This window comes from Notamacropus eugenii, chromosome 5 (assembly GCF_028372415.1).
Source record: "Notamacropus eugenii isolate mMacEug1 chromosome 5, mMacEug1.pri_v2, whole genome shotgun sequence".
Classification (NCBI taxonomy): domain Eukaryota; kingdom Metazoa; phylum Chordata; class Mammalia; order Diprotodontia; family Macropodidae; genus Notamacropus; species Notamacropus eugenii.
This window is the reverse complement of record NC_092876.1, coordinates 26,847,291-26,908,238: the sequence shown is the minus strand read 5'-3', so window position 1 is coordinate 26,908,238 and position 60,948 is coordinate 26,847,291. Positions and strand designations below refer to the sequence as shown.

The following is a 60,948-nucleotide window of genomic DNA, read 5'->3' as shown; positions in this document are numbered from 1 at the left end:
GTCATGGACTGAAGGCTCCTTCCTTTCTGTCCCTGACCCCTTTGGGATACCTGCCTGATTGTGTAGCGCATCACCCAATTCCCACTGTCATTCATGACTGGGGAGCCCAGAAGGCACCTGATGACTATTCTCTCTCAGGGGGCACAACTGAAGGGCATCTAGCACTGTTTCTTATGAGTCACTACCTGGGTGCTCCTCATTAATAACCAGACAGAAATGAAATTATTGTTAGCAAAAGTATTTACTGAGGAGTAGTAATAATAAAGTGTACAAAACATCTCCTCTAAAACCAAAAGTTGGGGGTGCATTCTCCCATGAATACAGCTTCCTTGATAGGAATGTGTACAAACTTCAAATAAAATGGTAGTCAGATACTTGGGTTGAGGATCCCTGTAGCTAAGGCATGCCACCCAGCTCCTTCCCCTAGATTTTCTTTTTCCTTTTGTGAAGTACTCTATGAATAGAGCTCACTATTGAGCTCCAAGTGTCACCATCACTGGAGCCTGTTCCTGTCATTTCTTTGTGCCATGAGCAGTCATGGTCCCTGCACCTGCCATTGGCTTTCTGTGACTGGCTTTCTTTATACATTGTAGGAGTTTCCACTTCCATTGGCCACTTCTGCCTTGGGGGACCCAGATGATCTGGCTTATCTATGAGATCATGTTATCAAGAAACAAATATTCCTGGGTCCATGGAACCTCAGAAAAATAAGGCTTTTTGACTCCTGAGAATTTCAGCATCTGAGGACCATGCAGATAAGCTGGATCATCCACACCTGAGTTCAGTATGAATAAATGTGAAAGTTTCCAAAAGTACTTTGACAAGGATAAAGGGGATAAAGACAGGAAAATATTGAGGCATTAAAAATATTGAAGTAATTGGGGACCAACAGAGTATGTCACCCAAATTCATTTCAGAGGGTACCTTGGCGTCTAATCAGCTCTGGCACACATAACACTGGCTTCCTTCATCCCTCTCAGTCCTCTCTGTGAGGTCTGGGTGCCTGTGAGTCCATGGAAGCCTTCTCTCTCTCTCCAAATAGAGCCTTTTTCATTCTCTTGGTTAGTTTTTCCAGTTGGCCCAGGTGTCTCAAATTTCTTTCCTGAGAGATTCTTCTGAACCTTCCTTAATGAAGGGAAATAGAAATGCTGTCACAACATCCCTAGGGCCTTTTCTCTCTTCCTTCAGCTTGAGGGTTCTTCCAGGGACCGATCTTCTCATAAACATCCACTTGGGTTCTGTCCAATGCCTGCATATAGAGAGAACAGATGTCACTGGCATCCCAGAATGGAGATTGGGAGTAGGAGGACTCTTCCCTCTTCAAACCCTGCCTCCAATTGTCTCTATCCTAGCCCTGTTCTATTCCCTGTCCCATCAGCAACTAGAAGTCCATCCTCAACCAGCATTTTGACCTCTCCCTTGGTCCCTGAGAAAGGCCTGGGCCCTCCTTGTACACATACATACCTGATAGGGACTCTCAGATTGGACTTGAGAAAAAGCAGGGGAGGAGTCCAGGCCCTGTGGAGGGGGAAACAACGGCTGGTAAAAGTCTCCAAAAGCCCGAATTGGAAAGGAATTTAGGACAGAGAACGCTTGATATAGAAGGAACCTTATGATATGTGACAAATCAGAAGGGATTTAGGGATATCATGGTCATGGATCCCCTGAATTAGAATGGACCTCAGACCCTAAGAGCAATGTCCTCTACAGTTCATGTGACAAGTGGTCATTCATTCTTCCTTGGAGACTCCCAGTGTGGAGGAGGACACCACACCCAGGTAGCCATTCCACCTGCATCTATGCAGTTATTTAGCACCCACTATGTGGCAAATACAGTGCCATAAATACTGGAAAGTATTATTCTTTTCCTGCCTGGAAGTCCTTCTATGAAAAACCTCCCTGTCCTGAATGGTCATGGCCTCAGGAGCAGGCCACCAACCAAGCTTTGGGCTCAAGTCATGAGTCACTTCCTTCCCAGACTACTCCTCACCTCTAGCCATGACTGATCCACAAGACAAGCTCCACCAAGAGTTAAGCATTTCAGTCCTGGAATTCCCCACCTGGCACCCCCAAGTTAACCATCCCTTGGTTTACTTTCCCTATTTACTATCCCTATAATTTCACAAAGCAAAAAGTCCCTATCTGGACAGCATTTGTCCATATGTGTAATCTCTGGCAATTTCAACATAATCTCACTGTGTACAATGAGCACTTTTACATATGATATGAATAAAAATCATTCATTGAAGGAATGACTTTCTTATACATTGATCCCTTTATTCATGAGATGAGCAGAGAAAAACAAAACAGTCCAGCAGTCAAGGAGATAATATTATGTTGGAAGGAAGCCACCAGTAAAGAAACAATAAATCCAAACATAGAGAGAAGAATGAAAAGAGGTAGGGCATGAGCAATAGGAAGGAGCAAGGCAGGCTCCTGTTGAAGTTGGCACTTCTGCTGAAATAGGCAGGAGGGTCAGGATTTCATTTGAAAGAGGTGAGGAGAGACAACCTTCCAGTCATGGAAGATGGCCTGCCCAGAGAGGACAAGTAGAAAGTGGTGTTCTTGGAGCAACAGAGTGACTGATTAATAATTGTTTCTCTTTTACCCAGGATCCCTGGGGTATTCACCTCCCACTTTGATTTTTTTTATTATTAAAGGGGCCATCCCTTGAGCAACTTCCTTGAATGGGTCTATCTAACTCAAAGTCAGAATGCTATAGGACCTTAGCCTGAAAGGCCTAGGTTCTCACTTAACATCCTGCTGCATCTCCAGTCATTCTGATGAATATCAGGGCATTTCATCCAGATGTCTCAAAAAAAGGAGAGGTTGATGACCTTGCACAGCCCTCTCTCACTCAAATCAAAGTCAACTACAAGTCATGGTATCATCTTAATATCATGGTCCTCTTTGAGAATGAAGGACAAACACACAATAACACAAGAGTGGGTGATTAGATGGAACCTTTGAGAGGAGGAAAGACCATAAAAGTGTAATAAACATGGAGACAACGACCTTAGATCCTTCCAGTGAGTAAGGGCTAGTGGGTAAATATTTGATTAAAACTCAGAAGGAACAAATTTCAGGTCTGGCTTCTGTCACAAACTGGCCTTAAGAACATGGGCAAGTCTCTCATGGTTTCATTGGCTAGCAGATCTCTAACATTATAGACTCCCTAACAACACTGAGAATGGGCATTCCCTCCATCAAGAAAATCAGCAACTGCAGAAAAGCAAGCAAACAAACCAGGAGTGGTTATAGTTTCTTTTTCTGGCAATAGGGAACCACTGAGCATTCTCAACATTTGGAAGTGACTTGGTCAAACCTGTGCCTAGGTACATGTTTACCAGCAGTGCAGAGGACAGGGGAGACTCTGGAGCTTGGAAAACCAATGTGGAAGCAGTTGTGATACTCTAGGACTGAGTTGATGGTGTCTTGAACTAGAATATTGTCATGTTTGAGAGGACAGGTGAGAGTGGTGCAGAAAGCACACTTGGCATCTCATATTCTTCCAAGATTTCCTGACATCAAGCCTGAAGTGACCTCTCCAAATTCCATTCCTTACTCCCTATTGTGGCCTGCTGGACCAAGGAGGTTCAGTCTGAACCCTCTCCTACATGTCATGCATCCAAAGAGTTATGCCACAACATCCCCTCCCAAAGTCTTTCCTTCAGACTGTTGCCTAACTAGATCTTTTCACAGTGCTAGGGAATTCCCACCCTTCTTTTTTACTCTCCAGATACTCCACTCTACTTGTGGATGCTCTGCTTATCCTGCAGTCTCTCGAGCACATTAAAACCCTTAGACTCATGATGGAAACATTTCCATATCAGCAGAAATGGGCCCCTTCCCACTCCCTGACAAACACTCCAAAATGCTGGAAGTAAATAGAGACCGTCCGTCCCTACCTGTGCAGACACAGCTGAGCCTTTTTCACAAGCAGTGTTTTCCTACAGGGTGGTGTCCTCACCTGGAGGGAGAGAAACCCAGACAGAAGATATCAGTGATGTATTATGAGCCTGAATTCCATGAAGGACTGACTCTTCTTCCTTACCACCCCAACTCACTCTCCAAGGGGCAGCTAGGTGGTCCAGTGGATAGAGGACCAGTGCAGGAGTCAGGAGAACATGAGTTCAAATCTCACCTCAGACACTTGACACTCAATAGCTATGTGACCTTGGGCAAGTCACACAATCCTAATTGCTTCATTATGGGTCATCTCCAGTCATCCCGATGAACACCTGGTCACTAGATGCAGATGGCTCTGGAGGAGAAGTGAGACTGGTGACCTGCACAGACCTCCCTCACTCAAAACAAAGTTAAGTGCAAGTCATGTCATCATTTCTCTGATGTCGTGGTCTTCTTTGGCAACACAGGATGAAGACACTCACACTCCAAACAGATGAAGAGGACACAGGAGAATTGCTTCCTCTCCATCTCCCCCACAGAGGGTCAGTCAATAAACATTCATTTCAGGTCTATCATATGGCAGGTGCTGTGCTAAGCATTGGGCAAACAAAGAAAAGCAGAAGACCATCCCTGCCCTCAACAAGATTATAGTTTAAGGGATGAAATAACCTGCAAACTGTGTACAATCAAGACATAGACAGGATAAATTGAGGAGATAATCAAGTGTGGGGAAGCTCTTGAGTTAAGGGGAATGAGGAGAGGCTTCTTGTGGGAGCTGGGATCTTAGCTGGCACTCTAAGGAAGCCAAGAAGACAGGAGATAAGAGAAAGAGGGAGAAGCTTCCAGGCATGGGGGGCAGAATGAGAAAATTCTCACAGAAGGAATTCCAGGGTCTCCTTCATCTAGGTTTCTGAGCTTCTGGGTTTCTAAGAATTCATGAGGGGATGTGTACATTCAGATTTGTTAAGACTTTCAGGTCTTTGCTTCCAAGAGCTGGACTTCTAGAGTCTGACTCTAGATGGGCCCTATCTTATCTCTGGATCTCTCTTGATGGACAGAACAGACAAGATATGAGAGAATAGAAGCTCAGTGTGGAGAAGGAAGGTGTCACTTTGGTCACAAATCCTGTCTCTGGTGATTCATCAAGGCAAGGAGGTGACCCAGAGGTGCCAAAGCCTGTGCCCCTGGAATGGCAGCTCTGGACAGTTTCTTTAATCTAGAAGGGCTTGTATCACCAAGTATGCAGAGGCTCATGCCTAGTAGACTAGCCATGTGGGGATGAGTTCTTATACCAAGGCAGCTCATACTGAAAATAATACAACCCACAATGATTCTAATGTCGAGCTTAAAATCCAGCTTGCCTTTGGGCCATTGTTTATAATCAGAGACACTGAGGTGGGAGTGTCCATGGAGGCCAGCTACTCCAGCTCTCTCTCCATACCTGAGGAAATTGTTGCATAAGGACTTTTCCCCTAGGGCCACACTGGTGTTAAGCTCAGAGTCAGAATGTGAGGAGAAGAGTAGAAAAGTTAGTGGACAGTGTTGAGAGTCACCATGAATAGGCCCTGCAGAAAGAACAACTTGAGTCTTCTCCAAATATGAAGGGCTTTCAGTGCCTAAGTAGGGGATATGTTAATATATCTGTTTAAGATTAATTGAATGGAGGACTCTTGAACTCTGGTCATCCTGTCAAAGAAAAGGAAAAAGAGCTGGCTCTCATTACCAGGACAGCTCATAGGTTCTCCTTGAAGTAAGGAAAGGGAACTGTGGTTGGAGCCATAATTCCCAAGGCCACCATTAGCCACCAGTTTTCTTTGGTTGGTGTTTTCACTTACCATATTTGGGTGCTGAACAGTTCTTCTCTGAATGGTGATGCTTGCTTGCCCTTAAGAAAGAACAGACAAGTGAGAGTGCACCCTACTGGGGAAGAGACTTGTTTCCCAGAGGCAATCAAGTATGAAAGATGAGATAAAATGTAATCCCAGAGAAGAAAGCTACCCAAGAGAATTAGTACTAAAAAGTAGCAGTTTGGGAAGAGAGGCAGATCAGGTCCAGAAGTGAATTCAGACTGCAGAAGACTGAACTAATGTCTCACCCCTACCCAGGGAGACAGTAGGAAGGAGGACAAACATAGCAAGTATTATTTTACCTTCCAGTTTCTTTGAAGAAGAAAAAATAGATGAGGCCTCCAGTGAGACCCACCCCAACCAAGACTCCAATCACAATGCCAGAGATGTCCCCTATAGAGAATGAGGAGCCATTACCTCTGCCTGGGGACACTTTCTCTGTGGACAGAGAAGAGGAAAAGAACTTTGATTGGTTTGAGTGGTCTCCAATATGAAGTGCCTACACTTGTGCACAGTGTCTGGCACTCTGGAAAAACTTATCAAATGCCTGTTGATCAATGAAACTGACTTGACCTTTGTTCCTCAGAACCTAGGGATCTCTGTGACAAAATCCCATTGCAGGCTGTCTGGAAACATCTGAACTTTGGGCAAGAACAGGAACCTGTATGTAATCAGTCTCTGAATCTATAATTTCCTGCTCACAATGTGGCCACTTCACTTCTCTATTTCTTTTGATGGTGCCACCCTCATCCCAGTAACCCAGATTTGCTTTGCTTTGCTCTCCTCTCCTCTGCTCTCCTGTCCTGTCCTCTGTTCTCCTGTCCTGGCCTCTCTGCTCCTGTCCTCTCCTCTTCTGACCTTAACCCTTAACCCTTAAACCTACTTCACTCTGAAGCCCATAGATTGGATCCCTGCCCAAACTCCACTTAATGGGTGTTTTCTGAGCCCCACTGGCTTAAGAGTGATTCTCAACAGTAACTGTTGCTCTTTCCCTCCCAGCTTGATTTAGTTATTTTTTCTTTTTCTCATTAGGCGGGGCTACTCCCTGATTACTTCTTAAAAAGGCCTACTCACTGTATGGGCTTCTGGGTCCCTTTCATCACCAAGTCTGTGATACTCTCCAGGATCCTTGCACCCCAGTTAACAAAGGAGAAAATGGAGGTTCAAAGAGATGACATGATTGTTCAGACAGAAAGTGATTTCTATCCTAGGACCTGAGCTCTCTCCCTCTTTGCTTGATGGTCCTTGTGGGCCTTTTCCAGACCAGAAACCAGAAGGCTCAGAGCTGGTAGAGGTCAGAGGAACCAGAATCTCCATCTGGGAAGGACATCACCATCGTCTAATGTACCCCTTATTTTCTTATTTTTTTAATTTTTTTTTTATTCATTTATTTTTTCCACTTTTTCACTTCACTTTTTAACTTTTTAAATTTACTTTCACTTCCACATGATTTTGAGTTCCACACTTCCTCCCCAATTCTCCCTTCCCCTAACCCCAAGATGACAGGCATTCTGATTACCCCTCTCCCCAATCTACCCTCCCTTTTATCCCCCCTTTCTCTTATCCACTTCCCTTCTGTTTTCTTCTAGGGCAAGATAGATTTCTAAACCCAATTGCCTATATAACTTATTTCCCAGTTTCATGTAAATACAATTTTTAACATTTATTGAGTTCCAAATTCTCTGCCTTCTGCCTTCTCCACGTAGCCTCATTGAGAAGGCAAGCGATTTGATATAGGATATATGATATATATACATGTGTATTTATGCAAAACACTTCTATAATTGTCATGTTGTAAAAGACTAACTATATTCAACTCCATCTTATCCCACCACCCACTTATTCTATTCTCTCCTTTGACCTTGTCCCTCCTCAAAAGTGTTAGCTTCTGATTACTCCCTTCCCCCATTTGCCCTCCCTTCTATCATTCTTTCTCTTATCCCTTTCCACCCTTTCTTTCTGTAGGGTAAGATATCTATCCATGCCAAATTGAATGTAAATGTTATTCCCTCCTTAAGCCAAATCTAATGAGAATAAGGTTCACTCACTCACTTTTACCTCCCCCCTCTTTCCCTCCACTTTAAAAGCTTTTTTTTGGCACTTTTATGTGAGATAGTTTACCCTAGTATACTTTTTCCTTTCTCCTTCTCTATTATATTCTTGTCTCCCCCCTTAATTTTATTGTCTAGATATCATCCCTCCGTATTCAACTCAGCCTTTGCCACCTGTCTATATGTATGTGCATATGTACATAATACGTACATTTTATATATATACAAGTATATATATATGTGTGCATATATGTGTGCATATATGTGTGTGTGTATATGTATATGTGTGTATATGTGTTTGTATATGTATATGTGCATGTGTGTGTGTGTACACATATACATACACATATACCAAACCCCAGTTGAGGGGCTCTTTTCGGGACATTCCTGGCTTCAGAATAATTATCAATAGTAACTGTTGCTCTTTCCCTCCCAGCTCCATTTGCTTATTTTTTTTCTTTGTTTTGCTCATTAAAGGGGCCATTTGCTGTTTTCTTCTTGAAGAGGCCTATTCACTGAATGGGCATTACCTTAGTAAGTGAGTACTTGAATAGATCAACGTCTCCCAGTGCATCCTGGGCCTTCTCCAGTCATCCTGCTGTATATCTAGTCACTGGATCCAGATGGCCCAGGAGGGGAAGTGAGGCTGATGATCCTGCACAACCCTCCCTCACTCAAAACAAAGTCAAGTGCAAGCTATGTCATCATTTCTCTGACATCATGGTCTTCTTTGAAAATGAAGGAAGAATACAGACAGACAGACAGACACACATGTGTGTATACATATGTTATATATACATGCATATATTGTGTATCATATATGTATACACACAAATACATATATACATGTGTGCATATATATATAAACATACACACATATATGTATTTATTTTTTTCCCTCCAACTACCCTCATACTGAGAAAGGTTTCATGAGTTACAAATATCATCTTTCCATGTAGGAATGTAAATGTTTCAACTTTAATAAGTCCCTTATGATTTCTCTTTCCTCTTTACTTTTTCATGATTCTCTTGATTCTTGTATTTGAAAATAAAATTTTCTATTAAGCTCTGATCTTTTCATCAAGAAGGCTCAGAAGTCTTCTTTTTCATTGAATGTCCATTTTTTCCCCCGAAAAAACTTTTTCCTCAATAATTATACTAAGTTTTTCTAGCTAGGTGATTCTTGGTTTTAACCCTAGCTCCTTTGATCTCTGGAATACTATATTCCAAATCATTCAATCTTTTAATGAAGAAGCTTCTAAAGATTATATTTTCCTGACTGTTTCTACAACACTTGAATTATTTCTTTCTGGCTGCTCACAGTATTTTCTGCTTGACCTGGAAGCTCTGGAATTTGGAAAAAGTATTCCTAGAAGTTTTCTATTTGGGATCTCTTTCAGGAGGTGATCCATAGATTCACTCAATTTCTATTTTACCCTCTGGTTCTAGAAATGTCCAGGCAGTTTTCCTTGGTAATTTCTTGAAAGATGATGTCTAGGCTCCTTTTTTGATCATGTTTTTCAGATAATGTAATAATTTTTGAAGTTATCTCTTCTGGTTCTGTTTTCTAATGAGTTGTTTTCCAATGAAGTATTTCACATTGTCCTCTATGTTTTAAATTGTTTTTGGTTTTGTTTTATGATTTCTTGTTTTTCATGAAGTCATTACCTTCCACTTGCTATATTTTAATTTTGAAGGAACTATTTTCCTCAGTGAGCTTTTGAACCATCTTTCCCAATTGACCAGTTCTGTTTTTAATGCATTCTCTCCTCATTGGCTTTTTGGACCTCTTTTGCCATTTGGGTTAGTCAATTTTTTAAGGTGTCATTTTCTTCAGTATTTGAGGGGTATCTCCTTTAGCATGCTGTTGATTCATTTTTCATGATTTTCCTCCATCTCTCTCATTTCCCTTCCCAGTTTTTCCTCTACTTCTCTTACCTGATTTTAAAAAATCCTTCTTGAGCTCTTCCATGACCTGAGATCAATTCATATTTTTCTTGGAGGTTTTGGATGTAGGAGCTTTGACTTTGGTGTCTTCTTCTGGTCATATGTTTTGATCTTCTATGCTGGACCCAGATGGCTCAGGAGAAGAAAGTGAAAATGGTGACCTTGCACAGCCCTCCTTCACTCAAATGAAAGTCAACTGCAAGGCCTGTCATCATCTTGATATCATGGTCCTCTTTGAGAATAAAATACAAACACAAGCCGTGAGTGCGTAGCAGCTCCTCTCCTCTCCTCTCCTCTGGTATTCTGCCCAGGGGAAGGTAAACTCCATGGTCAAAAGCAGCTTTTTTTTCCTTTGGGTTTACTGGGAATACTTCTTACTCAAAGATCAAACCTTAAAACCAATTCACTCTTGAGCTCATGGTTGGGTGGTTGGGTGGGTGATTGTAGTCCTTCATTTACAAGTAGGACCAAAATGACATCACCATGATAAAGTGAAGTTTCAGTGTGTCCAGCTGTGGCTGATCAGATGAATGGAAGCTCGGAATGCTCTACCACAGGTTGGGCACAGATAGTCTGTACAAATTTTGGGGGTGGATATTCCAAATTTGCTCATCCTATATTTACTTTGTGCTGCCTCAATCTGACTTTGCTCAAAGAGCACAGCACGTTTTTTTATGTGGGCATGCCATGCTGAGCAGTCCTGAGTCAGTGTCTCCCATGTTTCACAGTCAAATCCAAAGTTCTAGAGAGAGACCTTGAGAGTGTCCTTGTATCACATCTTCTGACCACCATGAGGTCTCCTGGCACATGTGAATTCCCCATAAAATAATCTTTTTGGCAAGAGAACAACACAGCCAGCTCATCAGAGTTGTGTTCTCTGAAGCACACTTTGAATGCTTGACAGTTTGGCTTGAGCAAGGACTCCAGTGTCTGGTACCTTATCCTGCCAGGTGATCCTCAGAATCTTCCTAAGACAGTTCAAATGAAAACGATTCAGTTTCCTGGCATGGCACTGGTAGACTGTCCATGTTTCACAGGCATACAACAATGAGGTGAAGACAACAGCTCTGTAGAACTTCAGTTTGGTAGTCAGTCTAATACCTCTTCTCTCCCAAACTTTTCTTTGGAGCTTCCCAAACACTGAGCGAGCACTGGCAATGTGCACATCAACCTCATTATCAATGAGTACATCGCTGGAAAACATACTACCAAGGCAAGTGAACTTATCCACAGCATTCAGAATTTCTCCATTTGTTGTAACCAGTGGTTCCATGTATGAATGTTGTGGTGGTGGCTGCTGGTGCACCTGTGTTTTCTTGGTATTAATTATTAGACCAAAATTAGCACAGGCAGCAGAGAATTGATCCATATTTTGTTGCATCTCAGTTTCGGAGGCTGTATTGAATGCACAAACATCTGCAAACAGAAAATCATGCACCATCACTCCCTCTACTTTGTCTTTTGATTTCTGTGTAAATTGGATTTAAGTGAGGCAGAGTTGCATGAAATCGTCAGCCTCACTCTCTCCTCCAGAGCCAAAATAGTTCAGCGGCAGGACAGAGTCAAGATGACTGCAAATGGCTCAGGCTGAAGTGGATGACCTTGGTGTCTTCAGGGTCTAACCAAGCTCTAAGTGCTCGACATCACCTGCTTCTGCTGCCTTCATGGCCATTGGAAGAAATTGTTCTCATCTGCCCATTCCACCAGAGGAAGCCTTCACATGCTTGAGGTAGACACCCCCCTAATTAACCAATGGATTTAAGACCCTTGGTTACCCTCACCCTGGTTTGGCCCATCTGATAAAACGGTAAACTGGGGTATGGTATCTGCACATGCTACAGCTTCTTGGAGCCACAAGTGAGACTTAGGTAGAACAGGTGAACAACAAAGGTGAAAAGAGCCCCCAGAGGGCTCAGCAGCCATCACACCAAGGTGCTGGTCCTCCCTGAACACACCCTCCACCCTGGACTCATAGACTGGACAACAAGAACCCACCCACCTTGCACCGAGTAGATGTAATTACTAAATAGTACTTGTTTCTCTTTTACCCAGATACCCTGAGGGTCTTCCCCTCCAAGTCTGATTTTTTTTTTTATTAAAATGGTCATCCCTTGAATAATGTAAAGAAGACTATTTATTGAATGAGTGTATCTCACTCATAGTAAGATTGTGATAAGACCTAAGCCTGAAATGGCCAGGGTCTCATATTGCAGCCTGGGCCATATCCAGTTATCCTGATGAGTATCATGCTACTGGACCCAGATGGCTCAGGGGAAGAAGATGAGGTTGGTGACCTTGTACAGTCCTCCCTCACTCAAACCGAAGTCAATTGCAAGCCATGTTCTCATCATAATGTCATGGTCCTCTTCGAGAATGAAGGACAAACACACAAATCACCAAAGTAAGATTACTTAATCTGGAGTTCCCATGCTGCCCTCTTTCTTTCCAGGCTCAACAGAGAGTCCAGTGGACTGAGCTTCTTTCCCAGGTTACATCTGCTACAGTGCCCTGAACTGAGGAGGAGAACCATATCTCCCAGCCTGGGATGCCCTCCTCATGCCCTCTGCCTCATAGACCCAGGCTTTCCTTCCAGAAGGCCCTGAAACAGCACCTTCCCAGGAATCTTTCCTGATGCTATCATCTACTAGTGCCCATCCTACATAATAACCTTGTATTTGTCTAGAGGGACTGCCAGGGAGCCAAACAGACCTGGGTGCTAGATTTGTTTCAACACCGTAGTTTAATGCTGGGTGAGCTGCTTCACCCCTTAGTGCCAAAAAGAAGTTTCAAAGACCAGGATTTGCAGACAAGGTGCCAGCCTGCTTTGGTGGAGGTGTTGTCTCATCTACGAACTGCCTCTAGCCAGAAATCATCAGTCCAGGATGGACCCTTCTTCTTTTGTTTATTCCAATACATGTATACATGTGTCCCCAATAGAAAGCGTTCTCCTTGAGGTTAGAGGCTCTTTTTTTCCCGTCCTTTATGCCCAGTCCTCAGCCTAGGGCCTTTGCATGTAGTAGGAGTTGAATAAATATTTCTAGTTCAACAGATTTATGATTCCCAGGTGCTTCTTCCCACAATATCCACTGTTCAGGAGCCGAGTGACAAGAAGACCACTGCAGATGACCAGCAGGGCCCTGCCATCGCACTGGCTCCTGCCTCTTACCTGTAACCATTGAATACATCCTGCCACAGACAGATGCCTAGCACAATTTCCAGAAGGCAGACCCTGGAAGAAAGCCCTTGAATTTGTGTCCAAACTATATTTTTTTACATTTGAGACTCTGCTTGTAGATGTTTTCAAGTAACTTTCTCCCTTGGGTTTGTATTTTGGGAATTTCTATCTCAATGATAATTTTTTTCAAGGTAGTGTTTTTGGTTTATTCAATATTCTAGCCCAGAAGTGGGGAACCTGCAGCCTCAAGGCCACATGTTACCCTCTAGGTCCTCAAGTGTGGCTCTTTGAATCCAAACTTCACAGGATAAATATCCTTAATAAAAGGATTTGTTCTGTAAAATTGGGACTGAATCAAAAGGCCACTCCCAAGGACCTAGAAGACCTTATATGTTCTCAAGGCCACAGGTTCCCCACCCCTATTCTATTCTTACTTCTAGAACTGGTACTTTGTTATTAGGGCCAGGCCCTGCACCCATCTGGAAGGAATATCTGGTCTTATTTGGTCTTGATTTGTATTCCCTGGTATCTTGCTGCTGCTTTCTCTGGATATTCAGTGTTCTGTTCCCTAAGGATATGAGAAGTGGCTCAGGATGGTGATCTCCTAACAACTTTCAGTGTGCCCAAAGCAATGCTATCTAGAGAGAATTCTGATCACTCTCACCTCTTGTCTGAATTTGACTAGCTCCTGCTTTAGATTTGCAACACCACTGCAGACTTGTCCCTAGTTCCAGCAGACTGTTGCTGACCACAGCTCCTGTCAGCCAGCTAAAAGACTCTGATGGTATAGAATTACAGGCTTCCCCTTGTTCTGAGCTCTCTGCCATGCTCACTCAGCGGCAAGCCTCAGCCCCAGATAGAGGATGGAAATTCAGGTCCTTGTCCAGTATACAGCCACAGGCCCACAGCTGCTCCCAGCTCTCAGCACAGGTCCCCTCTTCAGCACTGAATCTATAACCTAGCTCTAGACTTAGACTGCAGAGCTGGCCATTGACTCCTCTGGCCGTTCATTGCCCAGTGCCAGGCCAGCTCTGCTGAATCCCTGCCCACCTTTTCCCCAAAGTACATAGCCTAGGGCCCTCATTTAGTCCCTAGTCTTCTCATCACCTTCCTGGTTGGTCCATGTGCCTGGACTGTGGCCTTTATATCTCTGCTGCACTGGGGAGGAAAATCACTCTCTGCATTTTCCTCTTGGTCTTTGGCTCCTTTGAGCCCTTCGTTGGAATGGTTGTGAAGTAGAGCTGGCTGGAGGGCTTCTTTCTCCTCTTCCTTCTGCTACCTTGCATGGTCTGTCTCTCAATTAAAAAAAAACATTCTACAAATGCATTTGTATAATGACTCCTGCCCACTCATGGCTCTATTTCCTGCATTCTCATCACCTTAGCTTGGAGCTGGAGTCAGTTTTACCTGAAATTGAGGGAGTGAAAATTAACTTTGGATTCACCAGATTTTTAGACATCCAGGATGTTTGGGCCAAGTCACAAATGAACTATTGATGTGACAATGGTCAATATTAAACACGCTCTGAGCCTTGAGTGTCAGGTTCAACCTCACTCGTCTACCCAGCATTGATGAATGGCATGTATCAACCAGATAGGTATGTAATCATTTCTTCTTCTCTGTTATTATGCTTTGGGGGCCTCTGTTTTATCTACTGAGTAACCTTTGGTGTTCTGAGTCTGGCATTCAAGGTTTTTCACAAAATGGCAGCAGACCTTTATAATACTTCTCCTGGTCATATATTATCTGCTCAGGTTGCATTGTTTTACATTCTGCTCTCAGACACATACTATAGCTTCCCTCCTCTGAACATCGGCTCAGGCTATTTCTCCATGGAATAGAATCTTCTCCCTGTTAAAGTACCATCTTCCTTTAAAACAAAATTCAAGTTTCCTTGAAACCTGACCTGGTTTCTGCCCACTCCCGAACCAGAATGGTCTTTCCCCCCAGGTCTCCCACAACACTATTTTGTAGCCATAGTCTAAGTGTGCATATCATGTAATATTGCACTTCAATTAACTGTGTTTGGGGTCTGATTCTTCTACTAGATTGTAAGGTTCCTGACAATAGGAAAGGGAGTCTTAGCTAAACCTTATATTTCCCTCTGTGCCTGTCACAGGGCTCTGCAGAAGGTCTGTGCCTAAATGTGTGTCAAATGACGAATGAAATTGTATTGTACATGACATTTTCTAAGGTGATTTTAGCAGAGAGGGAGACTGGTCTCCATTTTTACCAAAGATAAAATAGCTGTAATTGGACTGACATTCACTACAAGTCTGACCACATTTACCAGATCTATCTTTACATGTCGTCTCCTAGTTCATCATGAAAAACCATCCTCCTTAATGGCCTGAGCACCTGCTCCTGGCCTCTCACCTTTGGCCAACCCAAAAAGTGAATTCTCTTAGGGAAGGAAGAGACCACTTACCAATCGAGACTGTGACAACCTTAGAGACTGATAAGTTGGTCACGTTGTTCCATGCCAAACATGTATAGCTTCCTGAATCTTCCCAAGATGTACTGTTGATGGTGTACATGTTATCAGAGAAGTTAGAGTTCACAGTACCATTGACTCGCCATTCATATTGTGCAGGGGGGTAAGACTCAACCTGACACACTAAGGTCAGTGGATTGTTGATTGTGACCTGAATCTTGTCTCCTTCAGAGCTTGGAGAAAATGTGATACTGTCTGGTCCGTCTGTGAAAAAAAGAGAGAAATGAGATGTGAGTCATTGTTGGGGAAAGGATTGGAGAAGGAGGAGACCAGAGTCACTCACAGTTCACAGTCAGAGTAAGGGGGTCACTTCTGTTGTTGCTGATTGGATTCCAGACTTCACACTGATAGGACCCTGCATCCTCCCTCCTCACGTTCGTGATGGTGAGCATCTGGTTATTCTCAGACAGGTACTTCCTCTCATTGAGTGACAGGGACTCATTATTGAAGAACCACAGAATGTTTATCCCCTGGTGTTCTGTGACACATGTGATGACCAAAGTGGTATTCTCCAGGACGTTGGTACTGTTGGCAGTGATGATAGGTTTAGATACTATTTCTGTAGTGAGGAAAAGAAGACAGAGTTGTTTGAGGAACTGCCCTGTATTTTCATTGGGTCATGTTGTCCAAAGCCCATGCCCAAACCCTTTTGCCGCAGACATACAGCAATGGTCCCTGGCCCCATGGGCAGGGAGATGCCCCCTGGTTCTATAGCTGTGCCAATAAGGAAGGTGAGCAGGAAGCCCAGGGGATGAAGTGCTGTGTCCTGGGCCAACACGTCCTCCAGACAGGACCTGGGACATGCAAACCTAGTGACTAAGGTGGGGATGGGAGTCAAGCATTTATGAAATGCCTACTATGTGCCTGACACATGGTGGGAGCTATCTACATGCAGTTATTTTCCTCATTATTATAATTATCGTTCTTGTCAAGCATAGTGTCAAATACCATGTTATCTAATTTATCCTCTTGGGAAGTAGGGCCTACTATTCTTTCCATTTTACAGTTCAGGAAACTGAGGCAGACAGTGGTTAAGTGACTTGTCCCAGGTCACACAGCTAGGAAGTGTCTAAGTCTTTCTGAATCCAGGCCCAGTGCCCTCCCTATTCACTGGGGATCCCAGCCTCTCACCAATCACCTCATTCTAATCCAGGTCCTTAACCTGGAGTCTGTGAATTTCATCTTTAAAAAGGGTTGAAACCTGTATTTCAGTAGAATTCCTTCCTCTGAATTCTATAGATTATATTTTCTCCAATTAACAGCAACCTTCTGAGTAGGGGACCCTGGACTCCCTTAGCCTTCCTGGGGCTCTTTGATATAAAAGAAAGCTCTCCTGGCTCCCATTGCTCTCTGTTCCTCAGTTATTCACTTAATTTACTTTGCTCCTTCCTAACTGTGGTGCCAGGAAGTGTATAATGCACATATTGCGGGTCTTGTTTCCTCTCCTTGTCCTGACTTACCTCCTCTGGGCCTCAGTTTCCCCATCTGTAAAATGAGGGAGCAGGACTAACTGCCTTTTAGGTCCCTCTTACCAGGGTCCTCACACCCTACTTTACAAAGAGGAAAGTGGAGGTTCAAAGAGATGATGAGATACTGTTCGAAAATTGAGTGACTTCTCCTATTCCAGGACCTGAGCTCTTGCCCTCTTTGCCCAGTGGTCCTTGGGGGCCTTTCTCAGACCAGAAACATGAAGGCTCTGAGCTGGCAGAGATCAGAGGACCCTGGAGCTCCATCTGGATCTCATCTAATGTACCCCCTTACTTTTCTAATGGGTAAAATGAGGGCTCCCAGGAGTCAAATGACTTATAAAAGGTCCATTGGATAACAATAACAGACTTGGGGTTGGAACTCAGGTATTCTGGTTCTGATGCCAAGCTCTCTTCAGCACACCCCAAATTCACTGAGGATGTTGTCTCTCTATAGATATGGGAGCAATTGGCAGAGGGACAACCTCAGCTTAGAGCAGCTCAGAGCCTTTTTGCTTTGGGTTCCCCCTTCCTCAGGTGCCTTAGGAGGGCCCTGGGGCCCGATGTAGTTTCATTGGCAAACCCAGTGTCCTTTCCAAATCACAGCCCCTGCCAGGGGCGGGTTCTCTTGTGTGTGGGGGTGGCTGTGCTCCTTTCCACAAACCTCCCCTGCAGAGGAGTATAGACAGGGTACCTCATGGAGAGACCCAGGACATCCACAGTGTCTGGCTTGTGGTGTGAAAAGCTTGGGCTCCCACAGACTCCCTGTAGATCTGAGCCTTATGCACTATCAATGGTCAAATGAGATGACATTTATAAAGAGCTCAGCATGGTGCCTGCACACAGTAGGTACTCAAAAAATCTTTGTTCTCTTCCTCCTCCGTCTAGTGCAGTTTCTGTTCCTCCTTTGACCAGCTGGGGACACAAACAGGTCAGCAGATGCTCTCTGCCCCAGGAGAGACACTGCAGCATCCCCTATGGGCTCCCGAGCCTTGGCAGGGGTGAGACCCAGGGTAGACCAACACTCTGCCCCTGTCTGAGCAGCAGAGAACCAGAGATGACAGTGGGCACCTGGCCCAAGATCCCTCAGCATGCCTGAGCAATGGTCATCCAGCCTCTGCTCATTCACGACCTTATCAGTGTTAAGGTCCTGTCTCCCTGGTGGTCAGCTCTGCTTGTGAGGTCTCCCTTATGCTGTGTGACATTGGCCCCCTGCGACATCCATCCTTGGGTCTGAGTTCTCCCCTCAGGAACAATATAGAGCATCGCTGACCTGCTACCACACAAAGGCCCTTCAGGGTCCTGAGGACTGCTTTCTTGTGCCCTCCCCACTCTGATCCATCCCTGCAGCCATGACTGAGTCACCACATTGTTGTGGGTAGTTACTCTGATGCTTCAGTTAACTATGATTTGTAGGAGGTCTTCCCTCTACCTCATAGTTCTTGGCCCCTCTATCCTTAGCAAATGAATATCATGAACTTCTGAACCTGAAGAATCCATCTCATGGCTAAGCTTGGAATGATGGGCCTCTGCTCACTTGGCAAAGAGCAGTCCTCTAATGCTGGACTTTCCTGGCTCCATGAGACATCACTGGGGTCTTGTCCACGTCCATCTTAACATGAGGTGCCGAGAAATGAACACAGCATTTGTTCCCAGGCTGGCCTGTCCCTCTCAGATCCCAGAAGGACCTCTCCTTCCCTGGCTCCAGACAGCCTGCTTCTATTGCTACAGCCCAAGATTGAGTCAGCTTTTAGTCCAAACAGTCCATAAGATTTTTCTACACCAACTGTTGTCAGGTCTCTTTCTCCACCATTTGTATTCAGTCAATTCCTCTGAACCTTGTGACTTTGAAGAGAGGGTCATTTAGTCCCAGTAAAATCTCATCTTTGTTTAGAGACCTCTACTGAGGAGAAACCTTCTGTCTGTCAGGGCTATCTGCCCCTATTTTGTACCACTGTAATTGTCAGAAAGTGTCCGCTGACAATTAGCCTGATTCTACATCTCTGCACCTTTGATAACCTGCTTTTAGGTCTTTCCTCTGGGGTCAAGTACATCAAGACAAATCCCTTCTCTGCTTGATAGCTACAGAAGACTCGGAGACACAGCCCTGTGATTTTGGAGTTGATGGGACTTTGGTGACCATCAAAACCATCTCAGGCCTGAAGAAGAATCTTTAGTACATTCTACTTGACAGATGCTAGTGGAGCCCCCAAAGAGGAGAAAAGGAAGGATGGGGAAGGGAAGGAGCCTTTATTAAGCCTTTAGTGACTACTGGGTGTGCTCAGCACTGTGCTAAGTGCTTTACAGGTACAATCTCCTTTGAACCTACCTACTCTTGAGGAATCCATTCTACTTTGGGACAACATTAGGGAGTTTCCCACCTAACCCCAAAATGTCCAGTTGTATGGGACCTTTAAGGCCATTGTGCCCTCTCTCCATTTGCCTCTGTGTGCTTCTGGCTCTGCTCTCTGAGGCCAGATGGAACACATCTGATTTCCCTTCCCTGAAACAGTCCAGCAAACTGCTATCATGTGTCTCCCCCAAGCCTCTTTCCCAGGCTAACCTAAGTTGCCTCAGCTGGCCCACCAATGATATGAATAGCAGACCCTTCACCAACCTGGTTGCCTTCCTCTGGACACTCTCCAGTGTCTCAATGTCCTTTGTAAACTGTGTCATCTAAAACCAAATACAATACTCTGAATGCCACTGGATGGTCTGGAAGGACTGTTATCTCCTTATCCTTGGCAGTGGCCATACTTCAATTGTGGTACGTTTTTTGGCTACGTTATCATTCCATTGACCCATGTATGAAGCTTGTGGTTCACTCAGAGCCCTGCCCCTCCGCCCCAAGTTATTTTTTCAGATGAACTGCTGTCTCACCATTGGATTCTGAGTTTGTGATGATCCCCTCTTTCATAGGAGCTTGGCCTCTTTTTGGGAAATTTAACGTTATGTCCAAAAGTCAGGTTTCCTGTTTGCCCCAGTGTCCCCCTCTCTAAGCCAACTCTCCTTACTTTCTTGAACTATATTTTCCTATAACTTGGTGACTAGTACTTTCCCTATCTGGACCCATTTTTGTTTATGCTTTGGACTTTTTGAACTCAAGGGCAGGACCTGACATTGATGCCCAATAATTTTCATCTGGTCACATTTCATTCGCCAGACCAGCTTGCTGAAATGCTTCTGGATTCTATTGGTCCATGCATATTGTCATCTTCCTCTTGACTTTTTCTTCTTAAATTTCAAAATCATGCTTTCAGTCTCTATAATTATTAGAGTAAGAGTCACCACTTACATAGCTCTTTACGTATATTGTCTTATTTGATCCAAGTCAGAGATAAGAACATCTACCAAGACAAGGTCAAGAACAGAAACCTCTGAAGATTTGTATGAACTGATTCAGAATTAAGTGAGAAGAACCAAGGGAAGAATTTATACAATAGCTACAGCACTATAAAGGCAAAGTGCTTAGAAAGACTGAAGACTCTAATCAATGCAGTGACCAACCAGGAGTTGCAAAGACACACAATGAAATAAGCTCCTCACTTCCTACCACAGAGATGACAGACTCAGGGTACACACTGGTGGAGAGATTTTGTGGGTATAGTTAACATGGGAATTAATTTTGCTTGATTGTCCATATCTGTCACAAGAATTTCCTTTTTCTTTAGTGGAGTAGGCAAGAAGAAGAAGGGAGAGAAAATAGATTTGGGGTTATTGAAAATTTTAAATTACGAAATTTAAGCCAAAGTTATAAAATACTCTCAAGTACAGGGTGAACCAGACTAAAATGGAAGTGGAAAATATTTACCAAGACAAATAAAAATATAATAACCCAAAGACAATAATACACTTAAAAAATAAGTCAATATGTGGGCCTTAGGGATCCTTCTGTGCAGCTTTAGGCCAAGAAGAGACATCCCTCCTTCAAGGCATATCCCACTGAAGCCTGAATTTCCCAGGGTCAAATCCCCAGCCCACCATTCTACTCTTTCTCCTATTTTCCATTCCACCTACCTCAGACTCAACTCCTTTCAACACAACACATACAGGGGCAGGAAGCCGTGGGTTTGTAACAAGAAAACTCCATAAATTTTGCCAGAGATCTTAATAGGGCTAAGAAAGAAAAGGAAACTGAGGCCACAGATGATCTCTCTAGTGTCCTGCTATACACCAGTGTGAATCAGGATGCAGAGGGTCTGTCATCAGTACATATGAGTGACAGACAATATCTACTCAGAAACCATTGTCCACAGAGCACATGTGGAATGGCAGCCAAGCTACAAGAGCAGGGAAGTAAGACAGTGGTGAGATGCCAGATCTAGGCACAGGTATTCGACCAGTCACCCAGACAAGAGCCCAGTTTCATATTGGGTATGTCTCTGCGTGATACTGCGTGTCACAAAGAAGGAACATATGAATGCAAAGGTGAATCTGTGTGTGAAAGGAGACAAAGCTGAAATTCCCCTTCCCATCTTCTGAATTTCCCTTCAAAAGGGATCAGAGCCAAGCCTATTACATGATCAGAGCTTATATTACAACCAAGACCCCCATGCAGGCCCATAGCACCAAGTGAGACAGACTGAAGGAAAGACCTCAGGGTCCAGGGACAGTCGTTGATGCTGTGGCCCTAGAAGTTAGGGGAGAATGAGAGGTGTGCCTCTGGGACAGAAGAGAATGAAAATGAGAAGGAGGAGAATGACAGCAACAACTCACATGCTTTTTGTACCTAAAATGTAAAAAGAACTTTCTCTACCACAGAATCTTCTGCTAAAGGACATGAAGGATTATCCAGCCTTCCAGAGGAAGAGACCAAGGCTCAGAATGGAGAAGGGACACCTGGGTGCACAGGTACATGACAGAGTCAGGTCTCCATCCCAAGTTTCATGATTCTGAGCTCAGAGCTCCTTCCACCACAATATGTAGTGCCAAGGGACCCAGGGGGCACGATGCTGCTAATCTTTGTTTCTTTCATGCCAGGAAGGGGAGAGCCCAACACAAAACTGAGGATCAGGTCCATCTGCTCACCAGAGATTGTGACATTGATGTCTTTGCTGCTAGACAGGCCAGTGGCTGAATTAGATGCAATACAGGTATAGGTTCCAGTGTGATTCAGAGACACATCAGGAATAGTGACCTGGGGTGTGGACATCATCTGAACTCCACTGAAAAGCCAAGTGTACTGGGCAAGTGGGTTAGAGTCAGCAGAGCAGGACAACTCAAGAGTTGCCCCTACAGGGTAATTAGGGTTGATGGGAACAATTACGGGGGTATCTGGTCCATCTGGAGCAAAGAGAATGAGTCCATATTGAGATAAAGGCAGAGAGAAGGGGAATTTCCTGTTCCATAACCCATCACCAGAGATCATTGTGTCTCCCTGACCCTCCTTGGAGCTGGAAATTCACAGCTCATCCTCCACCTTTCAGGTTTCAACCTGAGATCCCTTAACTTGGAAGGCATTAAGGCCTTCCCTAGCTCAGCATCATGGCTGACCCAGCTCCATCATAGATGAGAAAGCATCATGGCCAGTGTGGGCCCCCTAAACTCAAGAGAGGTAGGAACCTCAGAGATCTGATCTTCAGCACTTAGGAAAGTGACTGAATGAGCCTGACCTCTGGGAACACACCACCAGACTATGAGAATGCACCACATAGAAAGAGAATTTACTCACAAGTAATATTCAGAGTGAATGGTTGACTCCTATTTCTACTAACGGGGTTCCAGATTTCACACTCATAGGGTCCTTGGTCTTCCCTTTTGACAATGATTATAGTGAGTGTCCTGTTATCCGGGGACAGCGATATCTTATCAACAACTGGGGAGCTTTGGTTTATGAACCAAACCAGGTCTGTGACATCTTGACTGTCAGACTGGCATGTCAAGGAAACATTGTCCTTGTTCTCCACTGGGGCCATGTTGTTGCTGGTGATGGTAGGTTTGGATAGTAGTCCTGTGCATAAAGTAGACAGAAAATGATGATTTACTTCGTTTTCTTACCTTTCCAACCAAATATCTGGTTTGGAAGTACCTCCCTATGACCTTTGCAAAGAGGGAGGTCTTGGAAAATGAGGCCAAGAAACTGTGATCTCATTGGCATGGACTGCTTTCTGTGATGCAGGTCATGGCTTTTTCAGGCCTTAGGAGGGCTGAAACATCTTGAGTTGCTGTGGCTGACAACCATATTCACCTCAATCCCAAGCCCTTGGTGCTGAATCTTTCCAGTATGAGAGTCTGGTCCAGAGATGACAGGCTCCCATGGCCATTACCTTGGCTGTATGTGAGACCTTTCTAGCTTGGCAGGACCTGGGAGAGTTTATGCTGTCTTGGCCTGAACTTCAAGAAGCCATGGTTACCTGCACACCTTGATGAGATATTGGTGAAGGTCAGAGGACAAGCTAGAGACATCACCTTAACTCCAAAGGAAAAGGGGAGATTCGGAATACATCAGCTAACAGCCACATGGAGAATGGAGAGTCCTGGGGTGGAAATCAAGAGACCTCGTTTTAATCCAGGGGTCTAAGGCATAATAGCACCCCCTGTGCCTAGGACTGTGTCTTGCCTATAGGGGAAGTTAGTCCCCATTTACAGAATATCCTTGGATTCTCTGCTGTGCACCCTCCCTTTCCTCAGGAGTTTCTTTTCCTACAACATGAGAATGTTGAAGGTGATTTTCTTCAAGGTCCCCTCAGGCTCAGATATCCTTTTGTTACACTAGGAAGCAGAGCCTTCATGGCCCAAGGAGGGCCCAGATACTGGCCTTTTCTTGTCCCTAGCTTCTCTGTAGTAGGCAGGTCAACCTGACCACTGAGAAAGGTGTGTGTCTCAGAATAAGCCCTGGGGCAAATTCAGCAGACTCACCAGAGTGCCTCCTTGGGTCATCCTTCCCCAGCTGTCTAAGGATTGATTTCCAAAGAGGAAAAAGTTAGGAATATTTGCATTTTTCTGACCTTCTTTCTCCCTGTTTTGGGTAGAATTCCCACTCCCTCCCTTGGTCCCTGTTCAGAGGTTTAAGGTGAAGGAGAGTCTGTCTCATCTCTTGTAAAGATACTGGGAGAGCCTTGTACATAGTAAGTCTGAATGGGATTGGCCAGAAATTTGACAAGGCTGAGGCCAGCTAGCCATTTCTGATGTGCCATGAGGACACGCAGGGCAGTGAGCATACTCCTGGGAAAGAAGGCCATGGTAGCCTTTTTAGAGGGTGTCTTGGCAGCCCTGATGGATCTTATACCTGACATGGCATAGTGCAGAGTTAGACTTAAGAAAGACCTGAGTTCAAATCTTGAGTTCAAATGACTTACTAGCAAATCATTTAACCCGTCTGTGCCTTAGGCTCCTTATCTGTAAAATAGGGATAATAGTGCTCACCTCTCAGTTGTTGGGGGGATCAAATGAGACCATCTATGTAAAGCTCTTTGTAAGACATAAGGTGTCACATAGATGTAAGTTTTCACCTTCTGTAACAAGGAGGGTCCTAGTAAGTGAACTTGGCTGGAGGGAGATGGGGTAGAGCGAGGGTTGGAGGTCATGGTCTCTACTGGTGTGACAGGAGAAAAGGGGAATGCGTCATGAAGAGAGAGGGAAGTAGGACACAGGCCACTTGGAGACAAGACAGAAGCTATGACACACTATAGGGCAAAGGAGAAAGAGTACTGGATGTTGGGCCAGAGGGTCCTGGATTCAAATCCTTCCTCTATGTGACCTTGGCTAATCTCTTCCTCTCTCCAGGAGTCAGTCTCTTTGTTTGTAAAAGGAGAGGGTTACATTAAAGTATATCTGAGATCCTTTTTCAGGGCTCGATGGAGGATTCCATCATCCCTGCATGACTGGTTTCTCTGCCTTTCTTTGTGCCCCTCCAATGCACCCATCATATCACTGTGAATACAATGGGAATTGTACATAGATCTGATCATGTCACTCCTCTCCTCAAGGACATCTTGGGGCTCACTATTACCTGCTATCTCAAGGTTAAACTTCTTTACCTGCTGTTCAGGCCTCTGTATTCCCTTGAGTCATTCTTCCTCTGCAGCCTTATCTCATCCCACTCTTACATCCATGTTAAATCCTCTGACCAAACTCGATGATTGTCTGCCTATGAGGTGTGTCTCATTCTCTGCAAGCTTCAAGCCTTGGACCACAATTCATAGGGCTATAGGGCAACAGATTCTGAGCTGGCGGGGACCTTAGACATCATCAGAACTGCTAGCTCTCTGCCTTCTTTATCTCATGGGTCCCTTGGGCAGTCAGTCTGAGGAAGCCTATGGGTCTGTCTCAGTCATGGTTCTCAGCTCACAGAATGAAATACAGAGGAATATAAAGAAAACCAAAAGTTAGTCAAAAGAAAGATGTGAGTTTTTCCCATTTATGTTTATGGATCTCCTGAAGTCCAGGAATCCTGATCTGAGTTTACACTCTTATTGTTAGAGAAGAAAACCAAACCCCTCATTTTGCCTTGTCTGTGACCAAACGGCCAGCAAGCAGCAGATCTGAATTTGAACCTAAGCCCTCTGACTCCAGGCTCAGCCCTCTTTCCCCTCTAGAAAATTATTCAAGCTCAGACCTTCAGAGAACAGTCCATTGCTACGTGAGTAAGCAGTACCTGATCTCAGGTATTCCAATTTCTGAAAACATTGTTTTTTATACCACACAGCCATGTGTCTTGCATGTGACGAAATGAAATTGCATTTTTTTTAAAAAAAACAGTCATAGAATTATTCCAGGAAGAAAGCACAGAGTCCCTAGTAATTCAGCATTGACCTAGCCGGTCCCTGAGGCTCCTTCCGTCTCTAGCACCTCTCCTTGGCCAAACGGCCAGTTCTGACCAGCTCAAAGCAGCTCCATGCTAGAGCCGAGGAGGGACAGTGCTGGTGATCTGAGATTCCCCAGGGAGCTCACTCATCATGGACATTCCCTGCCCCATTGAACCGAAGCAGTGAGTGTGGCCAACAAGATACCCAGGAAGCATTGGAAGGGATGGCCAATGAGAAGGGAGAAGGCCAGAGGAAGGAGCCAACTCCTCAAGGATCAAGATCTGTTCAGAACCATGAACACCAGGAGAAAGGAAGGAATCCCAGCAACCCAGAGACCTCATGCTCCCAGACAAAGACAACACAGCAGTCCAGAAACAAAACCTGAAGCCAATGTCCAACATGAGCCCTTCTGGTCTCAGGACATCACTGCAGAGGGTGGGGGAAGGGAAAGCAAGTCCCTCCAGGTGTTCTCTATTTCTCCACCCTGGATGGCTCAGGTCAGCACAGCCTCTTCCCAATGGCATTTTGCACCACTCCTCTTTAGAATCTCAATGTTCCAGCACACTTGACTTCTATCACAAGCCACCCCTGACAGAGAATTTACTAGAGTCTTGGGATCCTTTCTTCCTTATTCACCTACTTTCACCCCCCCACTCCCCACATTTATACTGGAGAGACCGTCTTTTTGCCAGCCTCAGCTCACTTTCCATCTCCTCCAAGAAGACTTTGCTCATGTCCCCTGCCTCAGCTGACAACCCTTCCTCAAATTATCCTAGAGTCCTTTACCCCAGATCCAGCACTGGGCCACCTAGCTGCCCAATTCACTCATTGGTCAGGATTGAGTAGGAGGAGCAGTATCCCCATTTTACAGATGAGGTAATGGAGAGTCATAGAGCTCAGGTGACTCATCTGAGGACACACAGTAAATTCTGGCTTTGAATCCAGATCTCTTGATCCCAGGTCTAGAGCTCACTTTTTTCCTTGGCCCTACACCTCTAGAAGAAGCTGGAAGCCTTGGGAGAGCTAGCTAACCTTCTATCTGGGTCAGGGCCCAATCTTCTGCTGCCTTCAGGCTTGAGAAGACTCTGAAGCCTTGTTTCCACACAAGTTCCTTGTCTCAGCTCCTATCCCTGGGTCTTCTTGGTGCCCTGTTTTCTACCAGCCTCCTCAGAGAGCCCAGTGGGCTGAGCTTCCTTCTCAGGCTCCAGCTGTTGTAGTGCCCTCTGCTAGAAGGAAACCATGCCCCCCAGCCTGGGATGCCCTCCTCTTGACCTCCCCCTCCCTTCCTGTGCCAGGATGTTTTCCAGGAAACCTTTCCTGATGCCATCATCTGCCAGTGCCCTCCCTACCTAATGACCTTGTATTTAACTAGAGGGCCTGCCTGGGGGCCAAGGGGACCTGGGTTCAAGTTCTGCCTCAGACATATCACCTGCTTAATGCTGGGGAAGTCAATTCCTGCCTTAGTGCCCAAGAGAACTCTCTAAGACCAGGGTTGGAGACAAGGTGCCAGCCTGCCTTGGCAGAGGGGTTGCCTTTCCCAGGAAATCATCCATCCAAGACTGATTCCCCTCATGTTTAGTCCACATCCATGTTTCCATGTTTCCTCAATAGAACGTGTTTGCCTTGACTTATTTTTTTATGCCCTATATCTATAGCTGCATGCAGTAGGTGCCTAATAAATGCTTGCCACTCAATGGAATAATGACTTTGAGATCCTTCCTCCCACAATGTCCTCTGCCCACTTGCTGAGGGAAAGGAAGACCTCTGGAGATAACTAGGAGGGCCCTGCCCTAACAGTGGCTCCTGCCTCTTACCTGTAGCCATTGAATACATCTTGCCACAGACAGATGCCTAGGACCATTTCCAGAAGGCACACCCTGGAACAAGGCCCTGGATGTGCTGGACTGTCACCCCTCCCCCAGAGACCACAGCATTTCAGAGCCAGAAATCTCCCAGAAGCCTCTGGGAGTCTTTGCTTCTGAGCCTCAGAGGTCATCTTGTCCAGCCCAGGCCTGATGAGGGATCCCCACTCAAACATCCCTGGCAAATGATCATCTAATCTCTGCTTGAAGATTCCCAGTGCTGGGGAGGTCACTCTCTCCTCAGGTAACCCTCCATGGTAGGAGGCATCTACATCATTCAATGGATGGAATGGTCTACAGGGGGGTCAGGAAGGCCTGAAATCAATCCTGCCCCAGCTACAGACCAGCTGTGTGACTCTGGCCTAGTCACTCTGTCTCTCTCAGGATCATTTTCCTCATTTATACACATAGCACCAACACTGCAGGGTCTTTGAGAGAATCCAATGAAGTATGATACATAGAGTATTTCCCACCTCCAGGCACTGTATGAATGGCAGCTCTTGTTGACCATTCCCCAACTGGAAATCTCTCCTTGTTGGGAAAGTCATCCCAGTTGGCCCCCCAAGGTGGCCTCTTTGCTCCCCACATTGAATTTCTCTTCTCCTCTTCCAGCTGAGACCCCAGCAGGAGCTGTGACCCTCTGTCCCAGCCTACCCCTTCAGCGAAGCCTGGGCTCCTCTGTCTTGGCTTTTTCTCTAGAACATGGAGGAGATACAAGTATCTTCCCTCTGGGGTCCCCTCCCAGCTCTGGGAACCTCAGGATGAACAGGCCTCCAGGTGGTCCTGGGCACCCAGGCAGTCAGACTTCTGGCTCTTGGGGAGTGGGGAGTCTGGGTTCTAGGTCTGCTGGGCACAGGTGGAAAGGGAGTGTCATGAATGTCACCACCCCCAGCAAAGCTCCCCCTGCCTCATGGACTTGTAACTGTCTTGGGGTAGGTGAACTTCAGGTTTCCTGCATCAGGCACAACTGGAGTGTCCAGGTGCCCCATCCTGAGGCCTCAGCAGCCTCTCCTAGCTTCACATAATGGCCTTGGAAAGCTGGGAGGAAGAAGGAAGTTCCCTTCCAAATACTGATTGCCTAGAGCCTCAGAAGACAGGGACCTCTGAACTCTCCTGTGCTCCCTGTGACCCATAAGCAAGCAGGTCTGGGTTTGAGGGGTTCTTATGTCTTTGGTCTACTTTATGTGGGGGTGGATCGTACTTTGCATTCTCCCTGCTCCCTGAGCAGAGAGATTAAGGGAAGGCTCTCAACCCAGACTGAGGGAGGGGAATGGAGGGATGATGTGGGCCCATGGGAAGGGCAGCACTTACCATACACGACCAAAGGTCCTCGTATTGTTTGTATCTGGGCATTGGAATTAATAAGTAGTGCAATGTAGTTCTCAGTGTCATTGAGGCGGAGGTTGGAGATGAGCAGGGAGCCGTTGGAGAACACGTTCAGCCGACTATCTGTTACTGTCGGCTGTCCACTAGCAACATTGTAGAAAGCCATCTGGTTGGAGGGGTCTAATTCTCTTCTGTACCAAGCGTAGCTCAGAGGGTGCTCTGACAACCCCTTGATGTCCAAGATGACACTGCTGCCCACTGTCCCATAGGGTGGGTTTGGCACAACACTGACACTTTGGGCAGATGTTGGCTGGATCCAGCAGCTGAGGATGGAGGCTGAGAGGGGAGAAAGGAGGCAGAGGTCAGCAGGGTCCCCTGCCCTCCTGAGGGGCCCAGGTCACTGAGCTGTCCCCAACATAGGGGTGGGGGCTGCTAAGCCTGCCCCAGGGTCTGCTGGGGTCACAATGGGGTGTGTTTGAAGGGGATTCATGTGCCTCTGCAACAATCTTCCAGTCCCAGTCTCTGCAGAGGACCTGAAAGTTGGGTGTAACCAGTTTTGGCTCCCTCCACAGACTTGATTCAGAAGGAATGTGCCAGTATGGTCAGTCAGACATTGAAGGTAGAAATGAATCAATAAAGCATTGTGGTTAAGGATAGAAATCAGATCTTAGACCTGGAGAAGACCTTAGAGATTCCTGAATTAAACACCCTCAATTGACAATTAAGGAAACTGAGGCTCAGGTAAGGCACCACATATAACCAGTATTAAATAGGAAACAGCAAAGGCAGCATTTCAACCCATATCCTCTGGTCCAAACCCAGGGAGGGCCTTGCCCCCTAAGCCCTGGGTGCATTTTAAGGCTGATAGTGTAGCACCCAAGGAGCCCTGGGAGGAAGGTGGTGTTTCAGGTAAACACAGGATAAGAGGAGTAAATGGCCTGTCCATGGTCACACAGCTAGTAAGCATCAGAGTGGGAATCCCCACCCAGCTGTTCTCTGACTGTAAAGCCTCCCTGAGCCTCTGCACAGATTACTTAGCTCTGAGGCTGGATACTGCCCTCAGTGTCAGGGATGTAGACTGATGAGTTGTTATATCCTCCTCTGCCCCTGGCTCAGGGAAGACTCCCCTCACCAAGTGTGCAGAGACTGTGTCTGGGACAGACCCCCTGGAACTGGTCTCCTGCCTCCTGGTCCTTGTGTTCATTCACTTGTCTATACCTGGGTCAGAATCCCCCAAGCTCCCTCTCTCCCCCTGTGCCCCAGCAGAGTTGGTGCCTCACCTGTGAGCAGGAATCCCTTCCAGGTGCTGCCCCCACTATGGGGAGCTTGTGAGGGGCTCTCCATTGGTCTCTGCTGTACACTGTGTGTGACTACGTCTCTCCTTTCCAGGAATCTCTGCCTTCCCCTCCTGAGCTGTGTCTTCCTTTACAGAGCCTCTGTGCAGATCCTGGAGGTGTCTCTGTGCAGATCCTGGAGGTGTCTCTGTGAGCAGCCCAGAGTGGTGTCTGCTCTGTCTGCTCCTTCCCTAGAGGACTGAGGTCTCTCTCTTCAGGGCTGGAGCTCTTCTATCTGCCAGGATCACATGGGCCCCACAGGGCAGGGACTTGGCCTCTGACTTTCTCCTCCCTCCTCTTTCCTCTCTTTCTTCCCCTCCCAGCTGCTGTGGCTTCCTGCCTCTCCCAGGGAGCCCCTCCCCTGCACAGATCCCTCCCACTGTCCATGGAGAAGTGGTTCTGTCCCCAAGGGGAACAAGGGTCACTCAGTATTACCTACTGTCCAGTTGTGCTGACACCTGACCCTTACCCCTTATTTCCCTCCTGGAGTAGAGAATGTGCACAGAGAGTGGTGGGCAGGGGCAATGAATGTGCTTGGTCCCTATTGGTGGCCTTTAAGACCCAGACTGCTAAGTGTCTCCTCCCCTCTCAGGCCAGGCCAGAGTACCCTGGCCTTTTCTTAAGTATTTCACTGTGGCTTCTGGGAGGGTGCATCAGGGCCGGGGGGTGGGAAGAGGGGATGCTGAAGACTAGAGCTGCCTCCTCCACAGTAGGAGCAGATAGGGGACATCTTCCTCTCCCCACACTCCTCTCTGACTCCCAGCAATGCTCTCTTCCCAACCCATCCTCTTGCCAGCAGTTTCAGTTGAGAGAAGGGCTGGATCTGGAGCCAAGAACAGGAGTTCAAATCTAGCCTCAGATAATAAGTAGTTTTATGACCCTGGGCAAATTACTTAAACTTTACATGCCTCAGTTTCCTCAACTATGCAGTGGGAATGATAACACTTGCATCTATCTCCCAGGCTTGCTGTGAGAATCAAATGAGACCATGTTGGTAAAGCCTTTGGCACAGTAAAGGAGGACGGCCAGTCACCTTTGGGAGAAGGGAATTGGAAGGGCACAGAACCTGGAGCCAAGATAGCCAGGGATGAAGCTGAGGTGGAGTGTGGAGAATGGGGGAGGGCTGGGGACTCAAGGGGCCTTTGCTTAAGGTTAGTCACTCCATAAACACATTGTAGGCTTCTCCTAATTGCCTGGCCATGTGCTCATCTCTGGGGATGCAAAGGAAGGTGAAAGGCCCTGCTCTCCCAGTCTAACGGAGTGTGTACAAGTAAGATCAATTAAGGATAAATTGGAGAACATCTCTGAGGGAAGGCACTAGCCCTGGGGGGAGGAGAGGTGAGGCTCAGGAAAGACTTGTCCTGGAAGATGGGATTTTGGCTGGGACTTGAAGGAAGCCAGGGTGGGGAGGAGGAGGGAGACACCAGCTCAGAGGATTCCCTCAAATATTAAGCCCAGGCACTGAGCTCCATACTGGAGAAACAGAAGAAGACATCCTATGCCCCCAACCCCTTCTGGAGCTTGGGCCCAACAGGGGAATAAATACTCAGTAAAACAGACATTTCTCAAAAGCAGTTAAAGACAGGCTCTTGTCAAATAGCCTTGTGGGTCTGCAAGATCAGCCAATATTTTCCCTATATTGAAGAAGAGGAAACTGACACTCAGAGTGGTCCAGTGACTAGCCACTGGTCACAGAGGGAACAAGTGGGAACCAGGCATCCAAGTTTCAGTACATTAAGCTGATGTGATCAGTGAGGTTTGGATGACAGGAGGAGGAATTCTGGGTGAAGGGGCCAGATGCAATGACATCCCCTCCCCCACCAAGGGAAGATGAAATCACAAGGTTATGGATTTGACAGTGGGAGAAAATGACTCAAAGAGGGCAGTGAGTGACCTGCCCAGGGTCCCAGAGACAGGAAATAGGAAAGGTGGGAAGCAAATGCAAGTCATCCAACCCAGAATCCAACATTCATTTGTTTCAGACATAAGCCAGGTGACTCTTGAAACATATAACTCTGGAGGAGAACACAGCTCCCTGCTCCATCTACATAGGGGGCTTCTAGGAGTATCCTGGTTGAACAGGGCCTTTGGGTCTCAGGAGTATGGAGCCATATATTGCAGAGTCTTCAAGGGTAACTTTGTGGTGAGTCCCTCTCTTTCCTCTTCCCTCTGCTCTGTGAGTCTAAGCCTCATTCCTGTGTATTCCCTGATCTCTCCAGGAAGCATAGGTCTATTTCCCAATGGCTTTGTCCTTTTCTCTAGGGAGGTTCAAGTGCCCTTAGATCCATTGTGGGTCTGCTGCCTTTAGAGGCTTCTCAGAGAGGTCTGGTGTTGGACAGAGGAAACTTCTTCATCCATCTCCCAGGGGGGACCTGCTTTATAGGATAATAGGACAGAGCCATTCATGTCCTGCTAGTGCCACCTGGAGGACCCAAGGAGAACTACAGGAAGAGACAGATTCTTGGGGTCAGGGACCCCTAGGGAATATAATTTGTGAATGATCACAGCTGGGCAGATATTGGCTCTCATCCTCACCCCTCACTTGAAGCCTGCCTGGTATTCTCACTTCTGCTCTAGACCCAATGCTGGAACGCTGTTCAGTCAAGCCCATCAGGCTATTCTAGAGCAGAACTGAGCCCCAGGGACACCTAACCCCACAAAGTTGGGTTATTCTTGGCCAATGAAACCAACAGGAGCCAATTTCTTATCCTCTAGGCCATGACTTGTTCTTGACTATTGGATGGGACTATGCCTTCTGCTGCATGTCTGTCATTGATGACAGACTTGGTGGGAGAGATTCTGAGAACTCACTTTCCCTTCAACACCAAAACATCATAAAATTCAGACTGAAGAGAGAGACAATTAGATTTATTTCATCCAATTCATCTGGCATGAGCTGAATGAGGAGAGAGTCTGCAGGTAGGAATGGACAGAACACTTGATGACCTTTATTTGAGGTCTCTTCTAACTCTGGATCCCTGGGATTCCCTGGAGCTGAACCTTGTGTTCTTCTTTGCCTGGAGGAGTTGAGACCCCTCCTCACTAACGACCCTTTTCAGCCACCTGTGCCAGCCAACAGCCCAGCTCTCTGGCTGAGGGAGCTGGTGGTGTATGTGAAGGATCCTAGAAGTAAAGTTGCCTGTTCCTTGAGCTGTTCTTTGGATAGCATCTCCCCCAGGACCTAAGAGTCTGGATTCCCAAAGAGCTGCTCTCCTGGGAGAGCCTTCCCAGCTCCTATTAGTTCAGGATGGCAGAGAGCCTGTTAGGCAACAGTTCAGGCATAAATTGGGGTCCTGAGGACAATGCCTGGGACAGAGTCATTGCTTAGAAATGCTTGTCACTGATCTAACTACAAGCTTAGCAGAAGTAAACATTTTGTGATGAAGCTGCCAAAAAAAATTAATCTGATCTTTTTTCTAATTTACTAATTTATTTTTAGTTTTCAACCTTCACCTCCATGAGTTTTAAATAATTTAATCTGATCTTGCTTCAATGCTTCATGGATTCATAATTTCCTTAGTGCAGAAAATCGATCCACTGATGCAGATTTCCAACCCTCTCTCTATTCCTTATCAGACTTTCTGATCCTTGCTGTCAGTCTGTGAGTATCCTGTGCTAAGCATCTCTGATTTATCTGGGCTGGTCCTCACACAAGAAATGCACAATCTGTCCCTGGGGCCATAATCTCTGTCCCATATGTTACATCCTCTTGTCTTCTCCTTTGCTGGTATAACCACCTAGGACCCCGGATCACCTCCCTATGACTTCATGGAGGACCTCAGGCTGCTGCTGGGGGTGTTCACAGTCCAGTGGGAGGGAGGTCATGGATTTATTTTGCTCTGTTCCTACCCCAGTAGAGTTCTGCGTCCACCCACAGGCTTCATATTTAAAGAAAGAGTGAGGCGTCATCCAGAGGAGGTGACAGGAATAGGAGGGGAGAAGAAATTGTGTGTCCTGAGAATGAACCATTGAAATAACTGGAGACACTAGGACCTAGGGGGTATGGTCACCGTCTGCAAACTTCTGAAGTTCTATGCTGGGGCAAGGCAATCAGACTGGTTCTGTTTGGCCCCAGGAAGAAAACTAAGGGCAAAACTCTAGGAAATTCTAATGACTTTAGCTCAGCACAAACTTCCCAACAATCAACTGTCCAGTATGGATTGAGTCATTTTATGAAGTGGTGAGTTCCCCATTACTGGAAGTATTCAAGCAGAGCCTGGACAAATATTACAGTGGGGAAGGTCATTCAGTTAGGGCTTGGTTGCTTTCACTCTAATTCTAGACATCTCTGATCTCTTGTGTCCCTGTGCTGTCCTTTGGTGACTGTGTGAGTGAACACATGCCAGATGCTGGGTTAGTTTTCCTAAATGTGGATTCCTTTTGGGAGAGGGATTTGGCATCAGTGTGCAAAGGCCTGGCTCCCTTTGCACAATCAGTCTCCACAAAAATCAGGTTTGGAAATGAATCCTCCTTCACATTCAGTGGGAAAGTTGGGTCCACACAAGATCTTACTAGAAAAGAAGAGCTGACTTACTCCTGAGCACATGGACTTTGGAGTCCAGGGCTAGAGTGCAGGCACTGCTATTTACCCACTTTATGCATTCAGGCACATTGTTTCATCTCTCTCAGTTTCCTCATCAGCAAAATGACCACATCATACTAAAGTTACCTCTCAGATCAGCTGCTAAAAATTCCAGTGACTCCCCCTTGTCCTGGGAAGAATCATAATGGCCAATATTTACAGAGGGCTCTAAGCTTTACAAAGGGCTCCACATAGAATATCTCATTGGATTCTCACAGTGATCCAGTGAAGTGAGTATTATTATCCCCATTTTACAGATGAGAAAATTAGGACCAAGAAAAGTTAATTGACTCTTCCAGGGTCACCCAGATACTTAGTGCTTTAGGAGAATTTTGATCCCAGCTGTTATTAATGCCATGTCTGTTGGTATAGCTATACTGCCATGCTGTCTCATCAAAAATAGTCCACATATTCAAGACCAGGCATTCAAGGCTCCTCACAATCTGGCACCAGCTTATTTTATCTACTTCTGGTGACTTGCACAGCCCTCCCTCTCTCAAAACAAAGTCAAGTGCAAGTCAGGTCATTATTTCTCTGATGATGGTCTTCTTTGGCAATGAAGGATGAACACAGACAATCTACTAGAAACGCCACTGGATCCTCCAGCCTCCAGGCTTTTACGTGTACTTTTCCCTAGGCCCTAGATAAGGGCAGCTAGGTGGCAAAGTGGATAGAGTGCTGAGCCTGTAGTCTGCAAGATTCATCTTTCTGAGTTCAAATCTGGCCTCAGATACTTCTTAGCTGTATGATCCTGGCCAAGTCACTTAACCCTGTTTGCCTCATTTTCCTCATCTGTAAAATGTCTAGAAATTGTAAACTACTCCAGTAGCTTTGCTAAGACAATCCCTGGGGACAAGAAGAGTGTGACACGATTGGAAAAAAATGCCTTAAGGCCCTGTTTGAATTTTCACTTATCTTTAAAGACTAAATCAAATATCCTTCCCTTCAGGAAACCTTATATAGCTGTTCTTAACTTGGGGGTCCATAAAATTTGTTTTGATAACCATTTCAATATAATGGTTTCCTTTGTCATTCTACGTATTTTATTTAATGCTTTTAAACACATCACCTTGAGAAGGTGTCCATAGGCTCCTTCAGACTGAGTAGCTAAGGGGTCCAGGATGCCAAAGAGGATAAGATCCCTGGTCTCCCTATCAGTAATGAAATCACCCTTTCCCCCTCCAAACTTCCCCATTTTTTATGAAAGCACCCCCACCCTTCTAGCCATCCAGTTGCATGACCTTGGAGCTGTCCTTGACCCTTCCTTCTCTTGGATTCCCTCAGTTTTGAATTTTGTCACCTTAATCTCAACAACATCTTTCTTGTCCAGACACTTCTCTGATCTCATCCCACCTCTCTCCCATTCGGGGTTTCATCACCTCTTTCCTGGACTATTTTCTTTTTCATTCATTCATTCATTCACTCATTTATTTATTTACTTACCTATCTCTCTCTCTCTCTCTCTCTCTCTCTCTCTCTCTCTCTCTCTCTCTCTCTCTCACTCTCTCACTCTCTATTTATTTATTTAACTTTTAACCCTCTCTTCTATCATCCCTCCCTTCCCTTATCCCAACTTCTCTTTTGTCCTCTAGGGCCAGATGACTTTCTATACCCCATTACCTGTATTTCTTATTTCCTAGTAGCAAGAACAGTACTCAACAGTTGTTCCTAAAACTTTGAGTTCCAACTTCTCTTCATCCCTCCCTCCCCACCCATTCCCTTTGGGAAGGCAAGCAAGTCAATATAGGCCATGTCTGTGTAGTTTTGCAAATTACTTCCATAATAGTCGTGTTGTGTAAGACTAACGATATTTCCCTCCATCCTATCCTGCCCCCCATTGATTCTATTCTCTCTTTTGATCCTGTCCCTCCCCAAGAGTGTTAACTTCAAAGTGCTGCCTCCTCCCATTGCCCTCCCTTCCATCATCCCCCCCACCCTGCTTATCCCCTTCTCCCCAACTTTCCTGTATTGTAAGATAGGTTTTCTTACCAGACTGAGTGTGCATTTTATTCCTTCCTTTAGTGGAATGTGATGAGAGTAAACTTCATGTTTTTCTCTCATCTCCCCTCTTTTTCCCTCCACTAAAAAGTCTTTTGCTTGCTTCTTTTATGAGAGATAATTTGCCCCATTCCATTTCTCCCTTTCTCCTCCCAATATATTTCTCTCTCACTGCTTAATTTCATTTTTTTAAAAATATGATCCCATCCTATTCAGTTCACTCTGTGGTGTGTGTGTGTGTGTGTGTGTATGTGTGTGTGTGTGTGTGTGTGTGTGTGTGTGTGTGTAAACCCACCAACTACCCAGATACTGAAAAGTTTCCAGATTTACAAGTATTGTCTTTCCATGTAGGAATGTAAACAGTTCAACTTTAGTAAGTCCCCTATGACTTCTCTTTGCTGTTTACCTTTTCATGCTTCTCTTCATTCTTGTGTTTGAAAGTCAAATTTTCTTTTCAGCTCTGGTCTTTTCATCAAGAATGCTTCAAAGTCCTCTATTTCATTGAAAGACCATTTTTTCCCCTGAAGCATTATACTCAGTTTTTCTGGGTAGGTGATTCTTGGCTTTAGTCCTAGTTCCTTTGACTTCTGGAATATCCTATTCCACACCCTTTGATCCCTTTAATGTAGAAGCTGCTAGATCTTGTGTTATCCTGATTGTATTTCCACAATACTTGAATTGTTTCTTTCTAGCTGCTTGCAATATTTTCTCCTTGGCCAGAGAACTCTGTCATTTGGCCACAACGTTCCTAGGAGTTTCTCTTTTTGGATCTGTTTCAGGTGATCATCTGTGGATTCCTTGAATACTTATTTTGCCCTCTGGTTCTAGAATCTCAGGGCAGTTTTCCTTGATAATTTCATGAAAGATGATGTCTAGGCTCTTTTTTTGATCATGGCTTTCAGGTAGTCCCATAGTTTTTAAATTGTCTTTCCTGGATCTATTCTCCAGGTCAGTTGTTTTTCCAATGAGATATTTCACAGTATCTTCCATTTTTTCATTCTTTTGGTTTTGTTTTGTGATTTCTTGATTTCTCATAAAGTCATTAGCCTGCATCTGTTCCATTCTAATTTTTAAAGAACTGTTTTCTTCAGTGAGCTTTTGAACCTCCTTTTCCATTTGACTAATTCTGCTTTTAAAACCATTCTTCTCCTCATTGGCTTTTTGACCCTCTTTTGCCAATTGAGTTATCCTATTTTTCAAGATGTTATTTTCTTCAACATTTTTTTGGGTCTCCTTTAGAAAGGTGTTAGTCTGCTTTTCATGCTTTTTTTGCATCTCTCTCATTTCTCTTCCCAGTTTTTCCTCCACCTCTCTAACTTGATTTTCAAAATCCCTTTTGAGCTCTCCCATGGCCTGAGCCCATTGAATATTTATTCTGGATGTTTGGGATACAGAAGCCTTGAGTTCTGTGTCTTTCCCTGATGGTAAGCCTTGTTCTTCCTCATCAGAAAGGATGGGAGGAGATATCTGTTCACCAAGAAAGTAAGCTTCTATGGTCTTATTTTTTTTTTCCGTTTTCTAGGCATTTTCCCAGCCAGTGACTCGAATATCTGAGTATCCTTCTGAGTATCCTCTCCACCCCCACCTCACCTCCAGATCCACCCAGCCAGCACTTGGGGTCTGAGATTCAAATGCTGCTTCCCATCCTCAGGGGCCCCTCTGCTACTGAAATGTCTCCAGGGCCCCTTGTTGTCTCTAGGATCAACAACACCCCTCACCCTTTCTGGCCGTTTTCCATCATCTGGCTGCTGTCTCCCTTTCTATTGTTGTTTTCTCTCACTTTTCCTCAAGCACTTTCCATGCAGTTAAACTTCTTCCTTGTCCTCAACCAGTCCCCCTTCCACAATATTCCCTGTCTCTCCTGACTGCCTTTCCATGAATGCACCCCAGTATTGCGCATGGACTTTTTCCTCAGCTCTGTGCCTTCTGGAAACCCAGGCTTCCTTGGACCCAGCTCAGGTGCCGTGTCCTCCATGGGCCTTTCCTGATGCCCACAGGCATTGGTACTCTCTACCTAGGGAAAGGAGCCCCTGTCTTTGTACCCCTCCATTCAAGTTCAGAGTGACTCAGCTCATGAAGGAGAAAACCAGCCAGAGCAGTCTGGATGGAAATTGATTCCCTTGTCCACATTGCTGGAGATGGCTAAGTCTCATGATCAAGCCATATCCTCAGCAGCAAGAGATGAAATCTTCCAGAACTCCTCCTCATGCAATGTCCACCACTCGAGGTTGATTTTTAGCTATCAAGGGAATTCCCTTTCAAGGACTGTTTAAAGCTTTCAGGCTCTCCATATATTTTGTCTTTGGTTATTGGGATAGACCACTAATCATCAATTTATCTTATTAGCTTGCCTAATTAACAAATTGATTATTAATTACCCAGAAACTTTGTATTTTGCATTTTTTCTTTAGCCACACTCCCTGGGGCCCCACATAACCCTTTGTAACTCGGGAAGGACATTAGTCCCGCTCTGTGCGTGTCACTTGTGTTGGGGTCTGATTCCTCCACTTTAATTTCATCTGCTTGAGGGCAGAAGCTGAGATTTTTATCCACACTTTGTGTCTCTTACAGAGTCAAGCACATTCTACACAAGTAGGCAATTTATAAATGCTGGTTGTATCATCCCTTTTACCTTCAAATTTACATGATTTCTATTGTGACATAAAAAAATCTTACTGAAGAAAAATATTAATACTTTACTCTGAATTTTAGGCCCCAATCTTCCAGAAACAATTTTATTTATCATTTTTCTAAATCCAAGCATTTTGAGAGAGAAATATGCAAACTAGCAGGGTTTCCTGTTCCCTCAGACATGTCCCTCCCCAAGGCTGAAAGAGGATAATTATGTTAGATTCAAATACAATTTTGAATTGATAGTCCAGAATATTTCCTACTCAATTCCTTTCTTGAACATTCTCTTTAAGGATGGAAAAGGATCTCTTCCCTGTGACCACATTGATGTCAACATGATTTTCTTTATTTTTAGTTTAAGCATTATTTTCAAACAATAAATATTTATTTTTCCTTCATCTCTTCTTCTCTTGACAAAATGAAAAAAAAAAACCCAGCCCTTTGAACATAAATTTAGAGTCAGGCAAAACAAATTTCCGCACTAACTATGTAAAAATTTCTGAATCTTTATGCATTTTGATTCCCTCTTTTCAGAAATGGGTAGCTTGTTTCCTCATGGACTATCTGGAATCTCAGATGATTGTGCATTCATTGGAGTCCTTACCGTTTTCCAAGGTGATTGTTGCTTCATTCGCCATGTTCTGCAGGCTTCACACTGCATCAGTCCATTTCAGTTCACAATTCTTCCCAGGATTCTTCTGACACCATCACTTTCATCATTTCTTGTGGAGCAGTATTGTTCCATTACCTTCATCTACCACAATTTGCACTGTCATTCCCCAGTTGGTGGAACTTCCTGAGTTTCCCATAGTGTTGCTACCACAAAAAGAACTGCTACAAATATTTTGTACGTATGAGTCCTTGTTCTCTTCCTTTGATCTCTTTGAGATAGAGGCTGGTAGTGGTATCCCTGTGTTAAAGGATATACACAGTTTAGTAACTTTGGGATCTGAGTTCCAAGCACCTTTTCCAGATGACAGGACCAATTCATGTCTCTACCAACAATGCACTGATGTGTCTGTTTCTCCTGCAGCCCCTCCAGCACTTGGCATTTTCTCTTTTTGGGTCAGCTTTGGCAATCAGGGGTGTAAGTGACCTGTAGAGCTGTTTTAATATGCATTTCTGTAACTATTAGTGATGTGGAGCATTTTTTCATATGGATAGTGACAATATTTATTCTTTCTTTGAAATTTATTTATTTAAAAATTTATTTATTCTTCAAAAATTGTCTGGTCACATTCTTTGGCCATTTATCAATTGGGGAAATGACTTATTCTTATACATTTTAATCCATTTCTTATATATTTTGAAAATGAGATCTTTTCTCATTTCTCATAGCTGGGACAGTGAAGTGACATAGTAGATAGAATGTTGGGCCTGGAGTCCAGAAGATCTGTGTACAAATGCAGCCTCAGGTGCTCCTTAGTTGTGTTACCTTGGGAAAGTCATTAAACTTGTTTTTGCCTCAGTTTCTTATCTGTAAAATGGGGATAACAGTAGCATTCATTTCCCAAGGTTGTTGTGAGGATCAGAAGAGATATTCACAAAGCACTTAGCACAGTAACTAACACATGGTAAGCTCTATACAAATGTGAGTTATTGTAACTATTATTATATTTCAGAGAGGATTTCAATGAAGATGTTTTTCCTTTAATTATTTTTCTTCCAGTCTTGACTGCATTTAACCTATACCTTCTTTTAGAAAACTTTTTTTAGTTAATGAAAATCCATATTCTCTTCCTTCCCACCCTCATTGAAAAAAAGACAAAAAAATACACACTCGCAACACATATGAATAGTAAACTAAAATAAATTCTTGCATTGGCCAGATTTAGAGAAAAAAAATGTTTCAGTCTGCACTCTTGAGAGCATCACCTCTCTCTCAGGCTGTAGGTGGCACGTTTCATTATTATCCCATCTACTGAAGACTAATTCTATCTCCCAATGCTGTTAATTGTACTTGGAATTGTACTTAGTCACTGTGTTGATCAGAGTTTCCTGTCATTTTTTTGTGTTTCTTGTGACTCCTTTCTTTATATTTCAAAGTTTCTACTCATTTATGGATTTTTCATCAGGAATTTGTGAAAGGTCTGTCTCTATTTCATTACAGACTCATTTTTTTTTTGCTCCTCTAGGACTACATCCTGTTTTGTTGAGGAATTTTTTGCTTTCCTGTGCTTCTTTTTAGGGATGGCTATCAAATCTTGTGTGATCTTGACTATGGCTCATTGGTATTTGAACTCTTTCCTCCTGTTTATTTATGGTATTTTTTCTTAGACCTGGAGGCTCTGGATTTTAAATATAATATTCTTGAAAGCTTTCATTTTCAGGTTTCTCTCAGAGGTTACTAGTAGATGCTTTCTATTTATACTTTGCCTTGTAGTTCTAACACCCCTGAGAAATTTCCTTTCATAATTTCTTGAAATAGACCTCTCAATCTCTCTCTCTCTCTCTCTCTCTCTCTCTCTCTCTCTCTCTCTCTCTCTCTCTCTCTCTCTCTCTCTCTCTCTCTCTCTCCCTCCCTCCCTCTCTCTCTGGTTTTAGTCCTCTCCCTTTTTTTCTTGGTTATGGCCTTCAGGTAGTTCCATGATTCTTAAATTACTTTTCCTGTTTTCCAGTTCAGTTATTACTATGAGATATCTTACACTTCTCTTTTTAATTTTTGACTTATTTTAATACTTCCTGTTGTCTTATGAAATCATTAATTTCTCTTCACCCCATTCTAATTTTTCAAGAAATCTATTGCTTGGGTAAGGCTTGTGCCAAGAATTTCCAGTTATTTTTTATGTGGCTCTGACTTTGTTTCTATTTCTTCCCCTAACATTCTTGTTTCTTTTCCATTTCTTTCCCCTAGTGCTTTCATTTCACTTATACTTTAACTTTTAGCAATTTCCCCCTCTAACTCTTGCTTCATCTCTTTCAGTAAGTTGAATTCAACTGATTTCCAACCTGTTTTGTCTTTTCCTGGAAGTGTTTACAGTCAGTCAGTTAAGCAGAATTTAATCAGTGACACCTTCCCCACCTCCACCCCTCAATGTTTTAACCTTTCTTAACCTTTTGGGTATGGTGCTCAGCTAGCCTGCAGGAGAGAGCTGTCCACTCAGGACCAATTCCATTTTCCAAAGATTCTCTAATAGGGAAAGACATTAATTTAATTTCTTCATATGTATTAATCAGGATTATATTACCTTCAAGTGAAAATTGTTTTACTCCTGTCCACAATAGCATCTTACACTTTGAATTCTGCCTGCCCTCCAGGGGCTGCCTTGGTTTGCTCAGTAAACTCCTTTTCCTGAATTTGCCTGAATTGATCAGGGCAAGACCTGAACCAAGATTTCTTTTAACAATCATGGTAACCATGAAGGGATCACTCTTTGGCATGGTGTCAATGGGTGAGCTAACCATGCAGTTCCATAGATGGCACCCAGACCTTTTTTCAATAGCAGATCAGAGTGAACTCTCTCCATGACTGGTCAGTCATGAAATGGTCACAGAATAAAACTGCCTAAATTCAGAAAGGATAAGGAGAAATAGGTCCTGAGCCTAAAACTCATGAAATGGAGTGGCTCACATGCTGAAAAAGAGCAGTGGTAAGTAGATGGGCTTGCCCAACACTAGGCTGCCACAAGGCAAGATGATACCAGTATCTATATAGGATCTGCACATAGAAAACCTCCTGTTGACTCCCACTTAGGCAAGCACTTAAAAGTTTAGGACAACAGAAAATTGCCTGTTCAATGAAGAATGAGCAAAAGTTAAGTAACAGAGATCAGTTCAGACTGGAATTTTTACTTAGATACCAATTGTGGGAAGCAAGTTTGGGCAAATAAATATGAGACCTTTGATTATTGGCAGCTGCATGTGTTAAAAGCCAGACCTAAAGAGCTAGAATCTTTGCAAATGGATTTATTGGTGCTGTGGGATAGGACTGTCCCTTATTACCATACCTATTAGTGGTGCTGGTTCATAAAGGACAGCCATACAATTCAGATGTCTCAGAAAGCCAAAGACCATGATGCCCTTAAGAAACACTTTTGTAGGAAAAACATCAGAAGAGAAAAAGGAAGGAAAGAGAAAGTTTAAGCAAATAGGGTAGGTGAATGGGTAACAAGTCAAAGAAAATGAGTCTGTGCTGACAGTGTGATTAGAGGATTTGAAAGTAAAGGACAGAGGCAATATAGTGGAGTACAGACATGAACTCTCCCAACATTCCCCTCCAGACAACTTAGAATAATACCTCAAATCAAAATCTGGATTAGCAGAGTGAACAAAATATCAGGACAAGACATTTTTCCATCCCAAGATAACTTAAGAGGTTAACAGAAGAGGTCTGTGACACTGGATTGGGGGTCTTCAGGTTGGCTATTTAAAAGCAGTAAGTGGATACTTTTACAGCAGCCCACACAAGGCAAACCACCTCTTTCTGAGGTTGGAGGAGTGACTTTGAAGAAGAACTAAAGGTACTAGGACTGGACCCCAGCTGAAATAAATTTTCTTCTGAGATATTCTAATTCAGAATGTCTGCAGAATTGGATGAAGATTCAATATTGATTTCTCTCTCTAATTGAAAAAGAATATTTTGAGTGTGATGATAGAAAAGTATAACACTTATGGACAGGATGTGGTATCCAGTGGAACAGCTGCCATGGTCCAGAGATCTTTTTCTGGAAGTTTAGACAGTTTGGGTACCAGGATTCACCAGGGCCCTGTGAAACCCTCAGCCAACTGTGAGCTTTGCCATCTTGGGTTTAGAACAGAGATGCATACAAAAGAGCAGATCTTAGACCTACTGGTCCTGGAACAGTTCCTGACCATCTTGATGAAGGAACTCCAGACCTGGGTTTGAGAACGTTATCCAGAAGATGGAGAAGACATAATGACCGTTCTATAATATCTGGAAAGAGAACTCAATGAACCAGGGCACCGAATCTCAGTGGTCAAGCACAAGAAGACTTAGAGATGGGATACAACCTCAGGAAATAGCTAAGGAGTCATTAAATATACAGACCCTGCCCATGGAGCTTAAGTGGGCAGCTTGGGAGCTCCACCTACTAAGACACAGTGATTGGTGATACTGAGACTGAGACTGAGACTGGAGAGTTCACTCCAAATCAGATTTCTTCAGACAGAGGACCACAGATGGATATTTCTTTCACCCTTAATATAGATATTATTCAGATTTTCAAATATGTTAAGTGTAAGGGTTGTGTTCATCCTTCATTGCCAAAGAAGACCATACCATCAGAGAAATGATGACATGACTTGCACTTGACTTTGCTTTGAGTGAGGGAGGGCTGTGCAGGTCACCAGCTTCACTTCTTCTCCAGAGCCGTCTGAGAGTAAGGGTAAGTTTGAAAGAAAGCAGGGAAATCCCTATCATGAAAAAACTCCAATACAAATGTGATGAATGTGATAAAACTCATCACTCGGTGCATAGCCATTATTCTATACCAGAGAAACTACAGAGGTGAGGAACCCTGTAACTGTGATGAGTGTGTGAAAATATTCAGCGTTCAACTCTTATTCAACATCAGAGAATTCACAATAGGGAAAAACTTTATGTCATGAATGTGAGAAGACTTTCAGTCTGGACTTACTAATCATCAGAGAATCTGGACTGGGGAAAAGCCTTATGAATGTAGTGAGTTTGGGAAAGCGTATTGTCAAAGCTCAAATCTTTTTAGGCATCAGCAAAGACATAATGAAGAAAAATCCTATCAGCATCATGAATGTGTAAAATATTCCTTGAGAAACTGATCCTTTTTCCTCAGAAAAGAAGGTGTAACGGGGGAGAAGGGATCAGTTTCATTTTAGTGGACGAAAGAGCTCCTTCTTAACATCAGAAAAACCTCCGTGGAAAAAGGGGGGGGGGGTCTTTCACTGCTGTTTCTGCTTCCTCTATCTTTATGTTGTCAACCCTTTCTAAAGACTTTCAAAATCTTGACCTTCTTTTGGTATTTACTCCTGAATTTCCTACTTGTAAAAGGTCTCCTCTGCCTGGCCCATTTCAAAGCTTCCATATTAGATAAGTAAAGTATTTCAATATCAGGAATACGAGTCCCTTCAAAGACAGATTTTGTGTCCTACTAAAAATATAACACCAAAGAAACCTCAAAAGACCAAATCCTCAATGCACCCTTTTAGACTCTCAAATTGTGTCTTCTTTTATCAAAATCTCGTTTGCAAATCAGGCCCAGGAATTTGATAGGAAGCTGAAAAGAAAGAGATGGATCTTAAAATCTACAACAAAAGAAAATGAGTCAGTGTGCAGGGTGCTAAGCAATGGGGAAAGAAAAAGAGGCAAAAGACTGTACCTGCCCTCAAGGAGCTCCCAGTCTAATGAGGTAGGCAACAAGCAAACCAATTGTCCAAGCTATATACAAGATAAAGAAGAAACAGTTAAGAGATGGGAGACCCTGGTATGAAGAGGGATTGAGAAAGGCTCCAAGGAGAAGATGGATTTTTGCTGGGACTTGAAGGAAGCCAGGAGGCAGAGATGAGAGGGGGTGCATCCCAGACATGGGGAACAAGGTCACTGTCACAGGAATGAAGAACATAAAACAGGGAGTGAGGTGTAAGAAGAACAAAAATGAGAGAGGAACAGGGGTGTGCTGCCTCTCATAATGGCAAACATAGGATTATGTATTTGACTCTGGAGGTAATAGGGAGCAACTGGAATTTATTGAGTAGGGAAGTGACATGGGTCAGAGGCAAACAATGAAAAGTAGACATGGCACTTCAATCAGGAAAGGAATAAACTCTGTTGATGAATAAGAATTGATTGATGGTAAATGAGACTGCAAGCAGTATGGATACAATTATCTAACTGAAAATGTTTTCCCCAAAGCTGTCTAATTTATAGACAGTTTGCTGATGAGATTATAGTACTGCCATATATTTCATCAGGAAATATCCAGTTAAAATATAGCCTGTATGAAATATAGCTATAAGATGGGAAATTTCAGGAGATTATGGGAATTCATTGTAATGACAAAGGGATACAGGAAGATGGTATCATCCAGGTCATCTTGGAGTCTAGAAAAGGGAGAGGTAGAGAATAAGACTCATCAGCATGGACACAACCAAGATAAACTGAGGATAAATTAGAGATAAACTCAAAGAGAAGGCATGAGCATTCAGAGGGCTCAGGAAAGGCTTCTCTGGGAAGACTGAGGAAGGCAGAGGGTAAAGAGGAGGAGGGTGAGACCAGCTCAAGGGATTCCCCAAATATCAAGCACCTATGCTGTACAGAACTCTGTACGGGAGGAGGGAGAAGGGGAGCAGAATTTTTATCCCTTTGGGAGCTTGTGGCCCAGGAAGGATAGAAAGACAAACTGAAAAACAAAGGCTGAGTCTAAAGTGCTGCAGTGATCGCACAGCATGATCACACAGCGAACTAGTGGGAACATTGAGCTAGGCTGAGAGATCAGTGAGATTTCAATGACAAGAAGAGGAATTCTGGGTAAAGGGGCCACATGGAATGACTTTTCCTCCAGACATGATATCACAAGATCATTGGACTTAGTGACCTTAGGGAGGATCTGGTCCAACAATCTCATTTGACGGTAAAAGAGAGACTCAAAGAAGGTAGTGAGTGACCTGCTCAGGCTCACACAGGGTGGCATTCAGATGGGGTCCTCTGCCTCCATATCCAGTGGTCGGTCTACCCATGTCAGTCTCAGGCACAATTCAGGACACAAAATTTGTGGCCTTCTAGAGGAGGACATTGATGCTTCATCTGTACAGAAGGCTTCAATGGGATATCTTGTGACAAAATGAGTGAAGACCAGTTACACACTGGAGCTGGTTTGCTTTAGGAATTGAGAGAACTAGTTAGATTCTATCTCATGAGCAGTGACTCCATCCTATGTTGCGCCATATGTTATCCTCCATCTTTTTTTCTACAGATCACACATGGGAAACTAGAGGGCATAAGCTCTGTATCATTTTGTAAATGTGTGAGGATGCAATTAACCAGCATTTCTCAATTCTGGGAAAAGAAACACCCCAAAACCTACTCACCCCTCTTCCAGCTTGGCCCCCTCTCCACTTGGAAAGCTTCTGACTTTTCCTCCAATTAGAAATCAGATCACTGGGTTTTGCATCCTGATAGTTGTTTTTGTTTAATTAATTGATTACACTTAATTAATTGTTTTTAATACATAAAATTTTGCCTCATTCTGTATTCGGTGTCTTTGGACTGACCAGGGAATCCACTGACGCTTTTATTATGTCTGTTATGCTAACAAATCATATAGCTCAGATTGCTTCCTCTGTTTTTAATTACTCACCATACCTAGTGGGACAGGGTTATGTGATCTAGATGTTTTGGGGCTGTGTGTTGCAGTGTTATTGGGGGTAACTTTGTGATGAGCCCCTTTCTGTGTCTTTCTGCCCTGTGAGGCCAACCTGGGTCTCTGTGCATCAGAAAGCTGAGATCTATTTCCCAAAGGCTGTGTTTATCACTTTTGTCATCAAGGACTGGAGGGAATGTTTCATCATCCGTCTTTAAAGTCATGATTGGTCCCACTGTGGAGGCCTTCCAGAGTACTTCCCTCTCCCACATCATTATTTTAGCTGCTGTGTGAATGTTCTCCTGCTTCTAGTCTCTTCACTCTACATCAGTTTATACACTTATTTCCATAACATCTGATGTCTATTCGACAGAAATCCAGAATCTCATGAGTGCTGATAGGTCCTCTGACAACATAGATTACAAACCCTTTGTTCCAAGTTATACAGTTATGTGATGTGACTGGACAAAATCTGCATCTTCTTGTGACCAACCTGACCTGGAGTCTCCCTCCCTCAGCTGGGTGAGTCCTCCTACAGAAGATGCTTCCCTGGGCCCAAATGCTCAAGTTTTCCTCCTTGGTAGATCCTGCCTAATACGTGCTTTGATGGCATGATATAGGAAAATTGAAATACTAATCATTGGCTGGTGGAGTTGTGAACTGATCCAAGCATTCTGGAGAGCAACTTGGAACTATGCCTAAAGGAAAATCCAACTATGCATACCCTTTGACCCAGAAATGCCAGAGTTAGGTCTGTACAGCAACGAGATTTAAAAAAGGAAAAGGACTTATATGTACAATCAGATTTACAAAAACTTTTTGCGGTGGCAAAGAATTGGAAATGGAGGGACTTCCCATCACTTGGCGAGTGACTGAACAAGTTGTGGTATATGAATGTAATGGAATATTATTGTATTATAAGAAATGACAAGCAGGATACTTTCAGAAAAACCTGGAAAGGTTTGAATGAACTGATGCAAATCGAAGTGAGCAGAAGCAGGTGATTATTGTACATGGTTACATCAATATTTTATGATGATCATCTCCAAATGACTTAGCTGTTCTCAGCAATACATAGATAAAGGAAAATTCTGAAGGATTCACTATCAAAATGTTGCCCACCTCCAGAAAAGAACTGATGGCATTTGAGTGCAGTCTGCAGCATCCTTTTTAAAAAAATTTATTTTTCTTGTTTTTCCCCTATTGTGTTCTCTTTGGCAACACAGCTAATATGGAAATATATTTTGCAAGGCTTCAAAATGCTTACGTTATCAAGACAGACCCACGGAAGGGACAAGAGGGAATATGAAATTCAAAAATTATAAAAAATGAACGTTAAAAATTATTTTTATATATAATTGAGAAAAATAAATAGAAACATTCTTTAAAAACTGAAACACATACTGACTTTGAAATAAATTCTTTTTGTCTCATTTCCTGAGTTTGCTTTGATTGACTAAGGGGAGGCTGTAATCAAGATTGTTTTCTCAACATCCCCTTTCAGTTGAGGTCTTCAAGATACTCTGTTGCATTGCAGAATTAGGGGATTGTTAAGAGACTTTACAGTCAGATCATGCAGTTGTTTCATTGGAATGATGGGAGACTTAGACAGGGAAAATCCAATTGAGAAATTGTTTCTCTGCCAAGTGAAGGGAAACAGTGTAGCCTTTCTGAGGCTACACCTTCCTCAAAGTCATACTGATAACTTTCTCTGCCCACAGAAGCATCTCCTTAATCTGGCTACATTTTTATGTTTGTATATAAACCCATTCAAAGCAGACTCTGTGTAACCAGCAGAGGGGATGAGGAAAGGCTGATATAGAAGGACGCTTCAGATTAGTCTGGGAGGAAACCAGGGATCCCATACAGCAAAGCTGAGGAGGGAGAGCATCCTAGACAATGGGTGGTCAGTAAAAGGACTCAGAGATGGAGTGTCCAGTACGAGGAGCAACAAGAAGACCAGGTCAGCTCCTTATGGAGTCTGTGGGGAATCCAATAAGGTACACAGCCAAGACATTGTGCAAACCTTAAAGTGTTGTGCTAACATTTGCTGTTTTTATTATTGTTCATGAGAAACAGCCTAGAGAGGTAGGAAAGGGGTCAGGTTGTGAAGAGCTTTAGATGTCTTACAGAGGAATTTGTACTTGATCCCCAAGGTAATGGGGAAGTCTCTGGATCTTTGTGAGTGGGAGTGCATTTAGATGTACTTTAGAAAGTGACTTTAGAAAAGCTACTTTGGGGTGTGTGTGGGAGAAGGATTGGCAAGGGAAAAGGCTGGAGCTGGAGAGACAACCCTTAAGAGGCTAATGAGAAGCTCAGGTGAGAAACGAAGAGGGTCTAAATTAAGGCTGTGGCTGATCAGAAGAAGAAAGGACATGCATATGACAAGGCTGGTGGAGATAGAAAGGATAAGATATTGCAACAGCTTACAAATATAGAGTGAATGAAAATGAGGAATTGGGGATACTAGCAGAATTGTATGGAAGAGGACCATGACATCAGGAAGGTGAATTGTATTTAAGAGAGGGACGGCTGTGCAGTCACCAGCCTCACTCTCTCCTCTAGAGCCATCTGGAGTTGTCACCCTTACAGGAAAGAGACCACAGAGAAGGACCAGAAGGCTAGGTAATGGAAACTCATCTGTGGATCTAAACAGCTGGCATGGAGGGCTGGTTTTGGTTGTAGCACCTTACCGCCAGCTTTGTTCTCCTTCCTCGTAAGGGGAGGAGACACACTGAAGCTGTGGGGACCAGTGGTGGTTGCTGCTTTCTTCCCCCCTCTTATCCCCTCCCCCCCTCTCCCAGCCCCGGCTTGAGACCATGGGAAAAGGAAATTGATGAGGATGGTTTCATTCCCTCCTGGTGCAGCTCATAATTGTTTTAGAAATGTTTAATTGCCCTTCAATCCACTCTCTGATATGGGAAATATTTATAATAATAGCTAACAATAACAATATTTACTCTTTATAGGGCACTTTAAAATTTGTGACACTCCTTGCACATATTATCTCATTTGATAATGGGCCATAAGGCATACCAGGGGGCCCATGAACCTATCTCTGGTGCTGCTGCTCTGGGGTTGATATCTTTTTGTTAGACTGCTCCTCCTGCTTGGTACTGATGCAAGATGGACCTGAACGTCCTGGTGGCCCATGTTGAACAGGATTCCTGAGCTGGCTCTAAAACAGAATTGGGACTCTCAGGCAGGCACAGAACCAGCTCAGACCCTTCACGGGGGAGGATGGGAGCTAACTTCCGCTCAATTGTCATCAAACACACATCAGACTCACTTCAATCTTGCTTGGTCCCATCTTTGGGTGCAGCTCTCCTTGTGTCCTTCAGGTGGCAGTAGCAGGACACAAAGGGCTTTGTCTCACCCCATCCACCTGGTTCTGACCCAAATAGAGGTAGATGGCAGCTCTCCCAGGTCCACATCTGACCCTTCCCCAGAGTTTCTAAGGACAGCAGCTGACACCAGTTTCTAAGGCCCATGGCACCTGAACCTCCTTAAAGTACAATGTGGGTGCAGCCCACAAGGAAACTGACCTTGGCTTTCTGGGAAGATCAGGGAATACCCAGAACACCTCTGAGACCAGAGGGAAGAGGAAAGTGGGGGCAGTGATCTCCACAGTGACCCCCGAATGACAGATCCTCTAAACCCTCCCACCCCAAGCTCTTCACCTGACTGAACACCTTCTAAGAGCCCCCTACACAGATGGCCAGGGACCTCCTACACACACACACACACACACACACACACACACACACACACACACACACACACTAGCTTAGCCTCAAAGCTGAAGAGGCAGTGTTTCAGGGGCAGATGGACCTCTTCTGAGCAAAGCAGAGGAAAGTGGAGAACACTGGCTTTGGAGTCAAATGATGTTACTGGAATTTCCCTTTACTACTTACCATCTGTGTAGCATTGAGCAGATCCTTTAACCTCTGGCCCTGAATTTCTTTGCCTGTGAAACAGGGTAGTTAGAAGGGATCATCTGAAAGCCCCCTTTTCGCTCTGGGGTCCTGGGATTTTTGCCTTTTCTGGGAAACATCCCTCCCAAACCATTGGCCCTGTCATGTAAATTGTTGCAAGACTTTTCAGGGTCTTTGCTGACTACTGCCAAAATAAGCCAGCATAGGATACAGATGGGTAAACCGCACATTTTAATTCCCTATTCGAGTGTGACGCACTCATCAGTAAGTGGTGGACATGTGTCTCACAATCTCACAAATCACACATATGTATGTATGTGTGTATGTATGTATACATGCATGTATTTGTATATATATGTAGGCGTGTATACACACACATAAACACACATATATACATATGTATTCCTCTTCCTGAGCCATTTAGCACAGAGAGAGTAAGACAATAGAACAATGTTTCTTACAAAGTAGTTTTGGCTAAGATCTAGCAGGCCTGGCAGACAAGAAAATGTTTCTCTTCAAGATAAGAATAAGGAAGCTTAAGTTGTTACAAAGGAAAGAATGTATCAGAGCATAGGCATCTACCCTGGATTAGAGGAAACAGTTGCTTCTTTATCAGTCAGTTAGTCAACGTTTGTGAAACCCCTAGTCCTGGCTCTTTTGGATTGGATAAAGAGAAAGGGATGAGTTCCTGGCACTATTCCAGGAATCTCAAGCGTTTTCTTGTCTGATTGTAAAGTCATTGGGGGAAGAGAGGTAGCAGTCAGCACTGTCACAGAAGCATCTGGCAGAAAGGAATAGATTTACAATAATAGCAAATATAGGGGGAAATGGAGTCAGTGACCTTCTCCCCCAAATCCACTTTCCACAGAACTCTGCTGGTCTCCAACCCCTGACTCAAAGTCCTGAGGCTCTCTGGTCCTTGGGCTTTACTTTGCAGCTGCGTGATCACTGTCTCTAAGCCTCATTTTCCGTCTCTGCAAATGAGGAAAACAGTAGCTGAACTGGTGATGTCACAGGGCTGTGGGGAGGAAAATAACTCTTTAGGAGCTTGACTTGCATTCTTTCCAGCTGCCAATGATCAAAGGCCACCCATTTATCTGGCCAGAGTTCACCCCTCTCCCCCCAAAACTTCAGCACCAATTCCCACCTCACTGAGCTTTACTGATGAATTTTGGACGGTCTTGACTGAACAGAGAGTTTTCCCTTTTGATTTTTGCTCATTTTCCAGCCTATTTCTTTCCTTTAGATTTTATATGATGGATATCCTATAGTAAACTGCTTGTCTTCTCAAGGAGGGGAGGAGAGAGAGGGAGGAAGAGAATCTGTAACTCAAAATTTTAAGAAACAAATCTTAAAAATTGATTTTCACAGGGAATTGGGAAAATTATTTTAAAACAACCTTATGTTAAAGTTGTGTTTTGCTCCTGGGATGGAGGTGGCACTGTCCTAAGCTTCAGGTTTTTCACTGTGCTGTCATCAGTGCTGGTTCTGGGGGGTCTGTAAATTTTCAGTGTTTCCAAACAGGTGTGATCTGAGGAGAGGTGTGGCCACTGCTCTCCTGGTCTGTGCTCTGCTTGTTACCCAGGAAGGGACCTTGTTCCCTTGTAACCACAAGTGCTTTTGTTCCTCTTGACCCTGGAACTGTGACCTGGAATCACCTCTGGGCAATGTAATAGGATCCTAAACCCAGTGTCAGCAAAGGGTTCCTACTAATCTCTTTCTGATCAGTTGTCTGACCCACTTGCCATCTCTGGATCAAAGTTTCCCAAAGCTGCCAGTGCTGTTATTATAGGCACCTCCAAGACCTGATCTTGCTGTTGTAGCTGTGGGATGACCACTGCCCCAAAGTCACAGATCTTTCCTGCTCACCACCTCAGTTATCTTGGGCTGGAAAAAGTCTCATTCTGATCTTTTGTTGGCCCTACAACTCTACAATTTGATCCAAGGCATTATTTTCAAAGTCATTTGGAGGGGAATGTTGGGAGAGTCTAACTCAGTGCTTTCTCTGCTCTGCCATCTTGGCTCTGCCTCCCAGACCTTTGGCTTTCAGATCCTCCATCCACATTGTTAGTGCAAATGGACTCCAACTTTCTTTAGTTTTTTATCCATTCTCTCATCCCTATTTGCTAAAACTTTCTCTTTTTCTTTTTCTCTCTTTTTATAAAGTTCCTTCTCTCTACAAAACTGGTTCTCAGGGGTGCCATGGTCTTTGGTTCTCTGGAAATCTGGATTGTTTAGGGGTCTTTCACAGAGGGCACCTCTAGTGAACCTGGTAATGAGGAACAGTCTTGGTTTGAAAGTGCTACCCCACAGCACCATTTATTCATCTCTCCCTTCTAGTTCTTCAAGACAAGTGTTTAGCATGGGCAGTTGCTAATAATTGAAAGTTCTGTATTAATCTGGCCACATTTATTCTCCACAATTATCTAAGTACTGATTCCAGTTCAAACTGAGCCTTACCATTTGAGTTTTGGAAATTTTCTTTTCAGTGGGCACTTTTCCTATATTCCAAGCTTTTAACAGATTACCAGGTGGGATTTGGTAGAAGGTTTTCTCTGTGCCAATCTCAAATACAAACTAGTTTCTCTCTGCCTTCTGGCAACCTCGTGTTGGGTAAGACCATCTACACACCAGGAGGCCTTTTCTGCCTGTGAGTCACTCCTTTTCTTTGTGCAGAAATGAGAAAGAATCTGTTTGGCTTTGGAACCTTGTGAGAGGGTTCTCCACCCAGACTGAGGGAGGGATTGGAGGGATAGTGAGGCCCATGGGAATGGCAGCACTTGTCATACACTGCTAAATGTGCTCATGCTATTACTATCTGGGCACTTGTGAATCCAAAAAATTGTACAATGTAGTCATCAGTATCACTGAGGGTGAGGTTGGAGATGAGCAGCGAGCCATTTGAGAATACCTTCAGATGATTATCTGCTGTTTGCTGTCCATTAACCATGTCCACATGGTAGAAAATGATGTGGTTGGAGGGCTTTACTTCTCTTCTGAACCAAGAGTAGCTGGGATTCTGCTCTGAGGATCCTTGGATGTCCAAGATGACGCTGCTACCCTCTGTTCCATTGGGTGAGTTTGGCACAAGACTGACAGAATCACTTTGGGCAGATGTTGCTGGATTCAGTAGCTGAGGATGGAGACTGAGAGGGGAGGAAGGAGGCAGAGGTGAGCAGGGTTCCTCTGCCCTCCTGAGGGACCCAGGCCACTGAGCTGTCCCCCACTAAAGGGAGGGTGGTGCTGAGCTTGCCGCAGAGTCTGCTGGGGGCTCAATGGGGTGTGTTTGAAGGGGATTCATGTGCTTCTTCATCAATGTGTCACTCCCAGTCTCTGCTATAGTTCTGAGAGTTTAGTCTGTAACATATTTTAAGCTCCCTCCATGGACTTGATTCAGACAGGATCTGCCAGTGTGGAAGGTACGACATTGAAGGGAGAAAGGAATCACTAATATGTTGTGGTTGAAGATAGAAATCAGATCTTACACCTGGATAGAACCTTACAGATCAGTGAGCCAAACACCCTCCATTCACTGATGAGGAAACTGAGACCAACATAGCACAATTGATGTGACCAGTATTCAATAAGACATAGTACAGGCAACATTTTTTCAGTTTTTCGGAACAAAAACTGGGCAGGGCCTTTCCCACTAAGCCCTAGGTGCATTTTAAGCCTGACGGTGTTGCTCCCAAGCTGCCCTGGGAGGAAGGTGATACAGACACAAGCTAAGAGGGCTAAGTGAGCTGTCCATGGTCTTACTGCTAGCAAACATCACAGTTGGGATACACATCCAACTCTTCTCTGACTGTAGAGACTAACAGCTTCTTCAGAGCTTGCTCAGCTCCACAACTGAATCTTGCCTTGAGTCTCAGGAATACCGACTGGTAACCCTGAGTTGCTATTTCCCCTTTGCCCCTGTCTCAGGAAAGACTCTCCTGGCCAAGTGTACAGAGACTGTCTCTGGGAAAGATCCCCTGGGAATGGTCACATAAGCTCCCCCTGCTCCACTGGGCTCCAGCAGAGCTGGTGTCTTACCTGTGAGCAGGAAGACCTTCGAGAGGCTGCCCCCACTATGGGAAGCTTGTAACAGGCTCTCCATTGGTCTCTGCTGTCTGTTGTCTGTGACCACCTCTGCTTGCGAAGAATCTCTGCCTTCCCCTCCTGAAATATGTCTTCCATTTACAGAACCTTTTGTGTTCCCTGGAGCTGTCTCTTCTGGTGTCCAGACTGAAGGCTGTCACTGCATGTAACCCAGAGCTATTTCTACGGTCTGCTTCTCCTTCCCCAGATGACTGAGGTCTCTCTCCTCAGGGCTTCAATTCCTCTATCTGCCCTGTTCGCTTTGGCCCCACAAGGCAAGGACTTGGCCTCTGACTTTCTCCTTACTCCTCTTTCCTCCTCTTTCTTCCCCTCCCAGTGTCTGTGGTTTCCTACCTCTCCCAGGCAGCATCTCCTCTGCACAGATTCCTCTTCTTGTCCATGGAGAAGTGGTTCTTTCCCCAAGGGCACCAAGGGTCACTCAGTATTACCTACTGTGGATTTCTACTTCCACTTGACTTTATTCCTTCTTTCCCTTCCAGACAAGAAGGTCTTTAGACCCTTCAAAGAGCCAGGGAATGGTGGGCATGGATCGCTCTTTTGGGTTTCCAGGACCATCCCCTCTCTTATCAGGCCAGGGGAGAGGACCCTGGGCTTTTCTCATGTACTTTTTTTCTTTTTAGATAAAACACATTTATTGCTTAGTGGGTTTGAGACACTGTGCCAAGTTCTAAGGATACAAAAAGAGGTAAAAATATATTCTCTGTCCTCAAGGACCTCACAATCTAATGAGAGAGTCAAGAAGGAAAGAAATATATACTAAGAAGGTCCATATTTGATATATTTTTGTGGTTGTCCAGTAGTTTCAGTTGTGTTTAACTCTTTGTGACCCAATTTGAGGTTTCCACAGCAAAAATACGGGAATGGGTTACCATTTCCTTCTCCAGCTCCTTTTACAGATGAAGAAACTAAGGGAAGTAAAGTTAAATGACTAGCCTGGAGTCACACAGTTAGTAAATGTCTGAAGCCAAACTTGAACTCAGGTCTTCCTGACTCTAGGGTCATTTCTCTGGAGACTAGCTCCTGCCAGTCCAATGTACCATCTAACTGCCCCAGTCATGGGATTGGAGAAGGGCAGCTGTTTTCTCAATTTTCAAAGTGCAAATATATTTTGCCAAATCCACGTTGGTAAGCTTGACTTTGGTTTCTTGAACAAGTAAAGTACTTATCCTTAAAGAGAGGGTGAGCATCAAGAAAGAGAACAGATATTATAAAGAGGCGGCATGGCATCCTCAAGGTGAAACCATGCCAGAACAACCTCTTTTCCTTTATTGAGAGGGTTACTAAACTAGCTAATTAAATATATCAGAAATATGTTAGAGTATATATTTTATTAGAAAATTTTAAAATTGTAAGTGTATTGAAGGTAAGGACACTCTTTTGCTTTTTTGGAATATTCAGTTCTTAGCACAGCGTCTGCCACATGGTAGGTGCTTAATAACTGTTTTTGATTGATTATTAGATTGATTAAACTGCTAACCCAGTTAGTCTATCTCATTTATTTTTCTCATTCTCTTCATCTCTTACAAAAACACATTCCAATATAAATAAGTCTGGGGCAATTACCCAGTGATTATAATGGTTCCTAGCAGTCATTGAAATCCTAAGCTGTGTTCAGTGTCTTCTATATTTTCCCATCACCACAAGAATATCCACTAGATAATACTTTATTTTCATCACAGCAACTCGAAAAAATTTTACCAAGGTAAAGAAGGGATGTGATCAGCGTTTGGGAATGAAATGACCATGGTGATTAAAAAAAAATGAGTCTTTCCAAGCATTGAAAAAAATATGGCCTCATTGAAGATGGTGGGGCACTCTGTTAAAAATATTAATATGATTTCAATTTGAAATTGTTAAATCCTCAAACAGCAAGTAAACCTTCAGCTGACTACAAAACCTAGTTATTTTTAAATATTTGATGCCATGACTATGTCATGAAGACCAAGGAGTTAGTAGTAGAAAGTGATGTTGACATACACTGAATAAGAGGTAGAAGGTCACAATTCATTAATGTTTCTGTCTCAAAGGGAGCTACATCTAAATCTATTGAAATATGAGTCTTAGAAAAGGACATTTGAGAAATAAGAAATTATCAAAATACTTTCTAAAATTTAGTCAGGATAGGAATATTCCTGGCAAGTTGAATGAGGAAATTTACAAATTTCCTTTTTCAGACTGGGAGTGTATCTATGGCACTATTCTAGACCACTGACATTGGAGATGGGTATCCTGTGCTTTGACAGAAGATCCTTCCATCATGTGCCCTTTCCCTCCATTGCCTTACAGATTTTGTAATATACTTCTTATCTTTGTCCTTCTTGAGTAGCAGCTAAAATTTGATATTTCTTCCTCATACCCACCTCAAGAAACTGAAAACCTCAGCATTCAAAATTGCTGCATTTTAATGTACATTCGGTAATGTCTTTTGATTCATTTTACCTTTCATTAAAGAACTCATTTTAGTACAGGTATATTATTCCCATATTTTTTTCATTTCCCCCTTGCTCTCACCTACGTATCTTTCTATAAAGAAAACAATCATTTTCTCTTCCTGCTTAAATAACTAGCATAGAATGCATCACCATTTTACCCTCTCAAAATTCTGCCCAATGATTAACAAAATTCAATTAAATTGAATAGATACTGCTTAAGGTGTCACCAGATGCTAAGTGTTGAGGAGAATCCAAAGTTTACATAAAACATAGCTTGAGCTCAACAAAATTAGAGAATAGTAAGTGGATAAGACACAAGCATGCATTTCAAATTATAAGTACAAAAGATTTGGAAAGCAATTCTCATGTAGTTTTCTGAGACTTCTGGGAGGGTCCAACAGGGCTGCAGTGAGAAAATATGGGAGGATGAACAAAAGAGTTGTGTACCCTTTAGCAGGAGCAGATAGGGGTACCTTTCAATACCACGACCACTCCTACCTGCCTCCCCAACTTGTTGGGTTAGTTGATGAAAGACTGGGTTTGGAGACAAAAAGACAGCCAACAGTCTTCATTTTCCTATTTTGGAGGGAGAGGCAGTAAACCTGGAGGCTTCAGAGCCCCCCAAATCAAAGAGACACTGCCTAGGAAGAGATAGAAAAAATGGAGAGGAATCAAGGAGGGCAAGGAGAGGGCAATGGCAGTATATTGAAAGGAAGATAGGAGAATATCTTTCAGCTTCCTCATGGGTTATAGAAAGAGAAAGCAGGTGAGAGGGAAAGGCGTTTAGAACAGGACTGGGCCACAGACAGAGTGAAAGGGAGAGAGAACCTCCAGGTGAAGCAGCTGAGGATGGGCAGAAGGATCCTTCTTCAGGCCAAAGGTCTCAGAGAGGGACAAAGATCCAAGAGCTCTGGGAGAAGACAGGAAGCTTGAGAGGATCCAGAGAGAAGTCTCAGGACTGCTCTGATGACCCCTCAAAGCTCAGAAAGTTCTGTTTCTCTGCCTGGGAGGGTCATTCTCATGTGTCTGTTCTTTCCTAAGGTCCAGAGAATGCCATCTTCCAGAGAAGAACCATTCAGGCCCCAAGACAGTAAGTAAAGACACCAAGCAATGAAAGCTGCAGTCAGTCAGGGCCTTAGGCCATAGGGCTCCAACCAGACACTCCTTTTTTGTCTCTGCAAGGAGAAGGGAAGAAGAATTTCTCCAATGAGGGCCAACTCACTCTTCTTTTGTTTTGAGAAAGATGACTGAGACTGATATAATTCTGCTTCTCCACTCCTCTTGCACTCCATTCAGTGTAAACAGTGTTCATGAGCATATACACTCATAGGCACTGTCAAAACCCTCAAGTTTGAAGATTCAGAGTTCAGTGACTATTTGTGTATGGCCTAGAAATGGTGACTCTCAAACTCTCTGCTCCCCATTCTATCATTCTGCTGACATTCTGACCCTGGGCTTCAGACCTGTATGACTGTGGGAAAAGAGCTTTGTGCCTCAGCTTCCTCTTTGGCAGAGAGGAAGGACCAGGTTAGCTGGCGTCAGGAGTCTCTTAGACCATGATGTTCTTGTGATCACTCCTTAGATGCAAAGTGGCTTTTAAGCTCAGGATGACTTATTTTTATTTTTACCACAGCCTGACATGGCCAAAGAACTCATAACCAGAAGGCCAAACTATTGATGATGAGCCTCCCCATACTTAGTGGTGTCTTTCTGCAGAAATCAGATCAGTCTGTTGAGCAGTCCCTGCTGCATAGCCTTTGGCTGCTCTGGGTCATAGTCATGCCTAGAAGAGTCTTCAGAGCCATGCATTGTGATCCAAATGACACATTCTTTGTCCTCAGTCAACTTGCATTCCCCTATAACTTCTCTGTTCCCACCAACAAAGCAGAGTCAAAGAGGAGTGGAGGTGATGAGACCCGTTTAGAGACAGAATCCAGAAGCACAGGCTCCTAGAACCAAAACCCCAGAAGCTTAAACTTTAGTATCTGCAGAGCCCATCATGAAATCTTAGCACTCCAGAATCTCAGAACCCTGGATAAGGGACAGCCTGAAAGTATCCACACTGAACATTTCCTCTCTTCCCTTATCACAAATTCTCTCCCTTCTTATCTTCAGCTTGTGGTTTTCCTGGTTTCCTTCATGTTCCAGCTAATATCCTCCTTCCCCTAGAATACTCTTGCTATCCATCCTAATTCCAAAGCCTGCCCTCTCTTAATTGTCTCCAGTTATCCTATATCCATCTTATTTCTACATAGTTGTTTGCAAGTGGCCTCACCCTTTAGAGTGTAAGCTCCTTGAAGCCAGAAATTGTCTTTGCTTTCCCCCACTTCTTAGCGCAGTGCCTGGCGCACAGTAGGCACTTAATAAATGTTTACTGACTGTCTTTCTATGGGTGACATGGAGAGGAGGAACTTCCCCTGTGGCTTTGTCATCTGCTTGCAGGGCAAGTGCTGGGGGAAAGAAGGTGAAATCAGGCCCCCATGGATTTCCGGCCCAGGATACATGGAGGAAATCAGTCTGGGCTTCTCCCTTTCCGGGGAGGATATCAACTTGTATCTAAGAAGATGATTTGACCTGGACGTGCTTCGTGATTTGATGAACGTGATGGGGTGGCTGCTCACTGGAGCTCCTGATGAGATGGAGAGTGTGTGAAGGAGGGGAAGAAGAAGGGTGCACAATCCCTGATGTTTTGTACAGTTCTGGCTGGGGGTCACTCTGCGGGAGAGAAGCTCTTTGGAGGGGATGTGGTAGGAGATGAGGACTCAAAAACAGTCTTTGGGGGGATGTCATGTGAAGGAGGGATTCGTTTTATCTTCC

The 60,948-nt window shown here is 44.2% G+C and overlaps 1 protein-coding gene across 2 annotated transcripts; it reads right to left on the bottom strand.

The window, feature by feature from the left end:
- Nucleotides 1-222: 222 nt before the first annotated feature.
- On the bottom strand, nucleotides 223-30,427 carry LOC140503729 (cell adhesion molecule CEACAM6-like). 2 transcript variants are annotated; one of them, XM_072607963.1, is made up of 11 exons: nucleotides 30,105-30,427; nucleotides 28,810-29,160; nucleotides 22,561-22,839; nucleotides 21,918-22,172; nucleotides 15,707-15,982; nucleotides 15,358-15,627; nucleotides 6,174-6,194; nucleotides 5,745-5,794; nucleotides 3,909-3,970; nucleotides 1,465-1,518; nucleotides 223-1,249 (listed from the first exon to the last, which is right to left on the bottom strand). In XM_072607963.1, exons 1-11 carry the CDS (start codon nucleotides 30,166-30,168, stop codon nucleotides 1,090-1,092), a joined length of 1,842 nt encoding a protein of 613 aa, XP_072464064.1. In that variant the 5' UTR covers nucleotides 30,169-30,427; the 3' UTR covers nucleotides 223-1,089. The 2 variants fall into 2 exon arrangements, with proteins under 2 accessions (XP_072464064.1, XP_072464063.1); XM_072607962.1 differs by lacking the exons at nucleotides 21,918-22,172; nucleotides 22,561-22,839 and having other exon boundaries at nucleotides 30,105-30,418.
- Nucleotides 30,428-60,948: the final 30,521 nt, after the last annotated feature.

Coding starts and splice junctions, on each gene's coding strand:
- LOC140503729 (XM_072607963.1), bottom strand. CDS start 30,168: ATGGAGAGCCCCTCACAAGCTCCCCATAGTGGGGGCAGCACCTGGAAG. Junction 22,173..22,560: donor ATTCACTCTGAATATTACTT/GTGAGTAAATTC, acceptor TCTTTGCTCCAG/ATGGACCAGATACCCCCGTA. Junction 3,971..5,744: donor CTGTTCAGCACCCAAATATG/GTAAGTGAAAAC, acceptor CTCTCCCTCCAG/GTGAGGACACCACCCTGTAG.